Raw genomic sequence first — 72,089 nt, forward strand, 5'->3', positions numbered from 1 at the left:
TGTTCATTCACACAAGGAATGAACATTTAGACATGCAAAAATGATAAACTCAATTGAAGAGTATCATTTGCAAGTCCAACACTCAACCAATGCATACAAACATATATGCATCTAGGAACAATCCTACACGGGCACAAGAGTGTTGTACTTAAGATAATGCAAGGCATTAACAAGTACCAAAGCACAAAGCACAAAGGCTGCAAATGCAAAATTTTGCAAATACATGGCACAAACCATAAAAGCCTACAACTGTGCATAAGTACAAGAAACAACCCTCAAAGCTTACAAAAGCAACAATGGGTACAAACTAACAAAAAGTGCTTAAAGATATAAGATGGATACAGAACTATGATAAAAACTAAAGATAGACAAAAACAGCAAACAAAAATCTGTTAGCTGTAATCTCCCCCTTTCGTTGAGCTCTCTCCCTGCCAACAGCATCTCCCCCTTTTTGTCATGGAATAGCTAGTCGTCATTATCTTCTAGCTTTCTTTGAATTTCATCTAATTGAGTTTGAATCGAAGTAAACTTCGTATCCCATCGAGAGTTGAGATGATGCAAGATGGAAGTAAGATCGGACATCTTTGAACTCAGCTCATGAACAGAAGCTACAATAGAGTCTAGCTTGTCGTCAGTGGAGAGTGAACTGGAGCGCGAGCCACTGTGGGACGCGGAAGCTTCTGTTTTGATTCCCTTCTTGCTATGACCAATGCTAGCGTTGAATGTGCGCATGTTGATTGGACATGGTTTTGCGCAGGGAACTTCATTCTCAGACGGATGGATTCCTTAACGCTTCAGAATCCGTGAGATGAGACAGCAAAATGGGATGCACATCCTTGATTCTGTTCTTAGAATAGTTTTGCGAAGGATATGAAAGATATGAGCATAGATGTCAATCTCGACATCAGAAATCAGATCATGAAGAAACAGTGCACGCCCGAGATTCATATACCCTGTGCTGGATAGGGGATACATGTTGTGAAACATGACGATCGTGAACACCCTCAATGTTGGAGGAAGAGATGAAACACTGACTGAGTTCCCATTTGAGGAAAATTCTAGATTGTCCCCAAGAGCTGCTTTAAGTAATTCTTCATCTGGATGAAGATCATCATAGACCGGTGAGATCCCAAGTATTGGCCTGTTGATGTGCAGAATCTCTGCTAGATATGTGGGAGAGACCGAGAAACTTTTTCCTCTAACCCAGCACTTAAGTTCATCTCCTTCAACAATTGCATTGGCATAAAACTCTTTTACCAGATCTTCAAATGCATCATCAAGGTCAGAGAGGAGATAATTCCAGCCCTTGCAAGCAAACCATTGAGGAATGTTGGTGTCAAACAAAGAATGTTGGTCAAAGACTCTTTCAATCAGAGGTGTCGCCTTTTTGAAGTAATTTTCATGAGTCTGAAAGGCAGCATACGATCGAAACTCATTGGGATCGAACACACCAGATGGGGAACGAGCCCGCTTTGGTCTAGGAGAGAAATCATCAATTTCAATGACATATTCCTTCCCTTTGCTGCTTCCTCCTTTCACAGCTAATCGCTTGAATGGAGACATTTTCACTCTGCACTATGATTTAATACACACATAAACACCAAACAAAACAGTAGACATTATTAGCATTGTGTCAGTGCCATACCATGGATAATGGAGAAAACCCTAAACACTTGAAATTGAGGTTCAAAATATGACAATGAGTGTGTATAAACACCTAACACCTCAATAGGTACACAAGATAGAGATGATCAGTGTATGGACCAGCACAAACATACAGTATAATCCGAAAATCAGAAACCCATGTTCGAATATGATGAATCACAATACACAACAACATCTTCACACAACAAAAAAATTGCCCAAATCAGGAAGAATGAGGGGTAAGGAAGGAAAAACCCATACCTTTTTGTTGAAGATTTGAGAGAAAATGATGTAGAAATGGAAGATTTTCAACGAGAAACTCGGAGTGTTTGTGGGAGTAAAATGAGGAAGATAATGAACAATCACACAAGTACAAGGGAAAACTGAAAAAAATTTTAAAATTGTCTTCAAAACGCAAAACACGAGTTTTTCGCGACTGGATCAAGTCGCCAGCAAGTCGCTAGGTTAAGCCGCGAAACACTATGAAGAAAAGATACTTGAGAATTTCTCTAAGTGTTTTTCGCGATTGGAAGGTCTACCCGCAAGATAGTTGCGATATGAATCGCGAAAATCCCTGAGTACCTCTCGCGACTGGACCTTCCACCCGCGAACCAATCGCCACACTGACCTGCGAAAAGTGCAAAACTCAAATTTTGGAAAAATTTTCTAAGTCTTTTTCGCGACTAGAGTACTGACTCGCCAGTAAGTCGAGAAAAATCTCTGAGTGAGCTCGCGACTGGTACATGCAACTGGACCAACCCGCGACTTAGTCGCCAAAACAGGGCAACACTGTTTTTGAAAAAAATTTTACATTTTTGTAAAAGCAAAGTACTTTCCAAAAACAAAACAAAACACTCAAAAATCTTTTTGTGTTTGACCAACAAAGATTGAGCATGTGAAAACACATTTAATCAAGTACAATCACACAAATGAATATGGTATTCATTGAACATAGACTTGTGTGTCGTGTATGGATATCAAAAATGAGATAGTCCTTAGTCCAATGTGAAGTTTCAATGATCAATTCAATCAAGGCATACACGACTAGCACTAGATAATGTGACCTATCTCAATTATAGAAGCATGCATATATGACCTCCCACAAGAACTTGATAACAATTCTTTGAAACTTTTCATTTGGCTCCATATTCAACATATCATTTGTCATTTTTGAGCAAAGAAACTCTCATTGTGAGATAGATGCCTAAAATTTTTGATATTTCAATTACTGAGTTAGCCTTTGGCTTTATGAGCATCATACAATTTATTTTGGTCGCTTTCCCTTTTTCCTAGTCAAATACTAGTATGTGCGACAGGCTTTTGCAGCTCTATATCTCTTTTCATTTGGAGATTTACAGTTAGAGAGCTCTTTAAAGCAAAAAATAAAAGGTGGGAAGATATATAGGTATGAGTTTATGCATGTCTCAAGATCAACAAAACCATTCACTAATCATTCATGATAAAGTTGAAGATCTATTTACAACAATCACATAGATTTCAGAATTTCTTCCACAATGATATGAGTGCATGAGAGACAAGCTAAACTCGTTAAATGCACATAGCCATTAGTACAAAGGTACAAGGCTAAACATGCTATGAGACAAAACTCAACAAAGTGATCAAACTTTTTGGATTTTCAACCTTTTATGAGTTTTTGGATTTTTGACATGAAAGCAGTAGAAGAATGATCAAAAACAAGAAAAATGTAAAAGCATTTTAAACACAAACAAACCACAAATTAAACAGATACTCAAAAACACAACGCAAATAACCAATCATATCCACAAAGCATAGGAAGAATTGATGCATGGGCATGTTATAATGCTTATGCATGAGTACCCTTTGTCACCCACACGTCACGTGCGTTTGGGGTGATATCCTTGACGGATCGGGTACGAGAGTTAGGACTTTCAAACCTCCTATTGAAGCTCTCCAAGCAAGTGGTGAAGGCGCCAATCATTTTCATCATGTCCGTCATTTCGGAATCACGGTTTTGGCTCCTTGATTGCTCACCACTCCAAGACCTCAAGTCATTTCTTCTTCCTCGGGACCGAGATACACTCGAATTGTTGTCTGCTCTTAGCTTTTGACAGTTTGGTCTAGTGTGTCCTTGCAATCCGCAATAGTGACAAATATAGTTTATTCTAGGACCCTGCTGCTGTCTTGGGAGAGATCTTCCTCTAGCTCCAAATCTGACTTCAGATTGATTTCGGGACTTGTTAAACATTCGTTGATTAGCCACATTCTTTTTCTTCTCAGCCTCAACTATCTCTGGAGTAGACTTATCAACAGCCGTCTCTTTGTTTTTCACAAACTTTACTTCCTTGGTGACTTTGTCTGATGAGCTGCTCCCTCCGGTATATCCCAACCCGGACTTGTCTGAGGCATGTCTTTGAGATGAAATAACATCATCTAGCTTCCTGGAGGAGACCCTATCTACCTTGGCATGAGCTTGTACTACCTCTTGCTCGAGAAACCTCACCTTCGTGTAAGCTTCTGATAGCTCACCATTAAGTGCTTCAATCTCACACTTTGCCTCCTTATATCTAACCAGTAGGCTTTTGAAATCTTCCTCAGCTCTCTTAATTTTCTTCACGGCTGCCTTTGCCACCTTTGATACTCTCCTGATTTCTCAAGAAGTATTGTGTAATTCTTTTAAAGGCTGGATGCGTCTTCTTCTTCTTCAGCTTTTGATTCTTCAACAATCCCAATGGACTCCTCATCAGAACATTCACCCAGCTCATTCACAAGAGTACTCAAATCATCTGAAGATCCCACATGTGCAATGGTCATGAATGCTGAGTAATTTCCTTCTCCGTCACAGCTTTCTTCAGAGTCAGATTTTGATGAGTTTGAGTCACTTAAAGTAGTGGCATAAATCTTTTCTTTTGACTTCAAATAATTTGGACATTCCTTTTTGAAGTGTCCATGTCCGTTGCATTCGAAGCACACAATGTCCGAAGGAGATTGAGACTCCTTCCCTTCTTTCCTCGTAAACTCTTTCTTATCACCTCTTGAAGATGAGAATTTCCCTCTATTAAATGGTTTCCCACTGCCCTTCATCTTCAGAAATTTTCGGAAGTTCTTCACAAGATATGCCACTTCCTTTTCCACTTCATCTTCTTCGGAGGGATCATCCATTCTTTCGGTGATGGTTTTGAGAGCAAATGATTTACTCGTCTTGTGTGAAGGCAGTCCCAGTTCATATGTTTGGAGAGACCCAATCAGCTCTTGAATTTTGATCTCATCCAAGTCTTTACTCTCCTCTATGGCTGTGACTTTTGCTCTAAAACTTTCAGGCAAGGACCTCAAAAATTTTCTCAACACCTTGGTATCTTCAATCTTCTCACTAAGATTGAGTTTAGCAATGACAATTTCGCTGAGCTTCCCATAGAATGAATCAAACGATTCATCTTCACCCATCTTGAGCTCTTTAAATTTGGTGGTAAGCATTTGAAGCTTTGTGTCCTTCACCTTTTTAGTCCCCTCATAAGTTGTCTCCAAAATTTTCCAAGCTTCCTTGGCCACAGTCATGTGAGATATCCTGTAGGATTCATCAGGAGACATAGCACAGAAAATAGCATTTAAAACTTTACTATTAGCATTGGCTGCTGCAAGAGCTGCCTTATCCCAATTGGCCTTAGGATCCTCTGGTTTAGTCCAACCTATCTCAACCGCATCCCAAATGGTATCTTCTATAGAGCATAAAAATGCTCTCATTCGGACTTTCCAGAAAGCATAATTATTACCATAAAAAAATGGTGCAATAGTGAGAGATTGAGACCTATCCATCTCAACAAGGGGTTAAGGATCACACTCAGGTATTAAAACCACACAAATGTACCCGCTCTGATACCAATTGAAAGTTCAATATGGGTATGAAACACCCTTGAACGTTTAGACCCCCAGATACAAAAATACTAATTCAAGCTTTATATCAAACAATTAATGTGCGGAATATGATAACAAGCTTATAACAGAATTGATAAAACAATCTAAGCTAAATATAAACACATCCACAGCAGTAAATATAAGGCAAAGATAAAGGAAAGAGAGATGCAAACACATGGACAACACACGATGTGTTATCGAAGAGGAAACCGAAGTCCTCAGCATAAAACCTCTCCGCTGCCCTCCAAGCGGTGATAAAATCCACTAAAGAATATAGTTGGGATACATGAACAACAGAAGACCCTCCAAGCCTAATCTACCTAAGTACCTAAGCCCTCCAAGTTTCTTGCTCCAACGAGGTTACGCCGAACCTATTTCTTCTTTAGCTTCTTGAATTCTGCTACTTGACCATAGCATCAACCAATGTATATTGGTTCCTTCCCAAACTGCTTCCCTAAGCACCAAATGGACCTTCTCACAGACGTGGGTGTGGTGAGATAAGGGTTTGGTAAATAACCTCTCAAGGGTATGACAATGGAGAGGGAGAGAGTAGAGGAATTTGTAGAGTCTCTTTAAATGAAGATTGGGGATGAGACAATCTTGTTTTTCTCTAAGGTTTTCTCTCACAAAATTCTCTCTGGAAGCTCTCACAATATGATGGGTATAAGGGTGTATATATAGTAGGGTGAGAAGGGAATGCAAAACGTTAGTTTTTGCCAAATAGGGCAAGTTGGCGACTTGGTCTCACGGCTTGTTCAAGTCGCGAGTTCAAGTCGCGACGTAACGGCCTGGCCAGCCTGGGACTTTTGTCCTATAGCGTGACAGCTGACGCGACCCTTCAGCTTCCCAATGTGCCTCTCACGTGCCAACTTTTGGCGGCTTGGTAGTCGCGATCCACCCGCGAGCCCTAGCCGCGAACCTCTGTTTTTCTTGCACACTCTTGAGCTTTTCTTCACATCTTCTCACACACTACCCTTACAATATTCCCACCTAAATACAGGGTTACTAAGTGCTAAATTACAAGCAAATTGGTCACGGAATAAAGCCAATTAGATGGTTGATAAAATTCAACCTTACACATCTCTTTTCTTTAACACCACTAATCTGAGCCTAGATAGTGTCTAAAGATAGCATCCTGTCTTTGTAGTTTGTGAGGTCATGATCTTCTAATCCCTTAAGTCCTAGGACCTCATCAATATCATGAGCATCTATGGTGAACTCATGACCTCTAATCCAACAGTTTAGCTCATCTTCCCTGATGATCACATTTGCATAAATTTCCCTTATTAAAGGTTCACACACAACTAGTAGGTCACCAAGTAACTTCTCCCATCCTCTACCTTCAAAACATTATGGAATGAAGGTATCTTTCAAATCATTTAGATCCATAAACCTCTCTTGGATTATAGTTCCCTTCATGAAAAAATCTTTGTATCTTTCAAAATGCTAGACAAACCTAAACAGATTATAGTCCATTTCCAGCCTTTTGTTAACTTTCTTTGCAGCTGTTTTCTTCTTTGTAGGTGTGGGAGCCATTTGTAATCAAGTAGAAAAGACCACAACAAGACATAGCACAATGGATGAAATTCAAACATTAGCAACAGTTAAGAAAAAAAAATTTGTTTGAAATCACCATTCAGTCCATATACAGTTGAGATACAGACAACAAAAGAGGTATCATAGATCAGAAAAGCATATAACACTCTATCAACAATATAATGCATATCTTATTGTGACAAAGAGCACAGTTTAAACAACTAAGAGCTTTTTAGAGCACAAGCCCAACCACATACTTCAACAAGTAATAATCAGTTGAACAGAAGCAGTGAAAACTAGATTAAACCAACACTAATCATATGACAATGAGATAAAACTTCATGAGAATGAAATGATCGAACCAACTCAGAGCAGACAATAACCACAAGGCAGAAGCAACATACTATCTTTAGTAATTAAAGATAATAACAACCATATAGAACAAGCCAAACCCACACACAAACCCAGTAAATCCGAACCAAAAACAACATGGGTAAGAGAGATAACAAGCAATTACCACTGATAAACTAAAACATGATAACACACAAGATTAGAATACTAGAAACAGAGTTTAGCCAAGATTAAAACCCAAGTACAAACACATATATCTCAAAATATAAAAACACCTCAGAAAACAAGAAAAAAATGCTTAAATCAAGTACAATGAAGTAGGAAAGAGAAAACTCATACTTTTTTCTTGATGATTGGAGTAGACATGATGCAAAAATGGATGCTTTGTGAAGAGAGACATGGAGTGTTTGAGAGAGAGAAATGGCGAAGACAATAAACAGACACAGAAAATCAAGGGAAAAACTGAAGAAAAAAAAAATTAAATACTGTCCTTAAAGTGCAAAACACGCATTTTTCGTGACTGAATCAAGTCGCCAGTCAGTCGCCAGGTAAGCCGCAAAACACATAGAAGTGAAGATACCTGAAAAATTTTCTAAGTGTTTTTCACAATTGGAAAGTCTACCCGTGAGACAGTCGCCAGGTGAGCTGCGAAAATCTCTGTGTAACTCTCGCGACTGGATCTTTCACCCCTGAACAAGTCGCCACACTAAGCCGCAAAAATCATAAAAACTCAAGTTTTGAAAAAAATTCTAAGTGTTTTTCGTGACTAAGACCTTGACTCGCTAGTGAGCCACGAAAAATCTCGAAGTGAGCTCACGACTGGGGTATGCGACTAGACTAACCTGCGACTGAGTCGCCAGAACAGGGCAACACTGTTTTTGAAATTTTTGACATTTTTGTAAAAACAAAATACTTTTAAAAAACAAGCTAAAACACTTAAAAATATTTTTGTGTTTGATCAACAAAGATTGAGCTTGTGATAATACATTTAAACAAGTACAATCACACAAATGAATATGGCATTCATTGAACATAGACTTATGTGTTATATGTGGGTATAAAAAATGAGATAGTCCTTAGTCTAAAATGAAGTTTCAGTGATCAATTCAACCAAGGCATACATAACTAGCACTAGATAATATGATCCATCTCAATTATAGAAATGTGCATATATGACCTCCCACATAAACTTGAGTACATTTCTTTGAAGCTTTTCATTTGGCTCCATATACATTATATCATTTGATCATTTTGAATCAATACATCTCTTATGAGATCGATGCTTGAAAGTTTTAATATTTCAATTTGATGAGATAGCCTTTGGCTTTTTGGGCATCATATATTTTATTTTGATCACTTTCCCTTTTTCCTAGTCAAATACTAGTATGTGCGACAGGCTTTTACAGCTCAATATCTCTTTTCATTTGGAGATTTACATTTGGTGAGCTTTTTAAACAAAAAACAATAAAATAAAGAGTAGGAAGATATATAAACATAAGTCTATGTATGTCTCAAGATCAACAAAATCATTCACTAATTATTCATGACAAGATTGAAGATCTATTTACAACAATCATATAGATTTCAAGATTTTTCCCACAAAGATATGAGTGCATATGAGACAAGTTAAGCTCATAGATGCAAAAAACCATTAGTACAAAGGTACAAGGCAAAACATGCTTTAAGACAAAGCTCAACAACGTCGATCAAACTTTTTGGATTTTCTACTTTTTATGTGTTTTTGGATTTTTAACATAAAAGTAAGAAAAGATTGATAAAAAAAAAAATGTAAAAACATTTTTAAAATTAAAAAAATAAACAAACAACAAATCAACACTCAGAAGCAATAAGAATACAACCAAACAAAATCACAAAGCATAGGAAGAATTGATGCATGGACATGTTATAATGCTTGTGCATGAGTACCCTTCATCACCCACATGTCATGTGCATTTGGGGTGATATACTTAATGGATTGAGTACGAAAGTTAGGACTATCAAACCCTTTTGTGAAGCTTTCCAAGCGATTTGTGAAGGCACCGATCATCTTCATCATGTCCATCATTCCAGGATCACAGTTTTGACTTCTTGTTTGCTCACCACCCCAAGACCTCTTGTCATTTCTTCTTCCTCGTGATTGAGGAGCGCTTGCATTGTTTAACGCTCTCAGCTTATGACAGTTGGGTCTGGTATGTCCTTGCAATCCGCAATAGTGACAAATATGATTCGTTCTCAGACCCCGTTGTATTCTTGGAAGTGATCTTCCTCTAGCTTCATGTCTGGCTTTTGATGTATTACGGACTATATTGAACACCCGTTAATCAGTCACATTCTTCTTTTTTTCAGTCTTAACCTTATCAGGAATAGACTCTTCCACAATTGGCTCTTTGGCCTTCACAAACCTCACTTCTTTGGTGGCATTGGCTGATGAGCTACTCCCTCCAGTATATCCCACTCCGAACTTGTCTGAGACTGATTTTTGATAAGCAAGCATTTCATTGAGTTTCTTGGAGGAGACACGGTCTACCTTAGCATTTGCTTAAAGTACTTCATGCTCAAGAAATCGAATTTTTGAGTAAGCTTCTAATAGCTCTCCATTCACTTTCTCCACTTCACATTTAGTCTCCTTGTATTGCACTAGAAGAGTTTTGTAATCTTCGTCGCCCCTCTTCATCTTCTTAATGGATGCGTTAGCCACCTTAGCATATTCACCTATCTTCTCAATGAGTGAATTGTAGGTCTCTTGTAGTCCCACTACTTCTCTGACTTCCTTATCTTCAGATTCCTCAACTATTCCAATAGATTCCAAATCAGAGTGCTCACCAAGCTCCTTCACAAGTGTACCCAAATCATCTGAGAATTTCACATGTGCAATAGTCATGAATGCGGAGTAGTTTCCTTCTTCGTCACAACTTTCCTCATAATCAGAATTTGATGAATCTGAGTCACTTAGAGTAGTGGCATAGACCTTCCCTTTTGATTTCAAATAATTGGGACATTCTTTCTTGAAATGTCTATGTCCGTTGCATTCAAAGCACGAGATTCCATGTGAAGGTTGGGGTTCTCTATCATCTTTCCTTTTGAATTCCCTTTTCTCTTTCCCGGAATTCTGAAATTTCCCTTTGTCACCAGGTTTTCTACTGTTCTTAAGTTTTAAGAACTTCCGGAAGTTTTTCACAAGGTACGCCACATCTTTATCTACAGCATCTTCTTCCGAAGAATCATGAGATACTATCCTCTCATCAATTGTCTTAAGAGCGAGAGATTTGCTCTTCTTCTGCGTAGGTGGGGACAATTCATATGTCTACAAAGAACCAACCAACTCTTGAACTTTGATGTCGTCAAGATCTTTGCTCTCTTCAATAGCTGTTACTTTGGCACGAAAGCTTTCCGGTAGTGACTGAAGAATCTTCCTTACTATTTTAGAATCCCCCGTCTTTTCTCCCAAATTAAATTTGCCGACGAACACCTCATTCAACTTGCTGTAGAAAGAGTCAAAGGACTCATCCTTGCTCATCTTGAGCTCCTCAAAGTAAGTGGTCAATATCTATAATTTGGTGTCTTTCACTTTCTTCGTTCCCTCATAAGTAGTCTCCAGAATCTTCCATGCTTCCTTAGCAATAGTGATATATGAAATCTTGTGAAATTCTTCTGGAGAGATACTACAGAAAATAGCATTCAAGACTTTACTATTAGCATTATCCGCCGCAAGTGCTGCCTTATCCAAAGTGGATTTGGCAGCCTTTAGTTTCGTCCAACCCACTTTAACTGCATCCCACACAGCATTATCAATAGAACACAAAAATGCCCTCATTTGGACTTTTCAAAAAGCATAATTGTTACCATAAAAAAATAGTAGCACATTTAAAGATTGAGACCTATCCATCTCAATGCGGGGTCAGAGATCGCACTAAGGTGTTTAAAGCACAACAAATGCACCCACTCTGATACCAATTGAAAGTTTAAATAGCATTGAAAACACTATGAATGTTTAGACCCCAAAACAACAAATTACCAATTCAAGCTTTATATCAAACAAAGTATGTGTGGAAAATGATAACAAGCTTATAACAGAATTGATAAACAATCTAAACCATAAATAATCACAATCACAACAGTAATTAAATGGTAAAGATAAAGGAAAGAAAGATGCAAACACAAGGACAACACACGATGTGTTATCGAAGAGGAAACTGAAGCTTTCGATGTAAAACCTCTCCACCGCCCTCCAAGCAGTCAATAATCCACTAGAAAATGTAGTCGAGATACATAAACAGCAATAGACCCTCTAAGCTTAATCTACCCAAGTACCTAAGCTCTCCAAGCTTCTTGCTCCAACGAGTTTGCACTGAACCTTTTTCTTCTCTAGTTTACCGGTTTCCGCTATAAACCATAGCATCAACCAATAATCATTGGTCCTTTCCAAACTGCTTCCCTTAGTACGAAAAGAACCTTCTTAGAGACGTGGATATGGTGAGAAAATGATTTGGTCAAGAACCTCTCAAGGATAAGGCAATCTTGTTTTTCTCTAGGGTTTCTTTCTCAAAATTCTCTCTGGAAACTCTCTACATTTCGTGGGAATGAGGGGTATTTATACTAGGGTGAGAATGAAATACAAAGAGTCAATTTTTTCCAAATAGGGTGTTCTGGTGACTTGACCTCACGACTGGGTTGAGTCGTAAGTTCAAGCCACGAGCTAACGACCCATAATCTTTAAGCATTTCTTCACACTCTCTCACTTACTACCCTTACATGAATCCCACCTAAATACAGGGTAACTAATTGCTAAAATACAAACAAATTTGGCATGGAATAAAGCCAACAAGATGGTTGATTAAATTCAACCTTACAATATATATATATATATATATTATATTTTAAGTGAATTAAAAAATTATTTAATAAGGCATTAATGCACCTTAACCATTGCCCTTAAGCACAATTTTCTAATTTTTTTTCTTAATTAACATGCAAGCTTGGACCGTGATTGAACCACCACTGATTCTACCTAAATCATGCAGTCCAACGCAATTTAAGGGGTTCTCGGGATTTGAAAGAAATTTGATTTTGTATGTTTAAAAAACCAAATTTCAATCCAATTTTTAGTTAACATGGTTGGACCGTCTGGTCTAGTCCAATTCTATAAACCTTGCTATTTAAGCCCAATTTTTCGCACAAGCAATAAAATTGGAGGGAATTTCAAGGTCTTGAATTCAATACGATTTTTTTTATTCAAGACGATAATATGATAATACAATCAGAATTTTTAATTAAAGCTTAGCTAAATTTGGACAACCTAATGCAAACTAATTGAAATCAACAGAAATATGGTTTGACATATTTAAATCAATGAATCCCTTGATTCAAAACTAGTTTTACACCATAATTTAGGGATTTGGAAAAATACAATATCAATAGTAATAAGCATCAATATTCCTTTATGTTTCTTGTTAATAAATGCCCAAAGGGTACAGGTTAAAAATTAATAAATGTTCAATTATGAATTACAATATACAAAATAAACTTTTAAATCATGCATTGTCATGCATACACAAATTCATTGTTGTTATGTGTGTGTGTTTTTTTTTTTGGATATAAAAAAAAAATTATATATATTACTTCTTAAATTTTATTAAAAAATTATTTAATAAATTGTATTAAGGGGTTCATGGGATTTCAAACATATAAAAAAAAAATTATATATATTACTTCTTAAATTTTATTAAAAAATTATTTAATAAATTGTATTAAGGGGTTCATGGGATTTCAAACAAATCCAATTCTGTATGTTTAAGAAACCGGATTTCAGTCCGGTTTCTGATTAGCCCGGTCGGACTATATGGTCTGGTCGAAGTCTAACAATCTTGCTATTTAAGCCCGATTTTTGTGCACAAACAATCAAATTGGAGGGAATTTCAAGATCTTATATAGATATAGATTTTATTTTTTAAAGTGTATGAAAAAATTATTTAATAATGAATTAATGTATCTTAACCATTGCCCTTAAGACACTTGTTAATAAAAGTCTTTGTGTATTAAGGGAAAGGTAACTGCCAATCTTGTCAAATTTGAGAAGATTCATGTGGTGCAAGTGCAACTAGTAGTGAGTAATGATCCCGCACATCCTTTGTATGATAGTCACTCTAAAGTATTATGTGTTTGTAGGATGTGCGGAATAAGGACTAGAGTTTAAGTCTCCAATAATGAGCACCACACATATAAACTTATATTAGACTAGAGCTGAATTCTATCTCAGATATTTAAAAAAAAATTAAAAAAATAAAAAAAATAAAAAAAGGCAATGAGTAATAAAAATTGCACAATATAATGGATGGCTGCCCGAGAAGGACCATGGCTTTTAAATTGTTGTTACTCGTCAGTTTGTAAAAGTAATTTTGGGTTAAGAAAATGACCTTATAAATAGTTATTAATAAAGTTTAAAGTTAACCACTCATAGTAGGACATAGAATTTTTATTCAGTGGAGGAGCAAGGATGGGTAATCGTTGGGCAGGATGCGGTAATGATATTTATAGATAATGTGAATACAAGAATTTCTCTAATTCAGACGTCTTCTAAATCATACTAGAAGTTCTTTAAAATAGCAAAGTCCAAACACAATATAAGAAACCTGAGATCTTATCCATTCCAATTCAAAACGTCAGTACAACAAATACGGGAAAGGATTTAAAATAACTTGAAAGAAGTATCCAGCAAAGGAAAATAATTAGGGAAAAAAATATTTATATTATCTAATTGTGAATGCACGATTAACTTTGCAGAATTAATCATAAAAAAACAACAAGACTCATGATAACCTTAATCACGGATCATCGTGCTTCTAGACTATTTGTTACTTCATTAATTGATTCTGGTTTATTAGAAGAAGTTGAGCTGGATTGATCTCTCCCAACGACAAATGCTGGTCTTTTGGGGGTTGGAAGGTTCACAGTTTCACCATCTAGCATCTGAATAACAATTGACATGGTTGGGCGATCACTTGGGTTAGATTGTACACATAAGAGACCAATATTGAGACACTTCACAAACTGATCTGCAATGCAAGTATCCTGTAGGGTCTCGTCCATTAAATCCAACAGCATGTTGTCAGTCCACAATCCCCATGCCTGTGATAATAGACAAACATTGGTATGAAGTAAAAAATTACCAAAGCATATATAATTAGAAAATTCAACATACCTACATACATAACCTAGAATGAAGCAAAAAAGTGACACAAATTACATAGATAGTTATGAAAATTCAAAATACTTACATAACCTAGAAGGCTCATTGCTTGTTCTGACTTATAAAAACCTGTATTTCTCTTTCCACTTATAATCTCAAGTAGAACTACACCGAAACTAAAAACATCGGATTTGATTGAGAAGATTCCATCTATCGCATATTCCGGAGATATATAGCCACTACATTGCAACGATTGTATAAATTATAATATTAGCAAGGAAATTATGTGCATATTGTCTAAACAAGTTAAGCGGATTGAAGATTTGCCATAATATGTAAATAATTAGCTATAATAATCATACTATCTACATGAAACCTACTAAGTTCCAGCTACTTTGCTTGTGATTGCCTCAGTTTGTCTGTCACCAACAATTCTCGCCAATCCAAAGTCAGATATTTTGGGGTTCATTTTGTGATCTAAAAGAATATTGCTAGTTTTCAAATCTCTATGAATAATCCTTAATCTAGAGTCTTGGTGAAGATAAAGAACCCCTCGAGCAATTCCCAAAATGATGTTGAAACGCATCTCCCATTCCAAACTCATACTTTGCTTTTGATCTGGCAATTTCCATTTTTCATTTGAAAGAATAATTTTAGCTACTAAAATAAGAAACATTGTTAACGTAACATGGATGGTAAAATGGTAGGAGTTAGGTTTAGAAGCCAACCAAATATAAAGAAGTCTAAACTTTTGTTAGGCATGTACTCATAGAGTAAAATCTTTTCACTCCCTTCTATGCAATATCCATGGAGCTTGACAAGGTTTCGATGCTGAAGTTTTGCAATCAATAGCACCTCATTCTTAAATTCTTTTAAACCTTGACCTGAGACTCTTGAAAGCCTCTTTACCGCAATTTCTTGACCACTTGGAAGCTTGCCCTAAGACCAAAATTCCCAATGCACAATTAATATTGCCATTTACCAAAACAGGCAGACATGAACATTAATGACCAATAGATATTGCCAGAATTACCTTGTAAACAGGCCCATAGCCTCCTTGTCCAAGCTTGTTTTCATCTGAGAAGTTACCTGTAGCGACTCGTATGCTTTCCAAATCATAAAAAGGTAAATCTAAGCCTTTCTCATCTTCTTCTTTCAACTCACCCAAGTCTATCAATTCTTGGACATGGCTTTCACTGTGTAACATGCGGTGTGCTTGATTTCTTTTATTAATTTGTCTGTTTTCTAAATTCAGAAGACATTGACGTATCTTAGTATGCATGTTAATTACATGGAGGAACGTATTACTGGCTTTATTCTGATTCAAAATAACAAAAAAACTCAGCATGGTGCATCATATGCATTTTGCAAAGTGCTTACCCTTTCTCTTGCTCATCTTTCTTTGCCATATGCACATAGAAATACTGGCGCAAAGAACAATCACACTAGTTATTCCAATAATAAGAAGCAACGTCATCCTTTTTTTGGATGGAGGAGAAACTACAAGAAAAAAAATAAAGACAAGTCATATTTCAATATATAGAATGTGAACAGAAATCTCTCACTTCATGTTTTGTTAAAGTGAAAAGGTTGAAATGATTGAATTAAATGATAATCAGTCGAAATTTAAAAATATTATGTTTTCATCAATTTCTACAATTTTGAGGCTTTTTAGGAGAATTATGATGCACATTTGTATTAAAACTCATTTCCCTTTCCCTTATATGTGTGTATTTGTTTATTAAAAAAAAAAAGGGTAATTGTCCCACATAATTGTTTAAGAGAATGTGTTGTGTGTAGTATAACTTGCCTCATACTCCCTTAAAAGTTATCATAACTTTTGAGTAGAGTTGTGATGTGTTTTTGTGTTAAAACCTCTTTTCCTCTCTCTTGTGTGTGTATGTTTATTTCTAAAAAAAATTTATGTTTATTGTTGTGCAGAATACAAACTATAACAATATATGACATGATAATCACATTTAAATTTTCTAAAGACAATTTTGTAAATTTTTGAAAGACCTCTCAAAGTTCAAAAGTAATTAAGATTAAAAGTGATTACACACAAGTAAAAGAGAATTCTTGGAAATCAGGATTTTTTTCTCGATTTAGCCAGTCCTAACATTGTCGTAAATTATCAAATCAACCATTATCATAATTTACGAAAAAAAAAAATCAGCGAAGCAACATTAGTCTGATTCATTGCTTCTAAATTTCTAATTAAGCAATTTTAATATGGAATAAGCACATGAAATAGAATCCTAACCTTTTGTACAAGAGTCCAAATTTGGTAAGCATGTGATGCAAATAAGAGTTTTGCAACTTCCAATACTAGCATTCCACATCAACATTTCACAAATGAGCGAATAAGATATACCACACAATAATTGCTCACCCTACCCAATTTTAGAAACGTTGAAATACAGTCTTCAAAGTTTCTCTCCGCCTTGTCATTGGTTGCCCGATATGGGCTGGCTGGAGATAGAGACCAGGGTTACGATGTCAATGCAGGCAACGACGAGGCCAACGAAGTTGACATTAGGGTCGTCACAAAGAAACGTACAATGGATATGATTTATGGAGGAATTATTGTGTGTGGTAGCATGTATTCACTAACTTATAAATTGCTGATGCGTTATCATGGTATTGGAGGTTGTAAACAACAGGTTTTACACAAGTCTTTATAGAGAGCTGATGGTGCAAAGGCACCTCCTTACTGTTAAAATGTAATTTGCAATTGACATGTGGCTCCCTATGTGTCAAAGTAAGAAGTAACTGAAATCTAAGTGTTAACAAATGAAGAATCCAGCACCAAGCTAGCATGCAAGTAGACACCTCATGGACAAGTGTCAATTAAAGAGAAATGAAGCAAACTTCTGTAGAGTTCTTGAAGCTTGTAGTCATCCTAAACTCCTAACACATCTATATATAGATGTGAATTGTAAATGAAGTAGTAATATCCGAAAAAAAAAGAAACAATATTGTAATGAAAGTTATGCAGCAACACTCTGTTTTCTTTTCATATCTAGCATTATAGTAACATATCTACAAAAGTATAAACACTAAATTCTACTCCTAGCCGTATTGTTCTAAACTTGCACCCAACAAATTTGGTATCAGAGCAAGGTTGCCAGCCCCTTTTGTCCTAGAACTATAAACCAGACAACCATAAACCATGGCAGCAAGTACAAGTACAGCCACCTTCAACTATGCCCAAAACATTGTTCCCATCTTCACCGGTGAGAGCTATGATTTTTGGAGCACACAAATGAAGACACTCTTCATCTCACAAGATTTGTGGGATTTAATTGAAGAAGGCTATGAACAGCCAGAAGATTTGTCAACTTTGGCAGCAGAGCAGCTAAAGGAGTACAAGCAAAACAAGCAAAGAGATGCAAGGGCTCTACTCTTCATCCAGCAAGGGGTAAGTAAAACTATTTTCCCTAGAATTTCTGGTGCAACTAAATCTAAAGAAGCATGGGAAATTTTGAAAAAGCAATTTAGTGGCTATGATAAAGTAATTTCTATTAAACTACAGAATCTTTGGAGAGAATTTGATAACTTGCAAATGAGAGAAAATGAAACTGTGCAAGAATTTTTCTCTAAAGTTTCAGCAATAATAAATCAAATTAGAGGCTATGGAGATAATATAAATGATCAAAAAATTGTAGAGAAAATACTAAGAAGTTTGTCAATAAAATTTGAACATGTGGTTGCTGCAATTGAAGAAGCTAAAGATTTATCAAAGCTTACACTAGATGAACTTGTGGATCTCTTGAAGCACATGAAAAAAGGATGGGTTGATTTTCTACTCAATCTTTTGAACAAGCATTTCAATCTAAAGTGAAAAGTACAGACAACAAAAACACAAAAAATGAACAAGAAAATAAAGCCAGCAGTTCCTCCTAACAAAGGAATCAAACTGGAGGAGGATGAGGAAAGCAGAATTTCAGAGGTCGAGGCAGAGGAAAAAGAAGTTTTTCAAGCCAAAGAAATTTTTCTAGTAACTCTGACTCTCAATGCATAATCTGTAAAAAATTTGGACATGAGTCCAAAAATTGTTATTTTCGATGCACTAAGTGTAAAATCCCAAATCACTCTCAAAGAGACTGCTGGTATAAAGATGATAAAAGTGCTAAAGAAGATCATGATGCCAACTTCACTAAGGAAGTTGAAAATGCACAAGTGTTTTTCTCATGTATGTCTGTACAAGAAGAACCAAGAAGTACATGGTATCTGGATAGTGCTTGCAGTAATCATATGACAGGAAGCAAAGAATTTTTCATGAGTCTTGATGAAGGCTACACATCCAAAGTGAAGCTTGGAGATGGAAAATTTCATGACATCAAAGGAAAAGGTGTAGTAGCTGTTGAATCAAAAGGAGGTAACTCTAAACTTATCTATGATGTGCATTTTGGTCCTGGTTTAGCTGCTGATGAAGTTGGGAAATTCACCAGTGAGTCACATGATGCCTTCGTGCTCGAACGTAAACCTACACAATACAAAGAAGAAAACCTATCAAAGGGCGCCGGTGTGGTACCGGCCAAATACCCTCCGAAGGTTAAGTCAAAAAGTATTCTCACAACTCTAGAGTGCTAGAGAGGGTAAATAATGCGTACCTCTATTGGTGAGAGTATTGGGGCTTTTATAGTAGTCGAAAGTTTTTCCTCTTAGACTTGGCATCCAAGTCTTTTCCTTGTAGAAATCATCTTTTTTAGAGTCCGAAACGTGGTGGACAGATCTTCTCCTTATAGGGAAGATCTTCACCAATACATGAGAATTCTAGAGTCCAAGTTGCGCAAGGACTCTGTTTAGGGCTTTACGAGAATTGGCCAAAGTGTTCCCACTAAGGGGTCCAACAGGCCCATGACCGACCAGCCCATCTTTATTCCCTCCGTCCGCATCAGGTCCGTCCACTTAAGGCCTTGTGTAAATATGTTTTCATGACACCTAGATCCGTGAACTTACCTCTGTACATTGTCAGATCAGGAGTTAACACATTTATGAGTCGTGCCAAGTGTCATCCTGTCAATGGTCATTGTTTTGGAATGAGGGGTCACTTCGTCTTCCGTGCATATCCTTTATAAATATCGACCCCTCCGCCCCTCATTTTTTCACTTGTTGCTAGAAAAAATTGTTAGAGCGAGTCCGTCATATCTGTCAGAGAATAGTCCGTTCACTCCCATACCCGTCGTCTGCAACATCTTGCTTACTCTGAACTTTTGGTAAGTAGTCTCCTATCCGTCCCTTTTTTAATTTTAATTCTTTTTTATCTCTTTTTTAGACTTTATGCGCCCGTCGTTCTTTCCATACCCATCAGAGTCTTAGGTTTTGTCATTACCTGTAGGCCATGTCTAGTGCGTCGAGTAATCAGTTGGTCGTCCGTGATGGGGCGGACTACGAAGAGGTATACCCGTCAGGTCCCAAAGACCACGATGCCCCGAGCGAGGAGAGTAGTTCATCATCATCCTCCTCGTCCTCAACAAATGAGGGCCTGGAGATGATCGAAATACAAGAGGGTTCAGCTGACGACGAAGAGTCGATAATTAGATCCGTCGTGGGAGCTGATGGACTTAGGGAGTTCATCATACTTCCAGAGTGGATGGTACACGCCTTCACGTCCACTATCAAGGAACCCCACTTTAATACCCTTAGGGCCCGTTACCAAATCCCAGACCACATCCCACTCCATCTACCTTATATGTTAGAAAAATGTTATTACGAAGAAGTTGACAGAGTAGGTGTGTACGAACAAGTGCTTAAGGCCGGCCTGAGATTTCCATTAAATTTGTTGCACCGCAAACTTTTAAAATACCTAGGTATATCCGTCAGCCAGGTGTCTCCTAATGCCTGGAGGGTTTTTATCGCGATGGAGGTTCTGTACGGAGCCATGTCGGACGGTGGGAGAAGGCTTACGATAAAGGAGTTCCTCCATTGCTACCGTCCGGATGAAATAGATAAGTCGAGGGGCATGTATAGCTTTGTCCCTAGGAGCCCCGTCTTGAAATTTATTTTTGAAATCCCAGACTCAAATAAAGACTAGAAGAGCCGCTACTTTTTCATTGAAGGAGATAATTGGATGTGTCATCCAGGGGAGACGGACTTCATGCCCATCGACACAGTTTGGGGCGTTTTAAACCCATCTGGTATGGCCCGTCGTAAATGACTCCGTGCAATTTAACTAATTTTTATTATGTTTTTAACGTCCGTCCTCTTTGATGCAGTTCGACGGCATCCCCAGATTACCCTCGAGGAATTCAGCTTCCTTGAGAAAATTTTTGCAAAGACAAAACCCGAGCAGCGGACTTGGGCTAAGCTCGTCAACCTCAACACCATCCATTGGTATTGTGACGGGCCCGAACCAACCCCGGCGGCACTAAAGTACGAGAAGCAGACCCGTCTACGTAAGTCCGTTGCCCCTATTACCTATTTTTTTCGTCATTATTATTATTATTTCTTAATCCGTCTACCTCTTTTAGAGATGGAGGATGCAAAGAGGCGAGCAGCTATAAGACTTCAGGCTGTAAAGAACAAAGAGGCTGAAACGGACCCCATGGGAACGGGCTCTAGCAAGCAGAGTCTGAAGAGGAAATTGCCCGTGAAGTGTGACCGTGCGCCAAAACAACCCAAGATCCCTTTGGAGCCAGTCGTTGGCTTGATGGCTGGGGGGAATAAGTCGGTCACTCCGATCAAACATGGTGCGAGCAAGGGCCTGATGACGGGTCCGTCTGGCAGCTAGAAGAAGCCACCTGTCTTGCTTCGTGAGGACTCCAAGTATGCCCTCGAGAGGCTGTCGTCCATTATTACTACCGACAACTACGAGGATTTGGAGAATCACTCAATGGAGGAGATGGGGGAGACGGGCCTCTTCAACATTGCTCAGGTAATTCTTCCGTCGTCTTTTGGTCCATCCGTTCACCACTTGCTGCCCTTAAATATTTTACTTATGCATTTTGTTGTCTTCAGGCTATGATCATGATGAAAGGCATGACGGGACAGTGTCTCAATCATGAGACGACCATTGGCCGAGTTCGTGAGAAAGCCAAGGTGATGGAGGAGGAGCTGCTTGATCTCAAGGCCTGGAAGGTCGTCCAGGAGAAAAAGCTTAAGATGGCCGAGATGGCCCGGGACGAATGTATCCAGCTGACGGACCGTTTGAAGAAAGCCTTGGTGGAGAAAGACGATGAGGTCCGTCAGGCGAAGGAGGATGCGATACGCGAGTACCGCGACTCCTACGCCCTCATTTCGGAACTGAGTCTGGTTTATAATGACGGGTTTGACGATGCCCTCCGTCAGGTGAAGGCCTTATACCCGGATATAGACTTGTCCGCCATCGCTGTCACTGCCCCCGAGCCATCAACTGTTCAGCCCATTCAGTCTGAAGATACTGATGTTCTTTTTGACGAGAACGTCCCTGTCCGTGAAGCTCCTGTAGATCAAACTGTTGTGGATAGCCAAGCTAAGGACGTTCGGGACCGTCCTGTTGAAGAGAAAGAGACAGCATTAGAAGATTTGTAATAACTTAGTTTTACTAATTAATCTCCCTTTTTTTTTTTGTATCAAGTGTAGAACAATTTTTAATACCCGTCATGTTTATGGGGTTTATATGAACATAGCCCGTTCAGTATGTTTACATTCTGCAAGGTCCGTTGACCTTTGTTTTATCTTTGTGAAATGCATATGTTTTATTTTAAAGTACATTTCATGTTATTGAATGAACTCCGTTCTGTTTATGCGCTTCGTCCGTCCTCCCTTCTGTTTTTTTTTAAGATAATCCGTCTAGCCTTGCGGAATTAACTTATACGTCCATTAACCGTTTAACCAAGGGTCGTCATCCCTTAAGATGATTTGTCCATTCGTGGGACTTTTAGAATTACCATTCGTTTTAGAATGGTCCGTTTAGTAGGTGGGCTTAGCCCGGATTCTAAGTGCTATCACCCTTTAGGGATGATCCGTCTTGTGGTCATTATTTTTGACCCATCCATTATGTGGATTTTAAAAGAGTTACAATCTTTACGTTATTTTGGGCCTGTCCATTATGTGGATTTTAAAAGAGTTACAATCTTTTTTGGGATGATCCGTCCAGCTTGTGGACGTTATTTTGGGCCCGTCCATTATGTGGACTTAGTAGTTACCATCTTTTTAGGATGATTCGTCCAGCTTGCAGACGTTATTTTGGGTCTGTCCATTATGTGGACTTAGTAGTTACCATCCTTTTAGGACGATCCGTCCAACTTGTGGACGTTATTACTGGTCCGTCCATTATCTGGACTTAGTAGTTACCATCCTTTTAGGATGATCCGTCCAGCTTGTGAACGTTATTACTGATTCGTTCATTATCTGGACTTAGTAGTTACCATCCTTTCAGGATGATCCGTCCAGATTTATGGACGTTATTTTTCTCCGATCATAGTTATCAAACATAGTTGAGCCTGAATATTCCTCTAATTATTTAAACGAAACCCATATGTTTGTAATAAGTTAACAATACCTGCCCCCTTGGGCTAAAGAAAAAGAAGTGCTTATAGAAAGAACTGAAAAAATAAAAATAAAAAACTAGGAAAATGAAAAACTGAAAAACGGGGAATGCTGGTGTTCTTGATATCTTTACGCCGTCTCTACTGGTAGTATTTTCGAAGATGCTCTGTGTTCCATGGGTGCTACAGCTTCCGTCCGTCCATGGTTTCGAGGTGGTAGGTCCCCTTCCTCTACCAAGACGAGATCTTGTAAGGTCCTTCCCAGTTGAGGCCAAGTTTCCCTTGTGAAGGATCTTTAGCCACTCCCATTACCTTCTGTAGCACAAGGTCCCCGATTTGAAAGTCTCTGTGTCTGACTTTGGAGTTGTAGTATTTTGCCATGAGGTTCTAGTATCGGGCCAACCTTTGTTCTGCTATAGCTCGGACTTCGTCGACCAGGTCTAGCTGTAGCCGTAAAGCCCCTTCGTTCTTATCATCATTGTAACTCTCCACTTTATAACTTGTAAGCCCTATCTCTACTGGAATGACAACCTCGCTTCCGTATGTTAGCCTGAATGGTGTTTCTCCCGTGGGCGTTCTTGCCGTTGTACGATATGCCCATAAGATACTTGGTAGCTCATTGGGCCAGATGCCTTTTGCCCCCTCGAGCCGGGTCTTAATGATTTTGAGCAGGGACCAGTTCGTGACTTCAACTTGCCTATTGGCCTACGGATGTGCTGGTGATGAGTAGTGATTTCTGATGCCTAATTCCGAGTAGAAATCTTGGAATGCCTTGTTGTCAAACTGTTTTCCGTTATCGGAGACAAGTACCCTTGGTATCCCGAATCTGCATACGATATTTCTCCATACAAAACTCCTTATGTTTCCCTCCGTGATAGTCGCCAGAGCTTTCGCCTCCACCCACTTAGTGAAATAGTCGATCCCTACCACCAGAAATTTCAGCTGTCGTGCAGCCGTCAGGAAAGGGCCCATAATGTCTAGCCCCCATTGGGCGAACGGCCAAGGGGCCGTCATGGGTGTCAGCTCTTCGGTTGGTTGCCTAATTAGGTTACTGAACCTCTGACATTTGTCGCAAGTCTTGACGTAAGCTAGTGCGTCCTTCTGCATTGTAAGCCAGTAGTATCCTGCCCGGATCAGTTTGTGTACTAAAGATCGTGCCCCTGAATGGTTTCCGTAGATACCCTAATGGACCTCTCTCATTACGTAGTCTACTTCCTCGTGGCCCAAACACCTTAGGTATGGTCGTGAGAATCCCTTCTTGTATAAGACGTCATTGATTATTATGAATCGCGAAGCTCAGACTTTTAGTTTTCTTGCTGCGTCTCTGTCGTCTAGAAGCGTGCCTTCCTTCAGGTAGGCTGTTAATGGTGTAGTCCAATTGTGTTCAGGATTTACTTCCTGCACTTCTGCCCTATTGTTAATGATTGAGGAATTCTGGATAAACGACAATACCTAATCGGGGGCCATCATAACCTCTGCGGAGGCGGCCTTTGCGAGCCGGTCAGCACATTCGTTCTCCTCCCTTGGAATTTGAACGAATGTGACCTGGAGGGTGTCGATTCGTCTCCTGACCTCTTCCAAGTATTTCTTCATCTTTTCCCCCCTACACTCATAGGTGCCATTAATCTGACTGACTATTACCTGCGAATTGCAATGTACAACTATGGCCTCGACGCCTGCTGCTTTCGCCGAGTCTAATCCTGCCACCAATGCTTTATACTCGGCCTCATTATTGGTTGTTGGGAAGTCCAGCCGAATCATACACTTGATTTTCTCTTTGTCAAGGGTTTAAATTACTACCCCGGCACCTCCAACTTGCTTGTTTGATGATCCATCCGTGTGGATGTTCCATTGTCTGAGGGCTTGTGGCTCCTTCTACTCTGTTTGCGTGTATTCGGCAATGAAGTCCGCCACTCCTTAGCCCTTTATTGCAGTTCGCAGTCGGTAATGTATGTCAAATTCGCTCAGCTCTATCGCCCACAGGGCCATTCGTCCGGTAGCTTCAGGGCTGCTCATTGCCCTTTTTAAGGGTTGATTCGTTAGGATAATGATGCTGTGGGTTTGAAAGTACGGTTTGAGCTTTCGGGCTGCGGTTACCAGTGCGAAGGCGAGCTTTTCCATGTGGGGGTACCTTTCTTCAACCCCCCGGAACCCTCTGCTTATGAAATAGACGGGTTGCTAAGTTCCTTCCTCTTCACTTACTAGAGCCGCGCTTACTGCCACCTGCGAAACTGCTAGGTATAAGTAGAGGTCTTCTCCTGGCTTGGACAGGCTGAGCAAGGGTGGCGAGGCGAGGTATTTCTTCAAGTCTTTAAATGCCTTCTGGCACTCATCTGTCCACTCGAATGATTTCCTTAGGACGCGGAAGAACGGTAGACACTTGTCCGTTGCTTTGGAGACGAACCTGTTCAAAGCAGCAATTTTGCTGTTTAAGCTTTGCACGTCCTTTACTGTCCTTGGCGATTCCAGCTTCATGATGGCCCATATCTTCTCCGGGTTGACCTCTATTCCTCTTTAGGATACCATAAAACCCAAGAATTTTCCCGCCGTTACTCTGAATATGCACTTGCCCGGATTCAACTTCATGTTGTATGATCGTAGGGTATCGAATGTCTCCTAGAGGTCGTTCAGGTGGTCTTTTTTGTATGGGCTCTTGACCAGCATGTCGTCGACGTAGACCTGTACGTTCTTCCCTATCTGGTGCGTGAACATTTTGTCCATTAACCTTTGGTACGTTGCCCCAGCGTTCTTGAGTCTGAATGGCATCACCTTATAGCAAAAGAGTCCTTGGCTGGTGACGAAGGACGTTTTCTCCTGATCAGATTCCTCCATCTTGATCTGATTATAGCCTCAGAAGGCATCCATAAAACTTAGGAGCTGGTGTCTGGCCGTCGAGTCGACCAGTGCATCTATCCGCGGGAGGGGGTAGCTGTCCTTTGGGCACGCTTTGTTAAGGTCCGTGAAGTCGACACACATTCGCCACTTCTCGCTAGCCTTCTTGACCATGACCACGTTCGCCAACCACTTCAGGTAATATACTTCCCTAATGAAACCCGCCTTGAGTAGTTTTCTGACCTCCTGTGCTATTGCTCTGTCTCGTTCGTGAGTGAACACTCGCTTTTTCTGCCGGACGAGTGGGGTTGAGGGGTTCACGTTAAGCTTGTGTACTATGACAGAGGGATCGATCCCAGGCGTATCTTCGTGGTTCCATGCGAAAACGTCTTGGTTCCTCTTGAGGAATGTTGTGAGGGCTTGGCGCACCGGCTGGCAGGCCAATGTCCCTATTCTGGTAGTCCGCTCTGGTTTTGACTCGTCAAGTGTTATCTCTTCCAGCTCTTCGACCGGTTCTGCGACCATCCGCTACTCTTTTACGCACATTGTCTAATGATGATCTTCCATTTCTAGCATGGCAATGTAGCATTCTCGGGCGGTTACCTGATTCCCTCGCAATTCCCCAGTCCTATAGTCTGTTGGGAACTTGATCATCAGGTGGTATGTTGATGTTGCTGCTTTCCACGAGTTAAGTGTGGGCCGTCCAAGAATACCATTGTAAGCGGATGAGCAGTCCACCACGAGAAACATTACATTCCTAGTGAGTTCTCGCGGGTAATCGCCCACTGTTACCAGGAGTGTGATGGAGCCTATTGGGAATACCCTTGTCCCTCCAAAACCGACAAGTGGGGCACTCATCGGTATCAATCGTGCTCTGTCTATCCCCATTTGCTAGAATGCTGGATAGTATAGAATGTCTACCGAGCTACCATTGTCGATTAATACTCGGTGGACATTGTAGTCCCCCACACATATGCTGACAACCAGCGCGTCGTCATGTGGATGATGGAGTGTCCTTGCGTCTTTTTCAGTGAATCCAATGACAGGGCTTTCCACCCGTGTGGTATTAGGCGTAGAGCCTGTTAGATGGACGTTCAGGACCGATCTGAGGTACGTTTTTCGAGCTTTTTTGGGAGAACCAGTAGCCGCGATCCCTCCCACGATCATCTTTATGTCTCCGATGGGGGGTCTAGGATGCTCGTTATCCCGTCGAGGGGCCGGCTCTTGGCGATTGAGATCTGCTCTCTCTTTGTTGACGAATTTCTGCAACTTCCCTTGTCTAATGAGGGCTTCAATTTGCTGCTTCAAGTCGTAGCAATCGGCTGTGTTGTGGCTGTGATCTCAGTGGAAACAACAATATTTGTCTCGCGGCTGTTTGCTTGGGTCGCTCTTTAGTTTCCCTAGGAACGTCAGCGTTCCCTCGTCTTTGATTTGCATCAAAACTTGGTCAATCGGGGCGTTTAGAGGGGTGAAACTTGTGAACCTTCCACCCGGGGGCTTAGGGCGCCTTTCGTCCCTTCTGTCTCCTGTCCTTGGTCTTTTCTGCCCTTGATCCTAACGCACGTCCGCCTGCCGTTCCCTCTTCCTGGGCTTTTCCTCCCATGCTAGTAGCGCGTCTTCCGCATTCATGTACTTGGTGGCCCTGTAGAGTACCTTTGACATGGTTTTAGGGTCGTTTTTGTATAGGGCAAATAAAAACTTGCCCTTCCGCAACCCGTTCGTGAAAGCCGCCACCAGTATTTTGTCATCGGCTTCATCGATCGAAAGTGCTTCCTTATTGAAGCGGGTTACGTAGGATCTTAACGTCTCGTCCTCTCTCTGCCGGATGCTCATTAAGCATGCCGTGGATTTCTTGTACTTGTGTCCCCCTATAAAGTGCAAGGTGAACTGAGCGCTCAACTCTTTGAAAGTGCTGATGGAGTTCGGCGTCAGCCGACTGAACCAAATTCTTGCAGGACCCTTCAGTGTGGTTGGGAAGGCTCTACACATGATTTCGTCTGGTACCCCTTGTAGATGCATCAAGGTCTTGAACGTCTCCAGGTGGTCTAGGGGATCCTTGACTCCATAATAACTCTCTATCTGTGGCATCCAGAACTTGTGTGGTAGGGGAAAGGAATTGACGGGGCCGGTGAATGGAGAATCAGTTCGGTTCACTAGGTCGTCCAGGTCACTGGACACTCGTCCCTTTAGGGCGTTCATCATGACCTCCATCTGTTCTTTCATCGCCTGCATCTCCGCGAACATAGGCGGAGGAGTCACATCCATGAGGGATGGAAGGCGCGTGTTTTGTCGTTCTGGCCTACTTGGAGCATTGCTTCCTTTAGGCCCTTCTCGGTCTCTTTGCATGGCGCTAGTACCTTCCTGATCCTCCCTCCAGTTGTTGGGTGCTATGTTTCTTTGACGCAACTGTTCTTCTAGGTCATGATTTTGTTTGGTGAGGTGCTCCACGGCCGCAGTGAGAGTCCGAACCTGTCTTTCGAGTGCGGTTATGGGTAGTTCCTCTCCTTGGATGTCGTTGGTTGTTGCCATCGAGCGAGTGAGCACTATGCAACCCTTCTGTCTCAGGGATGAAGCAACGTCTGACTACTTTCTTCTCAGTTTCCCACAGACGGCGCCAACTGATGAAGCTGGGAAATTCACCAGTGAGTCACACGATACCTTCGCGCTCGAACGTAAACCTACACAATACAAAGAAGGAAACCTATCAAAGGGCGCCGGTGTGGTACCGGCCAAATACCCTCCGAAGGTTAAGTCAAAAAGTATTCTCACAACTCTAGAGTGTTAGAGAGGGTAGATAATGCATACCTCTATTGGTGAGAGTATTGGGGCTTTTATAGTAGTCGAAAGTTTTTCCTCTTAAACTTGGTATCCAAGTCTTTTCCTTGTAGAAATCATCTTTTTTAGAGTCCGAAATGTGGTGGACAAACCTTCTCCTTATACGGAAGATCTTCACCAATACATGAGAATTCTAGAGTCCAAGTTGCGCAAGGACTCTGTTTAGGGCTTTACGAGAATGGGCCAAAGTGTTCCCACTAAGGGGTCCAACAAGCCCATGGCCGACCAGCCCATCTTTATTCCCTCCGTCCACATCAGGTCCGTCCACTTAAGGCCTTGTGTAAATAATGGGCTCGTCTCTTCTTTAGTTCGCAGACTATAGTTAGCCCGTACATTCACTCTAGGCATCCTAGCGCGTATTTTCTCCCTTTCAGCTGCAAATCTTTTAAGTCTTGGACAACTATTAAGGAAAGGCTACAAAATAAATTTTGATGATGATGAAGGGACAATCATAGATAAGAAGAATAATTCTATAGTAGCAAAAGTAAAAATGAATTCTAAAAATGTTTTTCCTCTCACTATGCCACTAGCTGAGAATTTTGCCTTCAAGACTGAAAAAATAGATGAAGCATATTTGTGGCATTTAAGATATGGACATTTAAATTATAATGGCCTCAAATTGCTGAAGGATAAAAATATGGTTCTAGGATTGCCTCCTATTGCTAAGCTAAATCAAGTTTGTGAAGGCTGTATTTATGGAAAAATGCATAGGCTCCCGTTTCCAAAAATTGCATGGAGAGCCCGAGCACCACTTGAATTGGTGCATGCTGATATTTGTGGACCAACAAGAACCCCATCACTCAATGATAATAGATACTTTCTCTTATTTGTTGATGACTATACTAGAATGATGTGGGTATATTTTCTTAAACAAAAATCAGAGGCTTTTAATGTTTTTCTTCAGTTTAAAGCTTTTGCAGAGAAACAAAGTGGCAGAAAAATGAAGGCTCTCAGAACAGATCGTGGTGGAGAATTTATTTATGGACCCTTCCAAAAATATTGCAAAGAGCAAGTCATTCAAAGACAACTCACAGTCCGTCATACTCCACAACAGAATGGCGTGGTAGAACGAAAAAACCGTACAATTGTGGAAATGGCACGAAGCATGTTAAAATGGAAAGGGCTATCAAATAATTTTTGGGCTGAAGTAGTTAACACTGCTGTTTATATTTTAAACAGGTCTCCTACAAAGGCCATTCTAAACAAGACTCCTTATCAAGCTTGGCATGGACAGAAACCTCAAGTCCATCAACTAAAAGTGTTTGGGTGTGTTGCTTATGCTCATATTCCATAACAAGAAAGAGAAAAGTTCAATGAAAAAGGAGAAAAGAACATCTTTGTCGGCTACAGCAATGAATCAAAAGGCTACCACCTTTACAATCCCAAAACAAACAAGATGGTGATTTCTCGTGATGTTATTTTTGATGAATTTGCAACATGGAATTGGGAAAGCGATTCCAATCAAGGGCCTAAGATGTTAGAGATTATTGAACTAGTGACAAATCAAGAAGGTTCAAGTTCTCAATCAACTCCAAGTGCAAGTCCAAGCCACAACCCATCAGCAAGAGCAAGTCCTTCAATTGGAACATCTTCATAGTTTGAAACTCCACCAGGAAGAGTACGGTTTCTCAAAGAAATTTATGAATCCTGTGATGTAGCATTTTTTGCATGTGAGCCTCAAAATTTTGAAGAAGCAGCTAAAGAAGAAGTCTGGATAAAAGCAATGAATGATGAAATTGCAACCATTGAAAAGAACAACACATGGGAACTTGTTGATCATCCTGAAGACAAAGAAGTAATCGGGCTAAAATGGGTCTATAAGACCAAGTACAAAGAAGATGGTTCAATTCAGAAGCACAAGGCGTGATTGGTGGCAAAGGTTACTCAAAACAACCGAGTGTGGATTCCAATGAAACTTTTGCACCAGTTGCTCGCATGGAAACTATCAGAACTGTCCTAGCCATAGCAGCCCAAATGGAGCTACAAGTTTTCCAGCTTGATGTAAAAGCAGCATTCTTAAATGGAGAACTTGAAGAAGAGGTATATGTGGAACAACCTCTAGGCTATGTGCAGAAAGGAAAAGAAGATAAGGTCTATCATCTCAAAAAAGCCTTATATGGACTAAAACAAGCACCGCGAGCATGGAATAGCAAAATTGACTCATATTTTCAGCAAAATGGATTCCAAAGAAGTCCAAGTGAACCATCACTATATGTCAAGAAAAAAGGTATAAAAGATTTTCTTTTAGTTTGTTTATATGTTGATGATCTTATTTATGCAAGTACACACCCAGAGATGGTTGCAGAATTTAAAGAAGCAATGCTGAAAGAATATGAAATGACAGACTTAGGTCCCATGAAATATTTTCTAGGGATCCAAGTACGTCAATGCAAAGGAGAAATATTTATTTCTCAAGAAAAATATCTTAAAGATCTACTTAAAAGGTTCCAAATGAACAATTGCAAACCAGTGTCCACCCCAATGGCATTCAATGAGAAATTGCACTTAGATGATGGCGCAGAAAAAGTTGATGCAAGAAACTATCGAAGTTTGGTTGGAAGCTTAATTTATTTAACAAACACAAGGCTAGATATTGTAAGGCTAGATATTGTGCAACCAGTCAGCCTTATTTCCAGATTCATGAATGAACCAAGCAAAATCCACCTCACAGCAGCAAAAAGAATTCTACGCTACCTAAAAGGTACAAAGAAACTTGGCATCAAATATGTGAAAGAAAAAGACAACAAGCTAGTGGGATATACAGATAACGACTGGGCAGGTTCAATTGATGACCGCAAGAGCACTGCTGGTTACTTATTCTGCCTAGGTACAAAACCAATTTCTTGGTCCTCAAAGAAGCAGAAAACTGTTGCATTATCATCAGCCGAAGCCGAATACATAGCAACAACAGATGCAGCATGTGAATCTGTATGGCTAAGAAGAATTCTTTCAGACATGCAACAGAGTGAGGAGATGCCAACCATCATCTACTTTGATAACATGTCAGCCATTGCTATGACCAAAAGTCCGGTGTTTCATAGTAGAACAAAGCACATTGAACTCCGCCATCACTTCATCAGAAAATTGGTGCAAGAAGAAGAAATACAGCTCAACTTTGTCAATACAAATGAGCAACTAGCAGATGTTTTTACAAAATTTGGTACTGCCGAAAAACTAGAAGAGTTCAAGAAAAATGTGGGAATTGCAAATTAAGAGGGGGTGTTAAAATGTAATTTGCAATTGACATATGGCTCCCTATGTGTCAAAGTAAGAAGTAACTAAAATCTAAGTGTCAACAAATGAAGAATCCAGCACCAAGCTAGCATGCAAGTAGACACCTCAAGGACAAGTGTCAATTAAAGAGAAATGAAGCAAACTTCTGTAGAGTTCTTGAAGCTTGTAGTCATCCTAAACTCCTAACACATCTATATATAGATGTGAGTTGTAAATGAAGTAGTAATATCCGAAAAAAAAAAAAAAACAATATTGTAATGAAAGTTATGCAGCAACACTCTGTTTTCTTTTCATATCTAGCATTATAGTAACATATCTACAAAAGTATAAACACTAAATTCTACTCCTAGCCATATTGTTCTAAACTTGCACCCAACACTTACACCATTTTATAGGAAAAGTCCACTTACTACTTATAGAACTGGGTAACATCCTAATTCAGTAAAAGTCCACTTAAAGAATAAGAATAATAACAAGGATAAATAATGAAAGGATAGGAAATCAGAAAAAACATCCTAATTCAGAATTCAAATTTCAAAATCGAATTAGACTCCTATCATCTAAAAATAAGGAAAATAGAATAGAGCAAATCAATTATAGAACTGGGTAACTCAAGAACTGCTATCCCTACAACTGAAAGTCTCGAACTAAAACTATACCTACAGTAATTTCCTTACTGGATAACTCGGAAGCTGCAAGTTTGAGATATAGAGTTCCTCCATTAGTGTCAGCGCTTGTGAGTTGTTGCAGATTCAATAGATCTCCAATCCAAATTGAACAATGGTCGCCATAAGCATAAGCAGTGCAAAAGCAGTTATTCAAACAGGTTGATTCACATTCTGATGAACTTCCAACTGCCACAGTCTGTGGATGATCAGGCAATTTCATGTTGGGCATTTCCCAAAACTTGTCCCTCTTACCATTAGCAAGACTATCATTCCCACACTGCAAACTGGTTTTTCTTGCACACCCAGCTGAAAAATCTGACAAATTCCAACTGTCGCTGGAGGTAACCTGAAAACCCTTCAAGCAACTACAAAAAGGCAAGGATTGCTGGTTGCATATACCAAAAGGTCCACAAAAAGCATAAACCTCACATTGTGTCCTTGGTTGAGACCAAAACAAATTCCACTGCTTGGCACTTTCCTTCCATGAAAGCTGCTGAATCTGCCCCGATATATCCATCACAAATCCAGATATAATAGAAGGATCATTAACCAAATAGGTGAAATAGCTCTCATTTTCATTTGAAACATAACTGAAGTTGTAAATATAATTGGCTCTCATCTCAGGAACCCAACTGAAAATTTTTCCATCCCAAGGTCCACTGTTCCAGTATGGTACAGACTTATTCCATAGAATAATATAGGAATTGGTATTTTTCTGTAGCTCAAGATTGAAAAGTCCTGGTGCAGGATCCTCAGAATTCTTCCATGAAATAAGATGCATGCTTTGCTTGGTTCTATTGTTGTATGCCATCTTAGCACCAGGAAGCCATGTATGGGTTGGATTATCAAAACTCTGCCACAAAAGTTTTGATGAATTAGCAGACCCATCTTTCAGCACAAAATTTCCATCATCTTGAAGCACAGCTTCTAGAGGACCAGAGCTCGTAGAGCTCAAATTTGTTGACCAAATTGGAATTTGAGACTCATTGAACAGAACTAAATTACCATCTGAGATTCTCAATACAGACGAAATTCTATCAGAGACTGGCGTCTCTCTGTTTGCCACCCAAACTATGGTTCTGCGAGAGTTTTTCTTGTACCACATGCCTATATAGTAGTTAGAACGAGAAGAGTTTTCTGGTGTGAAGAAACCGAGCTCAAAGTTCCAACCGTTAGAGATAATAGTTTGATCACCAGAGAGAGGTTGGTTTGCAGAGATGGTGTCAACTCCAAGGGAAGGATGATTGTTGAGAGATAGGTAGATGAGGAGAAAAGAAAGCATCATAGGCCATGGATTCTTCTTGTAATCCATGACTGCACAGAATTTTGCAGAGAAGCTATGCTAGATATTTCGAGGGACACAAAATTTTTACTTTGAAAGAGAGAACAAATGAATGGATCTAGAATTCGTTTCTAGATACTGATGGTAGCCAAGCCATGTTAGTGGAAGTTAAAAGCCGCTGTTATCTGTAAGTTATAATGCAGAAAATCGCAGTCAGTGGAGGAGATGGGTCCCACGCTAGGGTTCAGAGTCAATCCTGGCGTTCACCGTTGGGCGAACGAAAAAACAAAAAACAAAAATCCAGAAAATCACAGTCAATGGAGGAGATGGGTCCCACGCTATGGTTCAGAGTCAATCCTGGCGTTCACCGTTGGGCGAACGAAAAAACAAGGAAACAGACAAGCACTTTCACCATTTATATTTGGGGAAGTTTCATTCCTTCCCTGAACTAAAGTTGAAAATTTTCGTCCTTTATATTTTATAAAGTTGCAGATAACTTAATTGTTCCACTCTTAGATAAACTCTAAAGAAATCTTAAAATTTTTAAAATATTTTATCGTAAAAATGTCTAAAATACACACCACTGAATTTTAACGTCTCAAAATTTTTCTTCAAGTATTTTGAATTTTATATAGTAGTCATGCTTGAAAAGTGAGAATGGTAATATATGATGTTCTATTTATTACCTAAAAAATCCTAATTTATTAAGTTTAAATTTTCTATACGTATAATTTTATCTAATGCAACTTTGATGGCATATGTCTTTTGTTATCTTGTTCTTTTTTAATTTATTTTCTTGCTTAAAATGGTTTTTCATATTAAAAATTAAGTAAGTTAAACATCATAGTTGATAGGCCACAAACTGAATTGACCCCTTGTGATAGAAATTAATTAATTAATTAGCCAAGTTATTAATTAATCAATTTAACATGCAAATGCGTGGTAGTACAAATAAATCACAAAATAACTAAATATACAATGGAAATTAAATGACACAGTGATTTGTTTATAAATGAGGAAAAACTTGTCGGCAAAAACCCCACCGAGTGATTTTCAGGTCACCACTCCCGAAACTCCACTATTATCACAACAAGCGGTTACAAGTAAGAGAATCCCAAGTATCTTACCAACCTACAATTTGACCCTTACCCCAATACCCAATTGGACTTGTTCTGTAGTAACAATTCCCACATTTTGATGCACGGTTTCCAAGTACATGACTAACCAATTACATGGATCCTAGTACGCGACTTCAACACCAACTTGAAGTAGAGGTTGGTTGCAAAGTTCTTCAATTCATCCTACAAGATGAAGATCAAGAAGATGTTTGGTCACAAAACTCTTTGGTGCAAATACAGAGCAACTTCTTCAAAAGAGATGAACTAGGGCAAGAACTTCATCTTTGATCACAAATTGTTTGAACAGAGTTTGCTCAATACTTGTGCAACTTGTATCTACTTTGACGGCCTTAAAAACAATCCTTTTATATGTCTAGGGTTAGGAGAAAAAAAGGCCTAAAGACGCATTCACGAATACCAAGAAATCAGATCAAAAAATCTGATTTTATAAATCTCGATAGATAGCCAGGTGTTGAGGAGCTATTGAGCAGGTGTCGAGATTTAATGAATTTGCACTTTTTCAGCTTGTTTCTTGGACAGACTTGATGAATTCAACACTTGATCTTGAAATCTTGTTTCTTGAAGTATTGAAAACACCTAGAACTACTCAATTACAAATAGAGTGTGTTTTATCAAAGGATTAGCCAATATACATAAAAGAATGACATATGTTCTTTAACAAGTGAAACCACATATGTTCTAACAATCTCCTTCTTTGACAATCCGTGACAAAACCACAACAAACAAATGAACATATGAGAGAAGTCATAAATCACTAAACTCATAATTATTTGTTGAATACAATAAAATCTATCCTATCACAAACCCTTGAAAACTTTGCAAGAAAAGAGTTTATGGCAAGTAGACTTTGACAACTTGTATTTCTGAAACACTTTAAACAAAACTCATCAAGGCATCTTGTGTGAAACAGAAATAATAGATTGCATACAAGTATAAGAAACATGTGTATAAAAATAGAGAAGAAACAACACATGAAGAGACACGTGAAAGAAATATATATCTACATATAGAGAAAATAAGTACAATGTATGAAAAAACTGATCACAAGACCTCATATACAAGAACAGTGTATCTAAAAAACTAGAAAAGAAAAAGATATATCAAATTCTCACTACATCCCTCAAGTACCAACACTCCCCCTTACAAAACTATCCTATACTAACTCTTCTCCTAAGATGACTACTCTCATATCCAAAATTACTCCCCCTTTTTGTCACGAGTAACAAAGGGTAGAGTGTCAAGTAGACATCTCATCAGTAGAGCTAGCATCTCCATCATCATCAAGCGTTATCATCATCACCATCATCATCATCATCATCCTCAGAATCAGAAGCTGCTGGAGGAGGTGGTGAAGGAGTAGCCTCAGAAGCAAACCCACCCATGGTCGCCTGCCATTGTGCAATACGACCAACACGAATATTCACCTAATACAACTCAGTAGAGAGCGTATCTAGGCGAGCATCCATGCGCTGCAACTACGCCATGATGTCTCCAAGAGATACATCGCCCATAGAGGAAGAAGGAGCGGATGTAGACGGAGCGGTACGAGATGGAGCGAAACGGGAGAAAGGAGTGGAATCCGGCTGTCGCGATCTAAACTGCGCTGCACTACATTTTACGATAGCGGCATCTATGGCACACATGAAAGTGAAATGGTCGGACACAAGAAAAGGGACAGAAAAATGGCGTAAGATCCTCATGATAGCAGAAGGAAAGATGAGCTTATCACGGGACGCCGAATCTAAATGAACATTTATGATAGAAAGAATGAAATGAGAAGGAAAATCTATGGTAAGATACTTAAGAAGAGATAACAAAAATCGAGCACGAGGCTCTATGATAGAGTTGTAGTGAGAGAGAGGATGGAGTACAAAAGTCACCACCATGTTTATGAAACGAGGACCTTTAGCAAAAGATTTACATGGTGTATACTGATGTTCACCCCAATTAGCAGGGCGCTCACAAAAAGTAGAAATGAGCTCATCTTTGGACACAATCCATAGACCCTGACAAGAAGGATAGTTAGGAAACTTTATCCTAGGAACCCTAAGCACATCCGCAACTAGCTGCGGTGTGACAGGGATGCGCGTACCTCGAACGCGAGTAAAAAAGAGAGGTACTGAACGATCAATCTCGTGCATATTGGAGTAAAACTCCTGAATGAGCATAAAAGGACAAGTGACCGGGACATCACACAGTGACTCCCATCCCCTATTATGAATGACAGAGAGAAGGTCAGTGTCGGCGAAATCCGCCAAAATAACTTGGCGTTCCGAATGAACACCTCGTCTAGAGAAGTTCTCCGAGAATGCCTTGTGGGCATCATCATCATGGAACCGAAGATTAAGAGGAATAGAATCAGAAGAGGAGGAAGCTCCAGAGTAAAGAGGGTTTTGAGCAAGAGTGGATTTACGTTTAGGTGCCATAGACACTACTAACGTAAACAGAATGAGAAAGAGAGAGAGAGAGAGAGAGAGAGAGAGAGAGAGAGAGAGAGAGAGAGAGAGAGAAAGAGACAATCAAAAAACTCTCAAAAAAATTCAAATATATCAAATATATTGAATAGAGAGTACGTATGTATGAGGAATGTACGAACATGTGACATGCAAAGTAAAAAGTATCATGGGCTTAGCCCAATCCAATCCTACCAGCACACAAGCATAAAACACACATCTAAATGAATACTATTCTAATGCAAATGTGATGCAATGCATGAGATTTTGAACACATTTAAATGAAAACCCAACCTAAAATTTCAAGAAAAACTCAACAATTTTGAAAAAACCCCAAAAATTTTCAAAAACCCCAAAACCTAAGATTCAAAACATGAAATGCATGAAGAATAAAGGAAAAAGAGATCATACCAAGTGATTTGAAGCAAGGAAGGGCCGAAAATCACGTGGGTTGAAGGTTTTGAGTGAGAAAAAGGAGTTTGGGAGATGACCAGGCGCGGACAGATCAAAAGAGATCGAGAAAATGAGAACCAGATTGCGCAAGAGGTTTATATAGAAACCTCAGTAAATCTCGATAGATGAGGTGTCGAGAGGTGTCGAGACATCTGTTGAGGTAGGTGTCGAGAAAATGGCCTTCGACAGCTACAGGTCTTGAGAGGTATCAAGGAACAAGAATCACCTTCAAGGAACAGAATCTCGATCGATCCACCAGGTATCGAGAAGGTATCGAGGAGGCAGGAACTTTCTCAATCGATCCACCAAGTGTCGAGGAGGTGTCGAGATTGCGATAAAAAAAAAGGCTTGAGAAGCTTGACAGATAACAAGGAATCGAGGAGGTGTCGAGCCAGCTTTTAAAAACAGTTTTTTAAGAAGTGAAAAACATAAACATGAATGCAATCCAACATGCACCTCAACCAATGATCCAATCAACATATTAAGCTCACAAAATCATCTCTCAACAAAAATTTTAAGCACATGGATCCTCAAAAACACACACACACACACACACACACACAACAAGTCTAATCAATTTTATTTTTCAAAAGTAAGTCAAGACAGTTTAGTGAGCATACATTAGCACATGTAAAACCTTTGTGATGGCCAAATCACATTGTACCTGCATATGTATCAAGAGTAGTAAAGAATATTGCATGTTGTGTGTGAGAAACATCGCAAGATTGCATATGTGTATACATGTTATGATGATTTGAGATATGAGAAAATAACTTTAACTCACACACAATCATAATTGTTTGATGAGGACTATTACCTTCAAGGTACATCTTATAACTTTCACATCTCCTAGAATACACGCTTGCAACCATATTTAAAGTATTTTTGATCTTTTTGCTTTTTATTTTTATTTGGATATTTTCTTTTATTTTAGCAAATCATGCATGGGCATATAAAAGAGAGAAAAGAAATACCTAAGATGTTAAGTATAGACATTGTACTTTTGTTATGCCGAAGCACACGGATGTCTTTGACATTGCACTTTTGCTATGCCGAAGCATACACGTGTCATATTATGATTGGCGGGCAACAGTGGTGAGATGGTTATTTATGCATTTCTTTTAGGATTTTCTAGTCCTACCCGTCAAAAAGAGTGATACGAGTGTTAAGTTTAAGAGATAACTGAATCTTACTCATCACAAACAAGAGCCACAAAACTCACTTGCTTAGTTGTGCATAGAGATGCTCATCTAAGCTACAAAAGATACAACATTTAGAAACTTTGTTTCAATGGTCATCCAAGATACACAAGTACCAAAGTACACAAAACACACACTGTTTTTGTATTTTTCAATTTTTCAAATTTTTTTTTTTATATCAAAAACGAAATAAACAAAATTGAAAATAAATAAACAAAAACATGTTATCAAAGCAAAGTATAAAACTAGACTATCTAAAAAAAAATGCAAAACACACAAGTGATGCAACAAACAAAAACAAGAAGATAGAAGAAAGTGATAAAATCACTTAAGAGTCCTTTTTCTTCCACACCTTGGAAAAACTTTTCCTTTGATTGAATCCTTGAACCGATGGTGAAGGGGAAGAATTGAATCCGTTCAAGTTCGAAAGGAACATGAGGGCTTTGAGAACATCACCAAGAGGAGAAAGAGAGGATTGAAGCTAATTTTGGCTTCCAGATGCTATCATGTCGTTGCTCTATTAAGTGGCTAGCCACTTATAGCAATTTGGTCGAGTATGACCGACAGCTCCACAATGATGACAGAGATGCTGCTTCTTTTGTTTGGGCTTTTGAGAGTTCGTCTTCTTAGCCCTAGGGTTTTTACTATCTTTCTTATCCTATTTAGGGGGTGTTCCTAAAATAGATTTACCCTTATCTAGGTTCTCACTAGTTAATTCAGTTTTAACATCAGTGTTTTCAATTTTAGTATTATTAGTAGCAGAAACAAAAAACTAGCACTAGTAGAAGCAGTATTAGAGGAAGAAAGACCATACCCTAAACCTGTTTGATTCGAAGCAGATTTCTGATTGCTGAGCATCTCTTCAAGCTTTGCACTTGAAGTCCTTTCCAATTGAGCTCTAAGTTGAAACAGTTCCGCTTCAAGCTTCTTGGTCTTCTCAGCCAAGACATTGTTCTCAAATCTCAGTGCACCAATAGTTTGATTCGCCTCATCAAACTTTGTGGACAATTCTTCACGATCAAGTTGCACATCACTGAGCTTCTTGGTGGCCAGCCTATACAGTTTCTCATGCTTCTCAAAGAGCTTGCAAAGTTTCTCATAGGCTGTATGGATATCATCTTGATCATCTATCTTCTCAAATTTGGACTCCACCAGTTCTTCTTCTTCATCCACTTCTTCAACAATACCTTCAGTAGGATTGACCGTGGTAGTTAAGGAATTTAAGATTCTGTCATCCTTATTGTCAGAATTATTTTCAGGTTTAGTGTCACTTAAGGTTGCAGCAAGTGCCTTGCTCTTCCCAATGCTTTTGAGATATATAGGGCATTCATGCTTCATGTGACCGAATCCATGACATCCAAAATATTTTGGTCCTGCAGGAACAGTGTACTGACTGCCGTCCTTAGTATCCTTTTTCCCTTTGTCTTGCCCCTTAGACTGAAAAGAACTAGATTGTTTGCGGTCCTTGTCGAAGCTCCTTCCATTGGCATTCTTCATAAACTTCTTAAACTGCCTTGTAATATAGGACTTCATCTTGGAATCTTTATCATCAGAAAACTCATCTGTATCATTGCTCTTCGCCTTCAAGGCCATGCTCTTGCCTTTACCCGTCTTGCCAATTCTGGTTAGCCCTAGCTCATTGGTTTGCAGGTTTCCAACCAGCTCAGTCAAAGGAATCTTGTCAATATCCTTTGATTCTTCTATTGCTGTAATCTTGGCTTGGAATCTCTCGGGTAGAGATCTGAGCACCTTTCTCACAATCTTGGGTTCAGGGATAGTTTTCCCAAGATTGAAGGCTAAGTTCATTATGTCCTTGAACTTGGCATAGAACTCATCAAACGACTTATCCTCCTCCATCTTTATTTCTTCAAAACTTGTAGTGAGTCTTTGAAATTTTGAATCCTTGATAGCCTTTGTACCCTTATAGGTTGTCTGGAGGATGATCCATGCTTCCTTTGCATTTTCAGTAGATGATATCTTCTTGAACTCCTCATTGGTGATTGCGCTAAATAGGGCATTCAACGCTCTACTGTTGAAGTTTGCCGCCTTGATCTTGGCTTCATCCTAATCGGCCGGCGCTTCCTTTGGCTTGGTCCAGCCAATCTCTACAGCTTGCCACACCTTCTCATCTAAAGACTGTAAGAAAGCTCTTATGCGTACTTTCCAGTATGCATAATTAGTCCCATGAAATAAATGAGGTATAATTAACGACTGTCCTCTATCCATGACAAATAGGGGTTAATGGATCAAACACAGCAAAGATTAAACCCTAATCAAAGTGTGCTTGCTCTGATGCCACTTGATAGGCCACAAACTGAATGACCCCTTATGATTTAACCAATTAATTAATTAACCAAGTTATTAATTAATCAATTTAACATGCAAACGCGTGGTAGCACAAACAAATCACAAAATAACTAAATATGCAGCGGAAATTAAATGACACGGTGATTTGTTTACGAATGGGGAAAAACCTTACGGCAAAAACCCCATCAGGTGATTTTCTAGTCACCACTCCCGAAACTCTACTATTATCACAACAAGTGGTTACAAGTAAAAGAATCTTAAGTACCTTACCAACCTACAGTTAAACTCTTACCCTAATACCCAATTGGACTTGTTCTGTAGTGACAGTTTCCACCTTTTGATGCACGGCTCCCAAGTACGTGACTAACCAATGAGCGGATCTTAGTACGTGACTTCAACACCAACTTAGAAGGAGAGGTTGGCTGCAAAATTCTCCAGTTCATCCTACACGATAAAGATCAAGAAGATGCTTGGTCACAAAATCCTTTGGTGGAAATACATAGCAACTTCTTCAGAAGAGATGAATTAGGTCAAGAACTTCGTCTTTTGTCACAAATTGCTTGAACAGAGTTTGCTCAATGCTTGTGCAACTTGTGTACAATTTGACGGCTCTTAAAATAATCTTTTTATATGCCTAGGGTTAGGAGAAAAGAAGGTCCAAAGACATATTCACGGATCTTAAGAAATTAGATCAAAAAATCTGATTTTATAGATCTTGACAGATAGCAAGGTGTCGAGGAGCTATCGAGCAGGTGTTAAGATTTAATGAATTTGCACTTCAGCTTGTTTTTCTTGGGTAGACTTGATGATTTCAACACTTGATCTTGAAACCTTATTTCTTTAAGAATTAAAAACACCTAGAATTACCCAATTACAAGTAGAGTGCGTTTTGTCAAAGGATTAGCCAATTTACATAAACAAATGACATATATTCTTAACAAGTGAAAACACATATGTCTTAACAAGATTTTATCAAGAAAAATCAGATCTGTTTTTGTAAAAGGTAAAAAGAAAGATTTGATTTGTAAAAAAAAAAAAATCAGATATGTTTTTTTGAATTAAAATAATAAGACTTTGTTAAAAAGAATCAGATTTTTTTTTTTTGTGTGTGTGTGAAGTTAAAAAATGTGATTTTATCAAGAAAAATCAAATTTGTTGTTGGGAACAAATAAAAATGACTTCTAAAGGAGGATTCACATTCATGAAACAAATTTATTATGCATGCATCACATATTAAAAAAACTTTATCCTAACTTTCAATCCCTTATTTTGAATTTCAAAATTTGCAATTTTATAATAAAGAAAACCTTTCAAGAAAAAATTAGATCTGTATTTAATGAAAATACATATCAGTTTTTGTATTTAGAAAAAATCAGATCCATATTTAATGAAAATACTAATCAGTTTTGGGTTTAGAAAAAAATCAGATCTGTATTTAATGAAAATACAGATCAGTTTTGTGTTTTGAAAAAAATTATATCTGAAAATACAAATCAGTTTAGTTTTGAAAAAAAAATTAGATCTGAAAATACAGATCAGTTTAGTGTTTTCATAAAAAAGTTTTGATAATCATTATAGATTTTGAAGTCAAAGAGAAAGAATTGAAATAAACAATCATCTAAAGCATCTAATCATGGCAATCATATATTAAGAACAAGTTATAATAAAACATGCTAATCATATTCATGCATCAACACAAAAACATGCTAATTAATAGAAAAAGAAAAGAAAGAAAAATAGAATACCTCTTGCATGAGCGTGCTCTTCTAATGAATGAATATTTTAAAAATCAAAGAAGTGTATTCACCTCTTTGAGGTCTAAAATACTTTACTTACAAAAAAGAAGTTCCTAAAGCAAAAGCCTCCAGAACATCTTTAACGTAGGGGGATTTGAAGAATCAGAAGTGTCATGCCCCGAACCCAACTATAAAGACAGACACGTGACAACAGCCGCACGCTTATAAAGTAAGTACTCTACAAGTGTGCAAGGCCTTCTTAGCAACTGAAATTTATCGTTAAAAATTAAACCAAATAAATCTAAAATACCTCAACAATTTCTTTATGAATAGATCTCCAATAATTTAAAAGGAACAAAATTCAAACCTCATGTACATAATGCCAATTGGCCAATAAATATAAAACTATTAGAAGACCATCAAATCTCAAAATCACTAAGCTTCTTTCCTGCTTCCAACACAACATCAAAACCCCCAAAACTTGCTATTCTTCACAGTCTGAAACTGGAGGGGAAAAAGGAAGTGAGTTGACAACTCAATAAGTAACCAAAGTCCTAATAAGTTCTATCAAGCAATGAATTTGTAAAGTAATAAGATGTAATATAAGCCTTCAAAAGTTGTAATATCCTATGGGTTTTCAAAAAAATAACTAAAGAAGTTTCATAGTCTTAAAATAATAAGTTGCAAATAAATCACATACTTTAATCTGATAAATATATCATAGATGGTTTAGAAAGTAGTCAGTTTTCCATATATCAAAGCTATAACTTTCAATATGTTCCCAAAAAAAAAAAATACATAAGCAGTTTTAATGACTCAAAATAGTTCAAATACTTAAACATTTCCAAAATCACATATGTAGTTTTAAGGACTCAAAATAATTCAAATGTTCAAACGTAATTCATATTCTTAACTATCTTGTGACTATGATCACGCTATATCCCCGTGACTGGGCATCAGAGTGCCAATGAATAACCACCATTGGTTTGGGTATTAGAATACCAATAAATAACCCCCATTGGTTGGGTATTAGAGTACCAATGAATAACCTCCATTGGTTTGGGTATCAGAATCAATTCATAGTCAAATTGTCCATAATCATATATATGAAATCATAGTTTCTGACAAAAAAATACCTTATTCAAATACATATATAATCATATATTCAATATTAAAATCTATTTGTGATATTTCTATATTATTTACTTTAAATCAATGTAACTATAAACAACTAAATAAAATAAATCTTATATTCAATGCTCATATGTATTTGTGAAAATTCTTTATTCTTTACTTTGAATCAATATAGCTAAAAATATTTAAATAAAATACATCATATATTTAGTAATCTTATATATTTGTGATAATCCTATTCTTGAAATCAGTAATACAATAGAAATAAAATTGTAACAACTATAAACAATGTTCAGTAGTTAAATTACACAAAATAAAACCAATTAGGATAGGGTTACTTACCTCATCTAGCTCACCACAAAGAACTTCTCCCTAAAACTTTTTCTAAAATTCTTAGATTTCACCTAACAATTTATAAGCACAATTTACTCAATAATTAAATAATTCAAGAAAGACTTATAATGGTACCGGCTAGAAAAAGCCTATTAAAAATATCTAATAATTGTCTGCTTATCTCATAACAAAATTCCACCTAATCTTAATATTATATATATATATATATATTCTGCCAGCATTTATGCCTTAAAGATAAGGCTATAGCTCCTAGAAGTAGTACACTATGTCACACTAGACAAGGACGTGTGCTACACTTTGCAGCTTTCTTCTTCTTCATTTCATTTTTTTTTTATAACTTGTCAGACCTCAAACCTAAACCCATGCTTACTTGACTTTTTTTGTTTTTTTTTTTTCCCCAATTCCATCAGTACGGGCATAGTTTCTTAAACAACAAAACTGTGCAGAAAGTTGACCCTTAGAGCATTAGCATTGTGAAATGCTAATGCTATTCTATTTTCCAATTCTAAAATTCCACAATTCTATTATACCATCCAATTTTACAATACCTTCACATCCCAAAACTCTATTTTTATTAAAATATATTTTTTTTAAACTTTCTTTATTATTTCTTTCAACTGTCATTTTTTTCAGCCTCCTATTTCTTGGGCTTTCCAACGGTCTTTTTTTTTTTCCTCTACTTCTCCCTCAACCTCTAGCAACACACAAGCCATCAACAACCACAGGCACGGCACCAAAAACCCAAGCCACCGATCAACTCAAGCCACCGATCAGAAACCCAAGCTGCCGATCAACCCATCAACAACCATAACCACAGAACCAAAAACCCATCAGCACCGATCAACCCATCAACAACCACAGCCACGGCACCAAAAACTCATTAGCACCTCAACCCATCAAAAACCACAACCACGGCACCTCAACCCATCAGCACCTCAACCCATAAACAACCACAGCCATGACCATGGCAACCCCAAACTCCACCACCATGAACCCACAAAAAAAATTCATCCCAAAATCAAATCAAACCAATAGCAAATTCCGAATCCAAAAGATGACCCACAAAAAAAAATCAAGTCAAAATTTACACAAACCCAGCTACAAATCGATCTCGCCGCTGCAAACCATACTGGAAACCCATGAACACGCCGCTGCAAACCACCATACCACGCTGCCGCATACCCATTAACCCAGAAAATGTACCAAAAAATACCCAGAAATCGCCACCATACCACGCCGATCTGACTTCTCGGTCTCACCTCCACGCCAGACCCACGACCCACGCCAGAATATACCCATGAACCCAGAAAACGTACCCAAAAATACCTAGAAATCGCCACCATACCACGCCGATCTGACTTCCCAGTATCACCTCCACGCCAGACCCACGACCCACGCCAGAATAGGCTACCGTGAGAGAGAGATGTGATGAGAGAAAGAGACACCGTTGTGGAGAGAGAGATGTGATGAGAGAGAGTTGTGGAGAGACGAATGAGAAGAGAAACAAAGTGAGAGAGAAGAGAAAGTCAGAAAATGGGGAATAAAAAAATATTATAAGTTTTAGAATTGTGCTACAGTACAATTCTAAAGGTAGAATTGTACTGTAGCACAATTCTAAATATTTTTGCAATACTTTCTTTTGACATTTCCTGATGCAGTGGTTATTTGGTGCATTTATGCCAAAATGCTCTCAGATATGGCATTAGCATCTCCTGATGCTAATGCTCTTATATGCCTAAAATCTACAACTTGAGCGCATAAAAATCAGTAGGTAGAAGCGTCCAATTGAACGAAATATAAATCTAAACTTTTCTTCGTTTGCATAATTAAAACTTTTGAATAATTAAATAGTTTTACTATTAATCAAAATATTCACGTAAAAGAAAATACTCTAATTCCAAATAAGTTTAGATTTGATAAGAGAGAGATTCTTAGGCTCTTACCTCAAGGATGTTGTCAATTCTTCTCAACTTCAGTCTTTTGGGTAAGCTCCTCTCTCAAAATATCCCCCCTATACATTGATTTAATAAGCTTATATATATATATATATATAGCTAGGGTTTCAACCTTATTTTCTAAAAACTCCCTTATAATTAGAAATTATAAAATTGGCCCCACAAAAAATTTACTTAAAGAAAGTGTGTTGAATGTTGGGAGGATTAATAGAGGTTGGAATGTTTCAAAAAATTAGTGGAATGATCAGATACGAATTGGGACACATCCTCATCTCTAAAAAATCGAAAAGGGTAAGGCTTATCTTAATCCAGGAGTTCTTGGGTTGGGCCTTAAGTTTGTGCCAATCGGCACTTGGGAAGTGCCGATCAGCACTCTAAGAGTGTCGAATGGCCCTTTTGGGTGTTGAACCCACTTTTGAATTTTGGTCCAATTTAGACTCCTTTCTTGAGGATTTTTTAGCTGGGAATTGCACTTAGACGCATTTTTAATCCGTATTCTAAAAATTAATCCCCTTTTCTGGATATTCAGGTCTTTAAAGTGATAATTATCTTGTAGATAAACACTCCAAAAAAGTCTTGATTATCCATAATTTCTTTGTTATCTAATTATCCACTTTGTTCCCATGCAAGCAAGTCTATTTTTGACACTAACCAACAACTAATCACAAAATTATTTAATTAATTTTAATTGTTTAGCCAATCAGAATTAATTTAAATTAATCATACGTGATCGGTTCCACCCAAACAAAATGCATGCAGACCGTGTAAACTTGATCATGTAATATCTTTCAATTCGACAGTCCGATTTGGAAATTGGACATACCGTCGCGACTGTTAGAACCTCAAGATCATTTTTATGATATGCAATGAATTAATTAATGCATGTAATGCAACTCTAAATGTCGGGTATATGAATGGTCACTCTAGCTATCTTCTTTGATTAAATTATGGGTGCAAAATTGAGTGTTTACTAGGTGCGAACCCTCACATGATTTTAGGTAGGAACTAAGCTTGATGACACAAACAAGCACACAAAGGCACATGCATGAACATATAAACAAAGGTGCAAAGATGCAAACAAAACAAAGAAAGCCAAACAAGATGGCACAAAGCAAGTATACCGAGCTTAAAGGAAGCAAACCATGTTATCACACAAAGGAGAAGGGTAAACATGTTAAAAAGGCACAAACAAAGGTTAACATGAGAAATCCTAACATGAAAAGCTAAGCAAAGGAGAGAAGGGTAAGTGGCAAGCAAACCAACATCACTAGGATGTACTCTCAAACAAGATTGTTTCCAAAGAAGCCATAAAAGGGGAATGGACACAACCAAACAAACAAGAAGGCCCCAAAGACCAACAAGCGCAAACACCCAAAGGGAGAACAAATATGGCAAATGCCTAGATCTAAGCAAACAAGCATGGATCTGGAGGTAAAAGCAAGGATCTAAGCATAAAACACCCAAACATGGCATCACATGAACAAATTTGATAAAAGGAACACACAAAAGCATGTAAAAAGGGGCAAACAAAGCATAAACATGCAAATAGGAACAAATTCAAACCCTTTATTGAACTTGGGTGCATGGATGTAGGCCTAGATCACTAGATCTAGATCTACACCCTACCCAAAAGCCAAAACACAAGAAAGAAGCATAAACAAGATGGAAAAAAGTTATAAAAGCACAAGGCATTGCATCCAAACAAGTAAATCTAAACACATAAACATGGAGAAGAGCACATAAACATGGCAAAGAACACAAACAAAAAATAAGGCATATCCTAGCCCAAGAAGGCTAGACCAACAACATTAAAGAAATAAAACATGTGAGAAGCAAGTAGACATGCTAGGAAAGTTACAAAACTGTTAGAAAGCAAATAGACATACCAGGAAAGTTATAAAACATGTTAGAAAACAATAAACAAGCTAGGAATTAAATAGGTGTAGATTGTAGCTAAAAAGCTATATCTACACCTCTAAACCTCAATTATGATGAATGGAAAGTATTAACATTTAGGGAAAGTAAAAATAAAAATAGAGGACCCTTTGTATGGAGGGTTTTTCTCCATTTAGGGGGCTTAAACTATTACCTAAATGACTTAAGGGTTGAGCTGCCCCGGTGAGGACCAAAATAAAACCACTAAAAAAAAAAGGATTAAAAACATATTTCAACCCAAAAAAAAAATCATTTTATCTTTTATTTGGTTTCTAAAGACAAATTGTTGACTCTGCGACTAATAAAGTCATGTCATAACTCTAGCGTGGCTACTACAAAACCACCACAATGTTCAGAGGGTCTCACGTTTGAGCGATTTGGGGTGCAGCAGATGTATATAATCACTACTCTTATCACCACCAACATCTACTTTCAATAGATATACACCACTATCAATTTCTTTAGGGCATTCTCTCTCTTTCTGCGTGTGTGTTAAATATTTAGTATCTTCTCAAAAAAAAAAAAAAAAAAAAATCTACTCTCAATTTTTGCCGCTGCTACCTCCAGAAAATTACACAGATATTAACACTGCTACCGTATTTGTTTTGGGAGTTACAACTAAAAAAGTGTTCATGTTTTTCGACTCATGAACTTGAAAATTATTCGGGAACCCAAAATAAATGGAGTTTGGAGTTGTGTGGATGAACGTAACAACTGAACCCATAAACCCAAAACCTTTGCGTTTGGAATTGCTGATGTACTAGCATAAATTACTTTTCACGTGGGCTGGACTGCTTAAACCACATTAGGCCACTGGGGATTGACCTATTGGGCTTTCTTTAAACTATTAGTCCAAAGTCCTAACGACTCCAGATGTAATGGGCTTGAAATCATGCATCACATTGCATGATTTTTTTTTTTTTTTAAGAGAGAGAGAGAGATTGTCCACTTTCCTTCGTAAAGAGAATTGGGATTCAAATCCTACATCTCCATTGTTGTAATTATCTAATTATGAAATAAAAAAAAGTTTTAGGCACAAATTGATTTGAAATTTGAGTGAAAAATAAATGCTTCTATTGTAGTGTTATGAAACTTTCTTTCATGTCTTTTGTTCGGAAAATAATTAAATACTCCAGAAGTATTATAAATACGTACTATCCTCTCTCACGTACTATCTTCTCTCACATGAATTATAGGTCATATTATGAATTTAATTAGTGAGACTCATAATTATGTAAAAGGGGACAGTATGCATTTATGGCACTCCAAGAATATTCTATAATTACCTGTTTGTTCAATTGTCTAAGAGTAAGGCACAATAATCATTTCTTAACAGCACACATATGAATAAATAAGGCACATAAATTTTTTCCCAAGAACACGAGCCTAAGAATTTCACATCATTTATACCAAAGAATCTCATATCCTTCATGATATCTAAACTTATACATTAAATTTCTATTTTTTCCCCTTAGTTAGGCACATACATGCAAACGTGTACCTGTAAGTTTGTAAATTGTAACCAATAAGGCGGCATGTTTTGTACACATTGGGTGTATATTTAAGTTTATACATACTTGTGTGAATTAGACCAATACATAAAAACATTTTATGTTGAAAGTTTTTGTTTTTAATTATTAATTATTGGGTTTGACTTACCTTTATTACTTTTTTAACTAGAATCTCATTCTGTTTTTAATGAGAAATTATCACATCATCCATTAACTAAATAAAAGTGAAGATTAAAAGCCATTACCATTTGCTATTGTGTATTTAAAATAAAAGAACACTTTCAGTTAAAAAAATACTGGAGGTAAGCCAAACTCTTGATTTTTAATACAATATGTGTGTTTTGATACTTTAATAGTTAGAATTAGGTGTGACTTGTGAGGGGATAGTTGTCTAGAACTTATACCAATGAGTCATCCTTTGACTATTACTGTTTTGCTTCCCTTTTAACAAAAAAAAAAAAAAAAAAAAATCTAATTAGTAAGTAAACTAAGATAAAGCCTAAAGGATGATTTAGAAAAGGAACTTGGTAATATAGGGAAAGAATAAAGATAGAACTTTTCCTTTTATCGGGGTAGTTTGATCATAAAGCATCCAACAACATTAAAAAAATTCAAAGAGTGCAACATGCTTAAATGGACATGTCCAATAATGTTAAATGAACATACTTAGCAAAGTAATGTAAAATAAAATTGTGGATTTTAGTTAGTTCAACTGGTAAAGTCTCTGATGGTTAAATAAAAGATTTTAGATTCAATTCCCACCTATATCAAAAATTGATTGGTATCTTGGTTTGATGATAAAGATTTATTATTAAAAGTGACGCTATAAGTTAAAACTCTCTAAAAAAATGTAAAAAAAAATTAGCAAAGCTATGTATTTCTCATAGTCAAACAATTAAAAAAAGAAGAAGTGTCTCATCATTTTTTTTTTTTTGGAGAAACAAATACACACGCATACAAAGGAGATGAAAAAAGGTTCTTATACAAAGTCATACCACAAATTCCACTCAAAAGCCATGATAAGTGCTCATGAGCCCAATGGGTTAGCAAAAAGCCCATCCCATGTAAAAGAAGTCCTTGACTTAAGCTTAAGACAGGTTTTAGCCGAATCTCTTGTACTGTGAGTCTTCCAAATAGGCATTAGGGAAAAAATAAAATAAAATAAAGAGGCCCCATGTGGCCCCAAGAAAATAATCTTGCCATGGCCCCACTACCCTTAAAAAGTTTTGAATGGGCCGCTTGTAATTGCACAAAAGAATTGGCAATCCTGGTTTAAAGAAGGTGAGCTAAGATCTCACAACAGACCAACAAGCCCATGAACAAGACAAGAACATTGCTGTTTGCACTGCCAAACTTTTCAGCAAAGAATTTTAGAGCTGTGTTTGAAAACACTTTCCTTCACATTCCCTTCATTTCTCAAAAAAAAAAAAAAAAAAAAAGTCCACATGGTAGTCATCATTAAACACTTTCCTTCATCCTTCCAGACTTTCCTTTCCCAACAACCCTCTGCCATCGTGAGGTGGCTCTCAATTAAGTCTCTCGGTTCAAGCAGCCCAGATTGGTTCAAGCTTATCCTCATTTACTTTGGCCCGTGCTCTCTCTCCCTCTTTGCAAGATCATTTTCTCTTTCTTGAGTTTTGGTGCGCATTTTCTCTCTCCCTCTCTTCTCCCCTTTGCCAGATCGATTCATCTCTCTCCTTAATTTCATATTTTAGTGATTTGGGTCTCTGATCTAAGGATTTGGGTTTGGGTTTTTTGTAGTGGTTGTGGTTTTAGGCTTAGGCTGTGGTGGAGCTTGTGGTTGTGGGTTTTTTTTTGTGCATTCGTTTGGATTTTTTGGTGGAGGTTGTGGTTTTGGTTGAGGGCTGTTGGTGGGTTTGGATTTTTGATTCATTCGGATTTTTTGGTGGAGGTTGTGGTTGTGTTGAGGGCTCTGGTGGTTGAGGTTGTGGTTGTGGGTTTCTGGATTTACTGGTGGTGGTGGTGGTGGAGCTGAGTTTTGTGACCAAACAAAAGTGTTGGATTTTTTGAGTGACAGTGGGGTTTGAGTTAGAATTATGAAAACTGAGTACTGAGTTATGAAAATTGAGTCAGCCTTAAACCAAACGAGCCCTAATTGATTTGTACTAAGTTTTAGTGTTTTACCCACAAAGAAGGGAAAATAATTAAGCAGACATGGCAGATAGTGTTGTGAGTTTCCTGTTGGAGAACGTGACTCAGTTGCTCTCCCAAGAATCAAAATTGCTAGGGGGAGTAGAGGATCAAGTGAGGTCACTTCAGAATGAGCTGTCTCTGATCAATGCCTTCCTGAAAAATACTGATGGGAAACGACATGACAATGAGTTGGTGAAGGAGGTAGTAAGCCAAATCAGGGACGTAGCTTATGAGGCTGAGGATGTTATTGATACGTTCATCATGGCTGTGACAAAGCACAGAAGAAAAGGCAAGCTGGGGAAGTTAGTCCATTCTTATAACCGAGCAATATCGTTTCACGAGGTTGCAAACAAGATAGAGAGCATCAAAATCATCAACAAGGAAATTCATGACAATAGGAACAAGTACGGCATAGAAATAGCTGAATCATCCGGAGGAGAAACAGAAGCAGAGGTGAAACTACACAAGCGCAGGAGATACGTAGAGGAAGATCATGTGGTGGGCTTTGGTCATGACACAGAGGCATTGGTGAATCAGCTTATTGAAGGTAGTTTGCATCTTAATTTTGTTTCAATCATTGGCATGGGTGGCTTAGGTAAGACCACTCTTGCTAGGAAGATCTACAACGACAATCATGCCAAGAACCACTTTGATTTCCATGGGTGGGTGTATGTCTCTCAAGAATATAAAATCAGAGACATGTTGATTGAAATTTTGAAGGGTATGACACCAATGCCAAAACTGAAGAAGTTTATTTTGAAAATTGAATTGAAAGAGGAATTATTTCACGGTCTGGAAGCTAAGTATAGCACGAACAAAGATAAATTGAAAGGGACACTAATTGAAGACTTGAACGGAATCAAGGCAATGAATGATGAAGAATGTAGAAAGGTATTGTTTGCTTTCTTGGAAGACAAATAAAAAAAAAAAAAAAAATCAAAAGATTTGCCAAAATGGTTGTCAGTCATGAAAGCTTTCGTGGAAGGTATTTATGAAAAGAATGGTGAAGGGTGGCAAGATTTGGATGAAGATGAATTGAGAAGTTTGTTGTTTGATTGCTTGAAAGACAAGAGGTACCTAGTTGTCCTAGACGACATTTGGGAAATTGAAGCATGGAATGAGGTAAGTGCTGCCTTTCCTAATAACTCAAATGGGAGTAGAATATTGATTACTAGCCGAATAAAAGAAGTAGCATTACATGCAACTAGTGTTAATAGTGTTCTTATTCCTCCTTATGAACTCCCATTTCTTAAAGAAGATAAAAGTTGGGAACTCTTTTGTAAGAAGGTGTTCCGAGGAGCTACATGCCCTTTAGAACTTGAAACTTTTGGGAGAAAAATTGTGGACAGTTGCCAAGGCTTACCACTTGCTATTGTGGTATTGGGGGGTCTTTTGGCGAATAAGGAGAAAACACATCGAACATGGTCGAAATATATTGGCCATGTCAATTCGTATTTACCCAGAAGACTTTGAGATACCAGTGAGGCAACTAATCCGACTATGGATAGCCGAGGGATTTATTCAACAAATCGGGAATAGAAATATAGAGGACATTGCTGAAGACTACTTGGAGGAACTCATTGATTGGAGCTTGATTCAAGTGGCAACAAAAAGGCTAGATGGAGGAGTCAAAACATGTCGTATCCATGATCTTTTACGAGACCTTTGTATATCAGAAAGTGCTGAAGAGAAGTTTTTGAGGTTTGTTCAGATGTTAAGCTTTCACCCATGAGCAAATGTCGTAGAATTTCCATCCACTTTGCCAACCATCCATACATTTCTTCCTCTTCCAACCCTCGTAAGTCTTCAAATAATCGTTCTGTAATAGGCTTTCAGGGAGTTGTCGGGCTTGAGAGTCTTCTTGACGAAGGCTACTACTTGAAATGGCTATGCAAAAGTAACAAGTTGGTTCGGGTGGTAGAGCTTAGTAATATGGCCATTTGTTGCGCAATCCCCAAAAAGATTCAAAACCTGTTTCTTTTGAGGTACTTGAGCATTTCATCTGGTTTGCGTCCTGTAATTATTCCAAATTCCTTATGCAACCTTTGGAATCTTGAGACGCTAGATATGAGAAGTTCTATAATTGAAAGCTTGCCCAAGGGGTTATGGAAGTTACTAAAATTAAGACATTTGTACTTGAATGGGCCAACATCTCTACCTGGAACAGACAATGAAGAGGGTTTACCCAATCTTCAAGTCCTTACTGGTATAGCATTAAATCACTACACTGAGAGTCTCTTTGCCAAGGCCAGATTTCCTAACCTAAGAAAATTAGGATTGTGTTCATCAAGTGTGCAAGAGTCAAGGTTATTGATATTGTCATTGTCAAGCATCCATCCCATGCGTCATCTGCAGTCTTTGAAGGTTTGTAAATATATTTATAATCTTTCAAATCCCGATTTGTTACACACATGTTTAATCTACATATTAAAATGTTAACAAATTTGCTATAAGATAGGATTTCACAAATTACATATAAGCATAAGTAGTTAAGCACAAATTTTGGATGTTCTATCAGGATTACAAGTTGAGGATCAAGTTCATAGAGCCAGAAAATTGATCCAAGATTAGAGAAAGTCACTTAATCTTAGTCAAATCTAAATTTAGAAGTCACCTTGGGGGACTTTCCTTTCTTCTATTTTCCACGACTTGGCAAGACTTCTTTATTCCATTTGCTTTTTATAGACTTGAAGGCTGTCAAGTAACAAGAATTGTGCAATGTGTTTAGTTTTCTACAAAACATGAGTTGCTGGAAAATAATGCACTATGTATCATTCAAAAATATACATACACAATCCTAAGCCAAAGCACACAAACAGAACACGATCAGACAAAAAAAGGACCTCATTCATAGAGAAACAGGACACAAGGTGGCCCCTACACGAGCTATAAATTAAATAAATGATACTTAAAATGTTACATAAAAACATAAAAATGTTATGAGTTCCAATTAACTTAATTGAATTTTTTTTTTTTGTTGTCGGAATAAGAGATTTGGCGTTTAATTTCTGTCTACACTAAAAATCAATTAGTATAATAATAAAGAGCAATCATCATAAAGTGGATGTTATAAGTTAAAAAAAGCAAGAGACAAAATCTCTTCCCTAGTGTGTGGTTTACTTTGATTTTTTAATTTTTATCTATTGGATCAAACCTATCCCAAGTTTAGTCAACAAGTAATTTTTTTTTTCACTTTTAGTTCATTTTAGGGGAAATTATATTTTTTTCCACCCTAAACAATACTTCATTTTACACTTAGCCCTTGAATTACAAGAATGCGCAATCGGCCTTTAAACTGAAACCTGTGTAACACTTTATCTCCTTCCATCACTTTCTCAATTAAGTCTAACAAAATGTAGCATTAAAAATCAAATTACCCTCTAAAAAAGTAGGAAATGTTATAGAAATATTATAACTATGGTTTGTTATATCATCTATACATGGATGGCTAAAAGAAGAAGCACCAAGAGAGCACGCTTGGGAAGAAGCTAAACTACCCTTTTGATGGTTTCCAAAATAAAGCATCTTAGAGCATTTGCATCTATCAATGCAAAATAGAAAAAAATGTAACAATTTTACACATTCAACCCCCAAAATCACTTACATCAGTCAAGTTAAAAATGTGTAAATTTGCAAAGTTTTTATAGTAATTGTGTAAATTTACACTGACACTATTCATATTGTATATAGTTTTTTATTATTTCTTTAAGTATCCTGAGTTTAAAGGAAGAGAGTGGATGGTGGTTATTGTATATGAAAAAAGAAAAAAAATTTAAAAAAATCAAGAAAAATTGATATTTTAATGTAATGTAGTGTAAAATAGATAATATGAAGTGTTTTAAAAAGTGAGTATATAAAATAGAAAAAGTAAGTTCTTATGCTAAAATAAGCAAAAAATTTTGCACGAGCTAATGTGAATGCTCTTATGCTCTCCAACATCATTGCTTAGTTTAGTTAAAATAAAATGACAAATAAAAAAGAAAAAAAAATCCACCCCTTATTGTAAACCAAGCTATATCTCTCACTCGCTTCTTTCTTTTTATTTTTTTTATTTTTAATTTTGTTTTAATTTTTTGGTTTTGAGAATCAACAAACTATAATCTATGCAAACCATGATGGCTAACAACTCTTTTCTTTTTGTAATTAGAGAATTAATAATAAGAAAAAAAAATTGGATTTTTACAGGCATTGGGTGCAGGTTCATTACAAATGGTATTCTAATTTAAAATTCTCCAAATAAAGAAAGTATTCTAAACCTTAAGGGGAAAAAAAATTAGAGTGTTCTAAATTCTAAGGGCACGTTTGATCTAATAAATGGAGATTACAGCACATATGGTAATCATTATTATTGGGAATAAAAGGTTGTCTAGGACATTTGCAACAAGAGCCAAAAATGCAAGATCGGCCTAAATCTGCCTTGGCAAGTGTTTATTTATGGGGAGTCAAGCCAAAAATTCCAAATATATGATGAACAAAGGTTAATGGTATCATGCTCAAAACCTAAAAGGGTCTAAAGCATGAGATATCGAACCTTCAAGATAAAATGTAAGCGATATATATATATATATTTTTTTTTTTTTCCCATCAAGTAAATAATATATCTACATGTTAAAATATTAAAATATTGCTAAGATCTCAACAATATAAGTGAGAGCCCTATGACACATTTACAAACAATAAATCATGTCTCTCCAAATGCACATGAAATTCCAAAGCTTCAAATGAATCAACACAAAGTCAAGGTCCTCCTTCGGATACACTACCTCAATAGCAAAAGTAAGGCCTGCCATGCCCAAGGCTAACAAACCTCAAGAGCCGAACCTCCAATAGGATTAATTGTGGCCTCGTTAAATTTAGCAAGTTAAGTCACCAAACATTTATAGCACAAATCTCTCAATTTAGCATAGTACTCTAATCACTACCAATAAAGTAAGCTCTAGGCCTGAGATATGGTTAATTGATTTGTAAAACTGTTAGAGAGTGGGATGAGCTAAAAACCAATAAATAGCATAATTAATGGGGGTGGAGAAAATACAAGTTTCATGATTATAAGCATTTTACAAAACATGCCATAATTTGGGAATTTCCAATTGGATACTACAAAATCATTTTCATTGTTAAGACAACAAGAATGATTCTACAAAAATAATTTCCATGAAAATAACACATTTCCAAAACCAAAAACCAAGAAATCAAACAAAGGCAAAATGTCACAAAGAGACTATATTACCACATAGATATTGTCATGATATCACAATTGACATGATATTGTCTTCTCTGGTATGTAGTCTCTTGGCCCTATGGGTAGCAGTTTCACCCATATCCTTAAGGTTTTGCCTCTCCCCTCATGGGTAACGAGGAAGGATGCGTCATCCAAAGTGAAAAAACTCTGACCTTGATCTTATACCGTTGTTACAAAGACTACGGAAATCAAATTAGGTGATCACCGGCCAATCACACATGTCATGGCATAAGATTAAAACAACATAAAGCTCACAAGTTACATGTACTTTGAAATACATAATTTATTTCCAAGTAGTTTTAGAAAAACCTTAAATAATCACAATTTTCCATAAAGTTTGTAAGGTTTTCAAATTCATTCTTTGTTAACAAGATTTTCTATCGATTCCCTAGATAATACTAGTTAAGATAAAACATCTTTAGTATTTCCAAATAATACCATAAATCCATGAAATCCATTATCAAATGAATTCAAAGATGCTTGTCTTTCCATGACAAATATTCATGCATTTCCCCATATGCAATATCAAACATGATGCGCTTTTCATATATAATAGGATAGCAACACAACACTTTTTAGGAAAACATAGTTCCATAAATAATTTTTCAAAATGTGTTTAACCCAAAAACAATGTTTCATGCCATGTGATTATTTTTCTAAAAACCATATTAAGAAGCCACTTACCTCGAAAGGCCAACTAATTTTACCTCAACTTTGCACCACCAAATCAAGCAATCCAATCACTAGGTCCATCACCAAAAATCTCGGAACCTAGAAATACAAGGATCAAGTCTATCAATAATAAGGCCCATTGCAAAGTTTACCATCACATTTTTCTCCAAAATAAAGGATCCCCTAAAATCAGCCAAGGGCACTAAAGCCTAACTTGACCATCCTAAGACAAGTTCCCCTTCCAAAACAGGAACCAAACAAGCTTTCAAGAACTCATAATGCCTTAACACGAAACTAAAGCATTTTAATTCTCTACTGCAAGCAATGTGCATATATAAGCATAACATTAAACACGCCACTTCAAAATAAAGGTAGCATGTCTCATGAGTTTCCCTTTGGGTACTAAATGATTGAACCAAACCACAATTAAAATCATCTAAGTAAAACACATGTCAAAGAAAACACATGAAATTACAAGCCAATCCACTCAACAAAATTTTGAAGTAAATTCTACAAAATCTCAACATAATCGTCGAGCTTTCAGATTCTTAGATTCATTACACAATAGGTTAGCTCTTTTGTAAAATTCGTTTGGTCCATGAAAAGTTATCCGATTAATTCAAAAATTTATGGGAACGTACCCCTATACGTATATAATGCACCACAGAAAAATTCGGCTCAAAAAGATTTTTCTATAATTTATTAAAAATTACATATTGTAGTGGACTCAAATCTATCATTGACAGATTTAGGATCCCAACAGAAAATTCATTATAATTTTAATACTAATTCAAATACTCTAAAACTTGATTCACATCAAGGATAAATGTATTAGCTTTCCTTAAAACCATATTAGACTTCCAAATTAAGTCTATGGCAAAAATTAGGAATTTCCAATTACAAAATGTGTAGCGTTTATTAGTTTAATAGCATGGCATAATAATTTTGTATATTAGTTAAATATGGCCAAACGACACCATTTTGACATGAGATTTGGTATGTGCATACTAAACACGTCAAAGTGTCAAGCATCAATCCCAACGCTATCAATTTAACATTTAACTCATGGATTAGTAGTAGAATTATTTATTTTTATAACTAAAATGCAATAGCAAGAAATCCATTTCACTCAAGGAAACCCTACACACCTCACAACACCAGATATAACACACCCACTCCAAATCCAAACCAAAAATTTCAAACCCATTTCAAGAACTCCAAAATAGATCTTAAACAATTCAAGAGCAAGGAAGAAGGTGACCAAAACGTGAGGGAATCATAGATAGTGAGATTGGATTTCATATGTGCTCCAATCCTACACGAAACCCAAACTTCTCTTTTTTTTTTCTTCTTCTTTTGTTAAGAACACATAACATTTCTGCCCACGAACACTATTTCTACCCATGCTTCCAACCCAAAACAAAAGGAGGATTTACCTCTAAGAGCATTCGCAGCAGTGTAGCTATAATGCTATATTGCTAAAATTTAGCTCCACAAACAAAAAAAAAAAAGCCCTACAGCAATGGAGCCATAGGTAAAAATTTTAGATGAATTGCTACAGTGCACATCTACTTATAGATGTGCACGGTAGCTTGGAGCAAAAAAAAAAAAAAAAAATTTTTTTTTTTTAAATTTTACATTCACACTACTTTATCTATTTTTTATTCTTTCTTGCTTTTCTCCTTTCTCTGTGTCTCCCTCCCTCTCCATCTCTTCTTTCTTCCTGCTAGAACATTCTCAAACCCTCTCTCTGGCCCCCATGGATGAAACCTTCAAGTAGTGCCTCCTTCTCTCACGGCCACAATCACCACCACCAACGATGGTTGTGATTTCTTATCTTTTTAACTCTCAAACCCAGACCCAAATGTCTTGATCTCCTCTCTAAACCACCGGTCCTGAAAAGCTGAAGCCATGGACACCAACGGCGGTGGTTTCCTCCTATTCTACTACAACGAGAAAATGATTATAAAAAAAAGAAAAGAAAAGAAAAGAAAAAAGTACAATGAGAAAGGAATTTACCCCTTTTATTAATCTGTTCTCTGAATCTGCAACAGTGGGATTTTGGGTCTGTTGGTTCTTCTGGGTTTCACTTTTGCTGTGTTTTCCGATTTGGCTATGTTGATTTTTCTGCTTTCTTTTTTTTTTCTTCACTGGTTTTGATGGGCACGGCGGGGTTGTGGTTGTGCAGTGATTTTTATGGGATTGATGGTTGTTGCGATGGTGTGCTGATAGTTGAATGAAATATTATTTTATTGTAGATGTTTTTGTGTGTAGTGGGATATATTATTTTATTGTATGAGATATATTATTTTATTGTGACGTTTATATTATTTTATTGTGTTGAAAGTTAAAATAGATCCATTGTTGCAGCACATGTGTAGGTAAAATAGATAAAGTGACTTTTCGTGTAGCTAAATAGCTAAAATTTTCGATTCACTGCTGCGAATGCTCTAAGGGATGGTTGGCTAAAAGTCAAGAGCTTCCTCCTCCATGAATTGTTACTAACAGAGGCAAAAACTTAGAAGGATGGAAACTATGTGTGCCAATGAGAACGTGGAGAGGAGTGTCCGTTTGAGAGAGAGAGAGAGAGAGAGAGAGAGAGAGAGAGAGAGAGAGAGAGAGAGAGAGAGAGAGAGAGAGAGTTGGTGGCTGAAAAATGCAAGGTTTTCAGACTCAGACCATTCAATGAACCGAAAAAGGTTCAAGGTTCAAGGTTTTTAAGGTCGAACTGTGATGATGTCGTAATTAATTTAATAATTATTTAATAAATAAATAAATATAATAAATTAGAAATAATAGAAAAATTGACTAAAATAAGAAAATATTTAGGTACAAAAACGTAATTTTATAAAAATAAATATATATATATATATATATATATTTTAATGAAGCCTATGTCTAAATTAAGCCCATGCCTTAGGCACAAATTAAACTAGCCCATGCCTTGATGCTCAAGCCCATTTGAACGGTCAACTTTCCAATGAAATTTAAAAGTGGAAAACAAAAAGATAAAAGACTTAAAAAGAAGAAGCTAGAAGTCTACTCATTAAATAATAGCTTAAATACAAAACAAAACCCAAGAAGAAAGTGCTTGGTCAGTGAGTAGATGATAGCCAAGCATTACTTCACCATCTCCACCATCTGTAAAGCAACTCTAGAGTCCAGACACAAAAACTGAAACGGCAAAAGGCAAAAAACGTAGAAAAATGAGAGAGAAAGCGCGAGTGAGACAGAAGAAGGAGAAAGGCGATGCAATCTAAAGGTCTAACAGCATCTCACGGTGGTTTGAAGCATCAACTATGGTGGTAAGTATCAAAAATAAGATCCAGATCTAAGCCGCAAGAACCGTCAACAGTTTTCAAACTAGGGAGGTTCGACCGTGGTTTGCACGGTTCACTGCTTTTCTTGTATAGGCCGGTTCTTGAGAGTTAAAAACCCGTATTGACGAACGGTTTTTGGTTAATCCAGTCGGACCGTATGGTCTGGTCTAGGTTTCACAACCTTGGAAAAATGAAGGCGTCAAAACAACATTTCAGAGGAAGTAGGGATGGTGTGGGTGTGGGTGTGGGGCTTAATTAGTAAAATAGCTCCACTTAAAATTTGATTGACAATACTTTTTTTAATGAGTTTTACTAACGAATTCTTTTAGGATATACATTAATAAAATTATTTTGAAAATTGTTATGGACAGACTTTTCTAATAGTTTTTTCAATTTTTTATAAAAAGTTTTATAAAATTTGGTTAACATATGTCCTAAGGGCACATATTAATTAGACCATTTTTTACTATATATATATATAAAAAAAGAGAGAGAGAGAGAGAGAGAGAGAGAGAGAGAGAGAGAGAGAGAGAGATGGTTCAAGTTACACTTGGTGTAACTTGACAAGAGTTACATCATTTGTAGACCGTAGATTTGTAATTGATCTAATGGTTAAAAAAATAGCATTAAATGCTAATTGACTTACAACTCATTTACTTAATTAATAGCAATTTTGTTTCGCTCTCCTTATTTATTATTTAAAACCTTTTACATATATTCCTTTTTTTTGCCAATGACTTCACAAATATATTTGCAATATTATTTATTTATTTATTTATTTTTTGTTGAACTCGTACTACTTTTTTTTTTCCCCTTCTTTTAAGCTGGTCATACTCTTATAGTCTTATCAATTGTGAATATATATCTTGTCTCCTTAAAAATAAATAAATGGCTAAGTGTTGTTTAATGAGGTTTTAAATAAGAGATTAAATTCTATAAGGACGTAGTGTAAAATCCATGTTTTATCCCTTCAATCCCAACATGCCACATCATCTTATCACATATTTAAGAATAAATACAATCACACTCAATCAATTCTAATACCCATATATAAATCCAACCAAATTTTGGAATCTATCGAGATGTTATTAGGTGTGGTAGGATGTATTGAATTTTAAATGCTGATGTGGCAATCACTTATTGGATGGTGTAAAACATGAGTTTTACACTCCATTCTTATAGAATTTAATCTCTTTAAATAAATGGGGGAAACAAAGAAGAAGAAGTAATTACAACAAATGAAGAATTAAGTACATAGTTCCTTTTGATTAAAAACAGTTTGCTTAAAATCTACGACTCTGTGGGAAAAGGCACTACTTCATTACCAATGAAGAGTTGCATCAAACTATATCACTATGTTACCTGGGATCCTCGTCCTTTGTCTAAGTCCTTATGAACATGATTACTGATAACACAAACACAAAATAAAATATGCTAAGGACCACCGAGCTTCATATCCTTATATTGGATCTGGAGGATTTGATATAGATTTGATATCTGGAGGCATATATAATTTCCATAAAAAATCTAAACGTAACCAAAGCAGAAAACAAAAACCAAAAAAAAAAATAAAATAATAATAATAATAATAATGCCAATGAACTTTGGTCCAGTTGATAACATCTGTTTTTTTGTACAATTTATTTTTTTTCAAGTATAGAATTCTTAAAAATTGCAGTATCCCTTTAATCAAGTGAAAAACAACAAATAAGGAGAGAGAGAAAATGCTAGTATTAATTATGAATGAGGTGGAAACCAATAGCATTTAATGCTATTTTTTTAACTATTAGATCAATTACAAATCTACGGTCTACAAATAATGTAACTCTTTTCTAGTTACACTAGATGTAACTTGAACCCATCTCATATATATATATGAAGTGTTATTTAAAGAGAGAAATAAAAAATGCAAAAAAAAAAAAGCTTAAAATAACTGGAGTTTGGTCCACTAGATTTTATTACTAATGTTGGTAAAAGTTAGGAATTTGGTCCACTAGACTTAATGCATTAAAATTAAATAAAATATTACGCCTTAAATTTAGAGGAGACGAAAGATGAACGCTTGAAAATATTCAAAAATTGGACACAATCATACTTTGCCCTGTGCAAAAAGGCATTGGATACAAGTTTCATCCTGTAGAGACACGTTGAATATTAATTGAATTCTGTAATCGGAGGAAAAGATGACATAAATAATGTCATGCACAATATAAGCACTTTTACCCAGCTCAACAGGGCAGCTGCTCATTAAAACTTTGAAGCCAGATCTAGAAATAGAGCTGTACAATAATATTTAATGGACGTCACAGTACCGGAGCCGCCACAACTCTGTAGGCGAGTCAGGAGGCTATGGTGGAGGCTGTAGGATTCAATAATATTATGGGCCTAACTCAAAACAAAAGCCTAGAAGGCTAGAACAATTAATGGTATGGCAACAGGAAAGCTCACTGGCAGGAAAAAACTCGTATGGAGGAAATGCAGTTCCTTCAGCAGCAAGGAATAACTATGTCTATTCTGTATGTAAGGCAGTCCCTTTTTTTTTTTTTTTTTTTGTGTGTTTTTTTGGTGGCGTTTTAGCTTCTATAAAGTTTATCATGTTAGGTTCTAAAGACTTAGAATTTTATGTATTTAGAACTCTAATGTGTATTGTTGGCAAATCATGATCAAAACACGTTGTTAGTCTTGTTTAGACTTGCTCAAAGTGTGGGTGTTTTATGTAAAGTTGGAATCGAGTGGCTGCAGAAGTATTAGTGACTTTCGGCCTGGCTCGATCGATCGAAAATTAGACTTGATCGATCGAATATCGGCCAGAACGTTTTTCTGCAAAATTCCAACTCAGCCCCAACTCTATTTAAACGTCTTGGGGTTCAAGTAAAACTTTCCTATATATAAGAGAAACCTAGAACATTTTTGGGACTTTTAAGAGAGAGATTAGAGTGCCTCTTGTGCCTCTTTGATTTTTTTAGGGTTTTGTACCCAAACATCTCTAAGTATTTGTTGCTCATATTTGCTGTTTATGTGAATCTCTTGTGAGATCCTTGATGAACTTTCCTTCACATAAACTTAGGGTTTTCAAGGTAGAGATATTATCTACATCTTGATGATTAACAAGGTTGCTGCCATTGGAGCTTAAAGAATAACAAGCATGGGTGCTTGTACTTGATTGAAGAATCCAAGAAAGAAGGAGTCCGTAAATTCGGAGTTTGCATGTGGTCGTGTCAGTAAGTTCTACTGGTGGATAGTATTAGGAAGTTAAGCGGAGAGCTTGTAAGTCCTTTTGTATGAACTTCGATTCTTTCGCATAGTGGATTCAGGTTTACCTTGAGGATAGTTAGGTCAATTCCTCCTAAGGTTTTTTACCGGTTTGGTTAACCTAGAATTGCAAAAATTGACTAAGTTAATCACTTGGCTAATTAACTAGGTTAATCTGATTGGTTTAAGGGTCTTGTAAGTCCTTTTGTTAGGTTCTAAAGACTTAGGATTTTATGTATTTAGAACTCTAATGTGTATTGTTGGCAAATCATGATCAAAACACGTTGTTAGTCTTGTTTAGACTTGCTCAAAGTGTGGGCGTTTTATGTAAAGTTGGAAACGAGTGGCTGCAGAAGTATTAGTGATTTTCGGCCTGGCTCGATCGATCGAATATTAGACTCGATTGATCGAATCTCGACCAGAACGTTTTTCTGCAAAATTCCAACTCAGCCCAAACTCTATTTAAACCTCTTGGGGTTTAAGTAAAACTCTCCTATATATAAAGGAAACCCTAGAACATTTTTAGGACTTTTAAGAGAGAGATTAGAGTGCCTCCTGTGCCTCTTTAGTATTTTTAGGGTTTTGTACCAAAACCTCTCTAAGTCTTTGTTGCTTATATTTGCTGTTTATGTGAATCTCTTGTGATATCATTGAGGAGCTTTCCTTCACATAAACTTAGGGTTTTCAAGGTAGAGATATTATCTACATCTGATGATCAACAATTTTGCTGCTATTGGAGCTTAAAGAATAACAAGCGTGGGTGCTTGTACTTGATTGAAGAATCCAAGAAAGAAGGAGTCCGTGGATTCGGAGCTTGCACGTGGTCGTGTCAGTAAGTTCTATTGGTGGGTAGCATTAAGAAGTTAAGCGGGGAGCTTGTAAGTCCTTTTGTATGAACTTCGATTCTTTCGCATAGTGGATTCAAGTTTACCTTGAGGATAGCTAGGTCAAATCCTCCCAGGTTTTTTACCAGTTTGGTTTTCTTGGGTCATCATATATTGTGTTATTTTTTTATTCCGCTGCTTTATATTCTTGATATGATTGTATGTTTGTGATAACCTAGAATTGTATAAATTGACTAAGTTAATCACTTGGCTAATTAACTAGATTAATCTGGTTGGTTTAAGGGCCTAAATTTCTAACATATCCTTTCATCCAAAAAAAAAAAAAAAAAAAAAAAACACTCTTACGGTCTTACCATCAAAACTATTCCTAAGTATATTTTGTCTAATGTATTTGATGCGGCCAATGATGCTTCTAAGCAGACTGTTCACCACAGCTGGGTTACACCAGTGGTTTTGTAACGCTTCTAATCTGACTGTCCTAGGAATTTTTAAATAACACTCCAAATATATATAGTAAAAAATTATATTAATTGCTTTTTTTTTTTTAAAGAAAGTTTTTAATAATTATTAGGATAAACCTAATTTCATGACCATGATATTTTGCTATTAATCTAAACTCGAATTCCATTTGGAAAGGACATTCTAGTAATTCTGCCTCACAAGGATGTCTATATAAGGACCCCAATGTGCAATTGATAATATCACTAGATTAAACTTGAGTTTGCCAAATAGCTCCCTAGTGTAGTATAGGAAGGAAAATCCTCCTTTCTTCATAGCCTTTAAGTTGAGGAAGGTAAAATGCTTTGCAATCCTTTTCATTTGCACATATAGAGCCTAACTAGCTATTCCACCACTGAATTTTAGTTGCTCGATGCATGAACGTGGGTGACAAATTATTATAGAACGGTCATTAGTCTCTTTAATCATTTTACTACTTTCAATGAAAAAAAAATCATTTTACTTCTTTTTCATTGTAAAGACCCTTGCTCATGAGTCTCTAACATTGAAAGACTATTTATAACTTTCTTTTTCCTTGGGGATAAGTATTCATGATCTATGAATAGACACAGACACAAACCTAAGTTCCACACACTTTCACACACTTTGCACCAAACCAAGCCCTATAATAATAGTTCATTAATTAGTATAGATATATTCTTTGTATCAGAGCATAATAACATATGTTGTGGTTGAAGATAATATGGACTAGTTTTGATCGTTTTATCATGAATTTTCTTTCCAGTTTTCGGAGTCTGAAACAATGTGGAAGCTGAAGCTTAGTGAGGGCAATGATGTGAGGCTTGAAAGCGCAAATAATCATATTGGAAGGCAATATTGGGAGTTGGACCCGAATCTTGGAACACCCCAAGAGCAAGCTCAAGTGGAGAAAGCCCGTGATGAGTTTAAGAAGAATCGGTTTCATAATAAACAAAGTTCTGATCTCCTAATGAGACTTCAGGTGAACCTAAGCTCTCCTTTAAACCATTGAGATTTTTTTTTTTTTTTTCCTTTTCTGAGAAGAAAGTAGTTTAGCTTTAAAAGTCCTTTCTTTATTTCTTTGACTAATTATTCATCGTTTTTATACAATATTGTACAGTTTTTCCTTCCTGTAATTTTAACAAAATACAACTAATTAAGTTAATTTTCCTGTTATCAGATTAATGTTGTTTAAACTTAAATTGCTCTTTATTTTGATTTTGATTTTGATTTTTCTTCTTCTTTTTAAATATTTTCTTGGTGGTAAGTAACCTTGTAGTATTTCAATTTTTTCTTCTGATTCATATGAATGCTAGAAAATATCAACCTTTATATTTCTTTTGGTAATTATATAAGTCTGTGTGTACGTTTGTGTATATATATATATATATATATATATTTGGAGAAGAACATGTGTGCAGTGGCGGAGCCAGGATTTTAGTTCAGGGGGGGCAAAATTGAAAGACTAGATTGAAAGTAAAATTAATCTAAAGACATAGAAGTTAAACATGTGATTTGATTCCTTAAAATAAATCAATGTAAAAGTGTTAAGGATATAGAAATATACCTGCAAAGTTGTACTTTCTTGGCCTTGAATACTCTTAAAAAGTTATGTAAAATTCAACATTTCTTTCTCTATTCTTTTAAGTGGTAAGAACTAAGAAGTTAAATTTTGGTCTATGGCAAAAATAAATTGTTTGAAACTGTGAAAAGGTTAAGATAGAAGAGAAAACAATTAGGAGGCTAGGGTTTTAGTTTGATATAAAAGGTCTTAAATATTATTTTTTATTATTATGATGATGTGGATACCCTAATTCAAAGGAAATAATTGTGTGACAAAGGCACCAGGGGGAAAAAAATTACAGTTGCTTAAGAACATGCGGTAGGAAAAAAAAGAAAAGAAAGAAGGAATATGGTTTTTAAGTGGGACCCAAAAAACATTGTTTTGTTTAAAAAGACAAATAAACCTATGGAACCTTTGTGTTATTTCTTATGGAACCTATATATAGAAAAAGACAAAATAGTGTTATTTGTTCTCTGAGTGTAGAACGTTTGAGGTCAAAGTGGCAGGTATTGTAAATTGCATACTATATAGGATTTTTTTTGGGAGGTCAGGGGGGGCAATTGCCCCCCACCCCCCACCCCTCGACCCCCCACCCCCCCTTTCGCCCCTGCATGTGTGTATGTTTGTTTATAAAGAAAAAGGAATGCAGTGGTTATTAAATAGTTTAAATCATTGAAGATGAAAAGTTTTCTTTCTTTTTTCTTTATTTTTCCCTTGATATAGATAGAAAAGGGAATGTAAAACTGGATGAAAATAGATACAGAAATTAGGCATGGTCATCTTTTGATGTTAGGTCAAGACACCATTTATACATTTCACTAATATGGGATTATTTTTTCCCAGTCAGAAGTCAAAACCACATGATATGAAGTATTCAGAAATTGCAAGCTATATATTTGAATTCCCAAATGTCAAATTTATGCTTCAGCCAAAAAAAAAAAAAAAAGAAAAGAAAAGAAAAAAAGAGAGTCAAATTTATGCAAAACCTTTATAGTCATGTTATAAATTTCACTAATATGGGATTATTTTTTCCCAATCAGAAGTCAAAACCAACATGGTATGAATAATTAAGTACTCAGAAAGTTGATTTCCCAATTATCAAATTTATGCTTCGGCAATAAAAAAAGGGGTCAAATTTATGCAAAACCTCTTCGGGTTGGAGTACTCTAGAGTCTAGACTATAAGGGAGTTATTTAATAATTAATAATTAGACCGACAGTACTGGTGAGTGCTACTGCTACACATAAGCATCAGATTTGAGAAGTTTGTGAGGATATATGTATCCATTTAAAAAGAAAATGAATCTTGAATTTGATATAGAATATATAATATGCGCACGTGTAAGTGTTCTATACAACCTGCCTTTTATTCTATATAAATTTGAAGTGAATGCTCAAAACTCAAAAGCATTGATTTGATGAAGAGAAAGACTTTTTACAAAACATCTCTTACATGAACATATGTTTTCATTTACACTTATTAGATTCAGGGATCTAGCCAAGAGTTTAGATTAGGGGAACTAAAGTATAATTGATTTTTTTTTTTTAAAATTAGTATTAATAAAATATCAACAAGAAAAATGATAAAGCTACTACTAATTATACTAAAAGCTTACAAACTGATGTGATAATTATACTAACATCAATATCATAATAAATAAATAAATAAATAGATAAATAAAATTACAAAACTACTATCAATTTTACAACATAATATTTTCAAATTGATATGGCAATAAATGTGTTTCGTCTCTGATTATATTTCTCAATATTAATTTATAGTTTGCAAAGGAGAATCCATGTGAAATGGAGCTACCTCAGGTGAAAGTGAAAACTGAGAAAGAAATAACTGAGGAGGCAGTGGCAACCACATTGAGAAGGGCCTTGAGGTTCTACTCAACTCTGCAGACTGAAGATGGGTTCTGGCCAGGTGACTATGGTGGCCCCTTATTTCTCTTACCTGGCTTGGTAAGCTCCTATTTTGCTTGCCCTCTTTCTTTAAAGTAAAACTAAGATCAGCTATCATGTAATGTATGCCTTTCACATTAGTCTAATACTCAGCAAAACACATATTGGTGAACTTTAGAAACTTGCAGGATATACTTCAAAATAGGTTTTCGTTTTTATTCTCTTTATTATTTTTATTTTATGAACCAGTAATGGTAATCTACAGTTATAGTAGACTTCTCCCTTAAATCCTTATTATTGAAGTCAAAGCCCTTCCCCTTTTAAAAGGAAAGAGGTGTCTTTTTAACCCAAAAAAAAAAAAAAAAAAAGGGTCAGTTTTAATGTAGTCAATTAACTTTTTATTGAGATTTTTTTTTTTGGAGAGGGTCAATTTTACAGTTATTTTTTTTATCTAATAGTTTATAAAATGTCATGTCATTTAAAAATATTAAAATCTTTGATAGATTTTGTCAAATCCAAATTCTTGATCTTTTAAGTCTATTTAAACAAGATATTTAAATTTTAATTACTCAAGTCCAAATCTTGCTGCTCAAACGTACTTTATAGAGGAAGATTAGGTAACATCAATTTTTTTTTGGAAACGGGACTTGGAGTTGTTTTTGCTCAACAGAAAATAAGGGGTGTGGTGGTAATCTTTTTCAATTTATAATTGAATATGTAATAACCCCTAAACCACAAATCCTAAACCACATTGAAAGGAAGAAACAGACTATAAGGCGATTAGATGGTTACTTTGCCTACATTCTAATCTATCATATCAGATAAATGTGAACTATGGACTACATAAAAATGACATGGTCAGTATTTTCCTTTGAAGGGTACGACCAAAAAGAATTTTACATACTGCAAATGCCGAATGAATAATGATGCAATTTATTCATATCAATTCACCGTAACAAAAGTACTAATTTCAATTATCTAAAGAAAATTTTCATTGAATTGGCATTCTATTGCCAAAGCAACTAATTGGCTCTCCTCTTATAGTCGTTTATGCATAGAGGGATTAAAAAAAAAAAAAAAAAAAAAAAAAAAATCAAAGACAGGCCAAGAAGACGTTTGAACTAACTCTTTATGCTTTGTTTTATTTTATGGATATAGCTAAATACAATTTAATTTTACAAATTGACCCCACTTCAATATCTCATACTATAATTGCATAACAGCTTACATTTCATGACATCTCACAACTTTTTCTTCTATTTCACACTAACCCTTATCTCACATGAATGATAAATTGCATTATAAATCTAATTAGTAATTCACTATTATATAAGATAAGATGTTATTCTCAGAATACTAATTAATTATTTTTCTTTCTCTTAACTTTGAGGGGGCAACATAGGAAAAAAACATAAAACTGTTGAACACTTACTATACGTAAGATTTCACTTACCTGATGCATCTTGAAAGATTAAGAGAACATAAAACATCATATATGCATAAATAAAACTTGTAAACAAGTCATTGCTTCCCAGCTCATCTTTAAAAAAAAAAAGTAAAAATTACTTATGTTTATTAAATGTTCTTCTCTTGTACGGGAAAGAGAGAGACATATATCTTTTAAATCTCTTATAAAAATATATTGATGGAGATGATGCTTTGACAAAGATTGAACGTAGAGATTATAAACTTAATTTTTAATTTTTTTTTTCTTCATGTTCTTCTCTCTTGGTCCCAACTCCCAAGCCCATCTAAAAAAAAGCGTATAAATCACTCACGTTACGTGTATGCATTGATGTTCTTCTCTCTTGTACGGAAAGGAGAAAAATATTTCGTTTTATTTTTATTATTATAAAGAAAAATATTTTGATGGATATATGCTCTGATAAAAGATTGATTGTCGAGGGCAAATATTCTTCACTATATATAAATGTCAACCTCTCATTTCAAAGGAAATCATGCAAAATTTTACGGGATGTTGATCTAACACATAATGCATATAGTCATATCATATTTGCAATCATTTTATTACATGCATGCATTTCCTCTCAAAAAAGAAAAAAAGAAAGTGTTACGTGCAATAATACACTAATAAAATAAATTAAGAATACGATATTTTTAGCTCCTTTTATGAATAGAATTATTGTACAAACTCTAAATTGTCATTATAAATTAAGAACCAGACCATACCAGGCTTTCATTTTTATTTTTTATTTTTGTTGAGAAACAAGCTTTCATTTTAGTGGAACATCACGTGTACCTTTTCATTATGGTCCCTTCACTACTAGTCGGCCTCCCCCTCCAACGTACAGTTATTTTTTTTTTCAAAAAAATAATCATCAAATATGGATCAATTTAATGTCATAATCATATTTAGTCATTTTAAACAACAATTATTTGTACTATAATATAAATTATTACCATAAAAAGAATTAAATATGTACAATAATATATTTCTGAAGAAAGCAACTTCTGTGAGGCTTGTCTGAGCATTATCAATCCATGTTGACCAATCTTGCCTCAAAATTAAATATATATGTATTATTG

The 72,089-nt window shown here is 36.7% G+C and overlaps 3 protein-coding genes across 4 annotated transcripts in view; 2 read left to right on the forward strand and 1 right to left on the reverse strand.

Moving 5' to 3' along the window:
• Nucleotides 1-14,043: 14,043 nt before the first annotated feature.
• Nucleotides 14,044-34,105, reverse strand: LOC112032975 (G-type lectin S-receptor-like serine/threonine-protein kinase At4g03230). 2 transcript variants are annotated; one of them, XM_065766958.1, is made up of 7 exons: nucleotides 32,661-34,105; nucleotides 15,989-16,108; nucleotides 15,642-15,853; nucleotides 15,337-15,547; nucleotides 14,989-15,226; nucleotides 14,697-14,847; nucleotides 14,044-14,547 (listed from the first exon to the last, which is right to left on the reverse strand). In XM_065766958.1, exons 1-7 carry the CDS (start codon nucleotides 33,961-33,963, stop codon nucleotides 14,251-14,253), a joined length of 2,532 nt encoding a protein of 843 aa, XP_065623030.1. In that variant the 5' UTR covers nucleotides 33,964-34,105; the 3' UTR covers nucleotides 14,044-14,250. The 2 variants fall into 2 exon arrangements, with proteins under 2 accessions (XP_065623030.1, XP_065623027.1); XM_065766955.1 differs by having other exon boundaries at nucleotides 32,643-34,105.
• A 19,124-nt stretch (nucleotides 34,106-53,229) lies between these two features.
• Nucleotides 53,230-54,823, forward strand: LOC136064947 (putative late blight resistance protein homolog R1B-19). Its single transcript, XM_065767433.1, has 4 exons — nucleotides 53,230-53,542; nucleotides 53,613-53,964; nucleotides 54,009-54,627; nucleotides 54,782-54,823. Exons 1-4 carry the CDS (start codon nucleotides 53,230-53,232, stop codon nucleotides 54,821-54,823), a joined length of 1,326 nt encoding a protein of 441 aa, XP_065623505.1.
• A 12,032-nt stretch (nucleotides 54,824-66,855) lies between these two features.
• Nucleotides 66,856-72,089, forward strand: part of LOC111985651 (cycloartenol synthase) — a 33,641-nt gene continuing 28,407 nt past the window's right edge. The window contains exons 1-2 of the mRNA XM_065767438.1: nucleotides 66,856-67,053; nucleotides 69,417-69,602. Coding sequence (XP_065623510.1) covers nucleotides 66,856-67,053; nucleotides 69,417-69,602 — 384 coding nt within the window. The remainder of the gene's footprint in view (nucleotides 67,054-69,416; nucleotides 69,603-72,089) is intronic.

The sequence above is a fragment of the Quercus suber genome, unplaced genomic scaffold, assembly GCF_002906115.3.
Source record: "Quercus suber isolate HL8 unplaced genomic scaffold, Cork oak 2.0 scaffold_25, whole genome shotgun sequence".
Lineage (NCBI taxonomy): Eukaryota > Viridiplantae > Streptophyta > Magnoliopsida > Fagales > Fagaceae > Quercus > Quercus suber.

What these genes read in the sequence shown, in the direction of transcription:
- LOC112032975 (XM_065766955.1), bottom strand. Translation starts at nt 33,963, where the DNA reads ATGGATTACAAGAAGAATCCATGGCCTATGATGCTTTCTTTTCTCCTC. An exon ending in CAGTAAGGAAATTACTGTAG is followed by an intron (nt 16,109 to 32,642) that starts GTATAGTTTTAG and finishes TTTTTCTTGTAG; the next exon opens with TTTCTCCTCCATCCAAAAAA. An exon ending in AAAGATGAGCAAGAGAAAGG is followed by an intron (nt 15,854 to 15,988) that starts GTAAGCACTTTG and finishes TTCTGAATTTAG; the next exon opens with AAAACAGACAAATTAATAAA.
- LOC136064947 (XM_065767433.1), top strand. Translation starts at nt 53,230, where the DNA reads ATGAAAGCTTTCGTGGAAGGTATTTATGAAAAGAATGGTGAAGGGTGG. An exon ending in TAAAAGTTGGGAACTCTTTT is followed by an intron (nt 53,543 to 53,612) that starts GTAAGAAGGTGT and finishes AATTGTGGACAG; the next exon opens with TTGCCAAGGCTTACCACTTG. An exon ending in GTCATCTGCAGTCTTTGAAG is followed by an intron (nt 54,628 to 54,781) that starts GTTTGTAAATAT and finishes ATGTTCTATCAG; the next exon opens with GATTACAAGTTGAGGATCAA.